A 72,089-nucleotide genomic window follows, 5' to 3' on the forward strand; every position below is an offset into this window, starting at 1 on the left:
TTTGGGTTTCCTGCCGAGCTTTCTTTTATTTTTAGGATTTTTGTCCTGAATGGATTTCTTTTTATCCATGACGGCACTTATTGAGGCCAAGGAAAGGTGCTCCAAGTTGTCACACACTTCCACATAAAAAAGATGCGGGTTTATTGATTATTAAGACGATTTTAACCTCATTTATGTTTATTCAAACAGGGTTAAATAATGTGGTCTAGAATTTTATTGTAAGCAAGAAAAGAAGCAACAAGAAATAATGAAGAATGATTTTATTATAATCATAGTGGAAACATGTGCCCTATCGAGGCTCGGGGGTCGGGCTGTCCCCGAGGAGTAATCTCTAATAGTCATCAGGTTTACACATTCCTATCGGAAGGAGGAGAACACTTGATGACGACGACTAGCCTTGACGTTTGTGAACCAGCCTTCCTAAAGATCTGGCTTAAAGAACGTCGAGAAGGATCTTGATTCCTCTTCGTTCTTTTATCTTTAACAGGGTTGTATCCTAACCCTTGTTTCCCCGGATTATCCTTAATGATGGGTAGCTCCGGAATTCCTTGGGAGTCCTTGCCAAGTCCTTGTCCCGGCAAGTATCCATTCTTGGTGAGCATATGAGCTACCTTCTTCATTTCTCGGGGAAACGTCTCAACATTGGAAATTTCCAATGCTTGGAAGGCGGTTTCCAAAGCTTCCTCTGCTGCATCCACATAAGGTATGGTGGATGGCTTGCTGATGAGTATGTCATCTTCAGCTTGTACGGTCACCAGTTTGTCACCCACTATGAACTTGACTTTCTGGTGGAGCGTAGAAGGAACAGCTCTTGCATCATGAATCCAAGGTCGGCCGAGGAGACAGCTGTATGCAGGAGTAATATCCATTACTTGAAATTCGACATTAAAGATAGTGGGCCCAATTTGGATTGGAAGACTGATTTCTCCCACCACTTCTCTTTTAGAGCCGTCGAAAGCTCGAACGATCATGTTGCTCGGGCGCATTTGGACTCCCTTGATTGCCACTTGATCAAGCGTTCTTTTGCGCATCACATTCAAGGAAGATCCGTTGTCTACCAAGACTTTTGCGATGTGATACTCCTTGCACTTTACAGAGATGTGCAAGGGCTTGTTGTGATTTGATCCCTCGGCGGGGATCTCTTCATCGGTGAAAGTGAGGTGATCATTAGCCGTGATGTGACTAACAATCCCCTCAAACTTGTCTTGGGAGATGGTATGCGACACATATGCCTCGTTCAAGACTTTCAACAGAGCTTGCCGATGTGGTTCGGAGCTTAGGATCAATGACAACAGCGTAATCTTTGCTGGTGTCTTGTGAAGTTGATCCACAATGGAATACTCGCTCTGTCGGATAAATTTTAACAGCTCATCAGTCTCCTCCTCGGATTCTTTTTCCTCGGTTTTCTCCTTTTCTTTTCCTTTATTCTTGGGAGCTTTATCGTGAAGATCTTCGGGAGTGTAGATCCTGCCACTCCTAGTCATGCCCCCAAGTCCAGCGATGTTGGAGATATCGCTGTCGGCAGAAGAATGGACGTCGTATATCCATGGCACAGCCTTATTTGATTCGTAGGGGAAAGGCCTTGGAGCGATGATCCTTAACGGTGTCGGACCTTCCCCTTTGTCTGTCTTGATTACCAACAACGGAGTCGTCGTGTGCTTGCTTGGTGCAGTTGTTGGTTTGCATTTAATTACCAATGGCGTGCGATCCATTCTGAACATACGCATCGATTAATTCTTTCTTTTTATTAATATTTATTATTAAATTACCGGGAGAGATAAATGCAAATGAATGACTAATGAGATGCAAAGGCAATAAATCTCAAAAATACAATTTTTATTAATTGAAGAAAGTGTACATCTTATCATACAATGCTTTGAAGCAATTTTTTACAAAATAAGAAAAGCCGATAAAAACCCACAGGCGGGTTCATGTTTCTCCTCCATTCGTCTTCGGCTTCCTCAACATGGCGGGCCATTGTTTCAACTTGCATATGGACAGCTTGGCTCATATCATCACTGATCTTCTGAGCGTCCTTCGCCTTTTGAGTATGATAGTTGATCATGGCCTGCAGCTCATTAAGCTCATCCTCGGCTTTATCCTTCTCCTCTCGGAGTTTAGCCATAAGTGCTAGTCCTTCCCTTTCCTTCCTGTGGAAATCGGAAAGGCTTGTGGTTTGTTGTTGAGCAACCTCCCACCATTGTTGCGCATCGGATCGAGTCGAGAGCAAATCCTCTTGCATGTCCTTGATCAACTGTGCCTGCCTTGCATGCTCGGCTTCAAGGCGTGCTATTTTTGCGTTGACATCTTGGAGTTGACTACTCGGTTCAACCTTTGGCATTTTGGATGCCCGAATAGCCTCCTCATTGAGGTTAGCACACTCATCCTTGAGCCGCTCTATCTCATGGTCTTTCTTCTTGCATTGCCTTTGTAGACCACCAATGGTGAAACTGGATTCTTCATTCTTCTCTTCAAGAACTCTCATCTGAGCTCCCATGATTTCCAGTTTCCTGGTCAAGGCATCGACTTGTTCTTGCATTAACCTCCTTGTAGTTGCAGTTGCACAAGAGGTAGATGGTTGGGACACCCCCCTCTCTCTCCTCCAAATCTCATAGTCGGTGGAGACTGATACCCGAGGCTTTCCAAGCTCTCGATCTCCCTCATAGATTGGTCTCTCCCACGCTCTAATGACAGCGTGCATATCCCTCTGATGCTCGGAATCAAAGGAGAAACACAACTCCCCAAGCTCTTCTTTGGTAGGAACAACTTGAGTCCTCATTAGTTGCCTCATAGCCAATTTAGGTGAATAGGCTATGCAACCTCTGAGGCCCATCAGTGGTACGCTTGGGTAATTGCCGCATCTCATCAATACATTGCTTGGACGGAACCAAGGGCAAACCCATGTGAAGTGCTCAATACTCCACTGTTCCATCTCTTCCTTCCACTCGGAAGCATATCGGCGACATAAGGGGATCTTCGAAAAATTCCTCAATGGATCGGGCAAGGTCCCCATGTGACTGGAGGCGTAGAAGTGTGTGATGCCCCACACATACAACAAGGAGATGCAACATCGTATAGTCTTCCCTTGCTTCTGTTGAGATAGGTTAACAGAAAGCAAGGTGTCGGCAAGAATAGCAGGCACGGGACTCTTCATATGTACGTCCCAAGCGAAGAAAGCGTCCATAGCAGCATGGTCCACGGTGTTAGCATGAAAGGGGAATAAGATCGTCCCAAACACAGCTAACGCTAGAGTTTTGTTGAAAGCTAACCAATCTCCCTCACCAGCTAAGGAAGAAAGGTGATCTTCAATCATAGCAAGCTTCCAACCCTTAATACTGCCGTTCCCCACTAAAACGGATAATCGTGATGGCAATTTGACCTGAGTAGCGACCCTCTCTACGGCCACATAATTTCCATGAAAGATATAGACCCCTGCTGATTTGGGCCATCGAAGCATGAGCTCGTACTCCTCGAGAGTAGGAACTAGGTCAAACTGGGGGAACTCGAAACAATGTAGATCAAGACTCCAAAAGTGGACCAATGCTCTCAGAAAGGCCGGATCCACACATATCTTCATTAAGTCGAGAACTCGTCCATAAGATTTCTCGAATTCCATACGAGCCTCTCGTGGCATCAAGGAACAGAGGTGATCCAACTTCTCGGCACGGCATAATAAGAAGTCTACTTTCTTCAATTGCCTTTGCACTTCCCTAGACCTCTCCATATTCTACAATACAATGCATGATATGAGATGATGGAGATGAATATGCATGCATAGTGTTTATTCAACTAAGCATTATCATGTTTTGGGATTTTCCTAAGATGATGCATGATATTGCTTGGTTTGGATAAATGCATATTTTTTTCTTTTGGATATTTTGTTTTTTTTTGGATTTTTTTGGGTGAAAAGGGAAACTACCTATATGAATGCAATGAAGGTAGATGTTAACACCATGTACTAGAAAATCTTTATTTCTATTTATTCTTATTATTTTAAAAAAAAATGTTGTATGTTTAAAGAAATGCAATGTATGCTCATACAATGTCACATAAAAATGCACAAACAATTCACTCATCCACGAACAGTCACGAGCGAATCACGAGGTAGGGGTATCCTGCAGAAAAGTGCATATTCAAGGTGGTTCTAACTGTTCTCACCGGTCTGAGGCCCCCAAGGTGCCCCCATTATAGGGACCCAATTCCTCTCGTCGTAAGTCGATGGAAAACTCCAACGCACTGTCGGACTCGAGTTCATGGTTATCACCTTGAGTGATGCTTTCCGACAACGGTCTACGGGCACCTATAGACCCTTTCGACAACCGGCCGTACTAACATCCACTCCCTATGGCTTTCCACTCATGCCCCCGGGTATAGAGGGAACTGTTGTGTGCAAAGGTTCCTGTGCAGTTTGTATTTCAAATAATTGCGGAAAATTAAACAAACAACAGTTATTAAAGCCAAATAGATAAACATGTTATCATACAAGCAAGGGATAATGAAGTAATTTTAACTATTATTTGTTAAAAATAATCTGTCACTAAATGGGACTGACTCTCGAGGCTTCCCCAGTGGAGTCGCCATCTGTCGCCACCGGCCCGAAACGGGCTTTCGGCATTCGCGAAGGATGGTTGGACTCTTTTATTTGTTTAAAAATATGGATTGCTAGAATGACTTATTCTCAAACTGAGACCTCGTCAAACGAGCAATTTTATTAAAAGGCTCACCAATCCATGTTAATCCCAAGCGGGACCCTCCATGGATTAGCGGTTTTCATAAAAAGGAAGGGTTCGTGGAGTCGCCACCAATGTTTTACTCAAAACATTGGAAAAAGGGATAAGGCAATTGATTTTATAAATCAACTTCGGCCATTACAACCAGAGTTGGGTAAGGGAGTCGGTTACGCGTGGGGAAGGTGTTAGCACCCCACAGCGCCCCTTTCGGGTTCCCTATGACAGATTATTTCTAAAATAATAGCGCAAAAATTACTAAATTACCCCTATTTATTATAAGCGATTATAAGCGAAATATCTACATGATGATAATTTAAGTATGCAACACTCAGAAAGTAGTAAAAGAAAGGATTTAAGAAGGAAACCTTTGAAGCGTGCTTTTCTATATATTTAAACAGAAATTGGGAAGCTTTTTGGCGTTCCCTCACTCTACAAGCCCGCTCGCTCCTTCCTAAAATAATTTTTGACTTGGAAATCCGATGGATTTCCCTTCGACTTAGTTCGAGACTCAAGCAAAATGCTCAGAACTCAAAAACTTCGTCGGATCAACTCTCCGAGTGATTTCTAGGCAGAGCACTGCTCAAAAAAACCCAGAATACTCAAGAAGAGGGTTAAAACTCAGTGTAAAAGTGTGAAATGACGTCCCATTGACGTCATATTTATAGGGAAAAAGCTTAATACGGTCTCTGGGGGTCAATACGGTCAACACTGAAATTTTGAACTACAATACGGCCGTATTGAATTCAATACGGCCGTATTGAAGTTCAAAAAACCTCAATACGGCCGTATTGAAGTTCAGTGCAGCCGTATTGAAGTTCAGTGCAGCCGTATTGAATTCAATGCAGCCGTATTAAAGTTCAGTGCAGCCGTATTGAATTCAATGCAGCCGTATTGAAGTTCAGAAACTTCAATACGGCCGTATTGAGTTCAGTGCGGTCGTATTGAAGTTCAAAATGTTCAATACGGCCGTACTGAACCTCTGGGAGGCCGTATTGGGCTTCATTCCTCCCACTTTTCTTATTTTAGCTATTCTAAGACCTCTAAACCTACAGATAGTCATCCTATGGTCTTCTGGGAGTCCTTCCGGCTGACTTTCCTTTGGTCTTCGAGAGTCTTCAAGCTTTATTTCTGACCCGGACAATTTTAGGGGTCTACAATGAACAAAAACAAAAGCCCGCTAAGACACCACAAATGGGTGTTTTAGGCAAAAGTTAGGGCAATCGAAAAATAGAATAAATCCATGATGGTACCACCAACTGAATTCAACAAAGGGGCTCAAGAAAAGCTATCCAAGTTATCAAATCACAAATGTTAATAACCAAGACGTGCTTTACTTCATAAGTGTTTAATCAAACAAGCCTAAACACTTAAGCCTACCATTGGCCAAGCCATTCTTACAAAATCCATTTTTCAAAAAATAAATAATCCCTTCTAAAACACAAACTTTTGAAAATATATCCTTTCCTTCTTTTCTCTCTTGTCCCAACGATTTTTTAATAATCTAGTGGAAACATGGAGATATAGTGGTCAATAGGAGGGTTGACACATCTTCTAAAGGAAGGGAAAGATCATTGGGTTGATGACACAAAAAACAAATATGCATCATTCCTCGGTCATAAAAGTCGGCAGCGCACAGTCCGTCTGGAGGAATGGCAAAATCCAAGCAAAAAACGCATCGGTTAATTCTTTTGAAAAATGAATCAAATAGAATTAGGTGCATCATACTGCATACATGCATACAGATGATAGGTGTACTAGAAGATCACTTATTCTCTGTTTATCTTAAAAAAAAAAAAAAAAAAAAAAAAAAAAAAAAAAAAATTAATACGCCCGTATTGAATTCAATACGGCCGTATTAAGACGACTGTTGAAGCAACTTTTCAGCTTCAATACGGGTGTATTAAATCCAATACGCCCGTATTGACCTCCAATACGCCCGTATTGCATTCAATACGGGCCGTATTGGTTGCCAAAATTGCCCAATAACGGCTACACCAATACGGCCGTATTGAATCAATACGGGCCGTATTGGCGAAAATTTGTCTATAAATAAGCGTTTTCCTTCTCATTTTTTGCATTCCAATCTTCATTCCTCTGCATCCTGTTTGTGAGTGAACCCCAAGAAGAAACCTCAGAAATGGCAGAATCATCTAGAAAGAGGCAGAGGGCCCCAGCTCGACGTGAGATGACGGACAGACATTAGGAGCGGCTGCAGCTCATAGAGTCATTCACCTTCGAGCTGTCGAGGGCGCTCGACTTCGACATCCTCCGTACAGTCTACTTCGACAGTATAGGATGGGGATTCCTCCTTGATTCCCCTTCTCACCTGTACTTGACGGCGACGAAGGAGTTTCTGGCCACTGTCGGCGTTACTGAGTCGACAAACAGTTTTGGGGAGGCCGTCTGCTCAGTTGACTTCTAGATAAACCAGGGGTACCGCTCACTGACGTTGGACGAGTTCAACGTCCAGGCAGGATTTTTCAGCAGGACCGATCAGCTCGCATATCGAGATGCTATATGCGAGTGGCCTGATCAGTGGACCCCGGTCGACATGTGGAGAGCGATCACGGGCCACGAAGACTATCATGCCGGGGTGAAGGGCACCCGGCTCCCGACCGCTCTTCGGATCTGTCACAAGATCCTCACCAGCACCATCCATGGCAGGTGGAGGAGCCCCGAGTCGGTGACACGGCCGGATTTATTAGCATTATACTGCATGGTCACCAGTCGGAGGGCCAACCCCGGATACTTCTTCCTCGAGCACGTTAAGAACTTGGGGGCACGAGAGGGAGGATCTAGGCAGGGATACATCCTGGTTGCCCCACTCCTCTCACGGCTTGCGGAGACTTGGGGATGCCCAGACGGCGTAGAGCCAGGGCCATTGGCACCGAAGCCAATTAATGCCTCCACCTTGATCAGTATGAAGATCATAGCAAGGTCAGGAGGAAGGTATGTACGAGCGGACGGCCCCGACGCCTTCGCCGAGCTCTTCAATGATGTTGATCTTGAGGACGACGGCAGCCCACAGCCAGAGGCTGGCACCTCATAGTCGGATAGGGCCTACTTTGATGCCCGCTTTGACGCTTTACAGCAAAGCATCGATACTCGATTCGATGCTTTTCAGCACAGTATCGGCGCATGGCAGCAGAGCACCGATATTCGACTGGACACTTTGGTGCAGGGGTTCGACAACCTCTCGGTCTGGATGCACCGCCAGTTCCCCGCTCCTCCACAAGACCCGCCGGCAGAGGAATGAAGACCGGCTTTCTTTTTTCTATTTTTATGTATTTGCTTGAATGGGCTGCGTCCCATCATTTCCCTTGTACAAAATTTCATATTTATTTAATGAATGAAATTTTTCACTCTTTGAGTCTAAATCTTTTAGCACTTTTATTTCTGTACAACAAAAGCTAAAATCAACAAAAAAGGCAAAATACAGAAAAAAGCCAAAATCAAAAAAGGCAAAAATATAGAAAAAAGCCAAAATCAAAAAAAGGCAAAAACACAGAAAAAGCCAATATCAACAAAAAGGCAAAATACAGAAAATCCAGAAAAATTGTACAGAATAACTGAGCCTGGAGAGGCTTGCTGAAATAATACTCCCACAGAATAATTGAGCCTGGAGAGGCTTGCCGAAATAATACTCTCAGAATAACTGAGCCTGGAGAGGCTTGCTGAAATAATACTCCCACAGAATAATTGAGCCTGGAGAGGCTCGCCGAAATAATACTCCCCAGAGATATCTCAGCTTCCACTCACGGGCCAAATTCCCCAGTGAAAGCTATTAAAGCGAGATCAGCAAAATTCCCCAAGGGAGGCTTGATCATCTAAACAGAATATCCAAGTCGAAAGGACTTAAACTCCTCCAGTGGAAGATAGCTTTCCAACTCAAAACAAAGAGTGAAGCTAAGCCTGAAGAGGCTTTCTAAATAATACTCTGGGATACATAAGATCCCCAAATCCTCAGTCGCCTACTCAAGAGGCACCCTTACAAAAGGAGAAAAATAAAAAAAATAATAATTCCCCAAGCGGAATTCGGCATCTAGCCAAACCACTAAACATCAAGATGATTTGCCTAACAGAAGAGGTCAATCAAAAATCAACATCCAGAATCCCCAGCGGATAACAGCCTACACAGAGGCAGCAAAAATCAGAAAATCCAAAAGAGTCACCCGAATAAGGATAACCGGGATACTCCACAACGTCGAAAAGACGTCAGCCAATCATAAGGCATCGCTCACATCAGAAAGAGCATCTTCGTGTCTACACCCCAAGGAAACAGAAATTCCTCAATGGGCACCAACTATGCAAAGGAAAGTTGGGACACAAGAACCTATGAGTAACTGCACATCCCCTAGACGGATCCCTGCGTTATCCAGCCCTCAGCGGCACCAAAATCAAAAACAAATCGTCAAAGCAGCATCGTGGACTGTGGAGACAAAACCATCACAGATCCCTGGAGAGGGCAAACTCACATTGCCAACGTCGTCAAGAACACGGAGGCAGACCCTGGGGAGGGCAAACCGCAGACCCTGGAGAGGGCAAACTCAACTGCCTAGGTTGTCAGAAACACCAAAGCAGAGCCTGGAGAGGCGGTACTCACGCTACCAAAGTGTTCAGAAGCGCGGAGGTATGCAGCTTCCAGCTCGGGCGGCGAGCGAAGCAAAGCCTGGAGAGGCAATACTCACAACTTCCAGCTCGGGCGTCGAGTGAAGTTGAGCCTGGAGAGGCGGCACTCACAGCTTCCAGCTTGGGCGGCAAGCGAAGCTAACCCTGGAGAGGGCAAACTCAACTGCCTAGGATGTCAGAAGCACCGAAGCAAAGCCTAGAGAGGCAATACTCACAACTTCCAGCTCGGGCGTCGAGTGAAGTTGAGCCTGGAGAGGCGGGTACTCACAGCTTCCAGCTTGGGCGGCAAGCGAAGCTAACCCTGGAGAGGGCAAACTCAACTGCCTAGGATGTCAGAAGCACCGAAGCAGAGCCTGGAGAGGCGGTACTCACAACTTCCAGCTCGGGCGTCGAGTGAAGTTGAGCCTGGAGAGGCGGTACTCACGCTACCAGAGTGTTCAGAAGCACGGAGGTATGCAGCTTCCGGCTCGGGCGACGAGCGAAGCAAAGCCTGGAGAGGCTACTCAGCAATTTTCCACCGGAAGACACTACAAGTCGGAAGGATGGCCTTATTCCCCGGACAATTGGGTCAACTCCTTTACTTATCAACCGGTACACTAAAAGGCCGTTTGACTAAGTAAAGGGGGGGCAGCTGTAGACCCCTAAAATTGTCCGGGTCGGAAATAAGACTCGAAGACTCTCGAAGATCAAAGGAAAGTCACCCGGAAGGACTCCTGGAAGACCCTGGAAGACCCTAGGATGACAATCTGTAGGTTTAGAGGTCTTAGAGTAGCAAAAAATAAGAAAGTGGAGGGAATGAAGCCCCAATACGGCCTCCCAGAAGTTCAATACGGCCGTATTGAAGTTTCTGAACTTCAATACGGCTGCATTGAACTCAATGCGGCTGCACTGAACTTCAATACGGCCGTATTGAGGTTTTTGAACTCAATACGGCTGCACTGAACTTCAATACGGCCGTATTGAGGTTTTTGAACTTCAATACGGCCGTATTGAATTCAATACGGCCGTATTGTAGTTCAAAACTTCAATACGGACCGTATTGACCCCCAGAGGCCGTATTGAGCCTCTTCCCTATGGGACGTCATTCGACACTTTGGGACTGAGTTTTAACCCTCTTCTTGAGTATTCTGGGTTTTTTTTGAGCAGTGCTCTGCCTAGAAATCACTCGGAGAGTTGATCCAACGAAGTTCCTGAGTCACGAGCCATTAGCTTGAGTCTCAAACCTAGTCGAAGGGAAATCCTCCGGATTTCCATAGTTAAAATTTTATAGGAGGGAGCGAGCGGTCTTGTAGAGGGAGGGAACGCCAAAACGCTTCCCAATTTCTGTCAAGATATATAAGAAAGCACGCTTCAAAGGTTTATCTCTTTAAAGTCCCTTCTTTTACCGCTTTCTGTGTGTACATATTTAAACTGTCATCATGTAGATAGTTAATTTATAATTGCTTAGAATAAATAGGGGTAATTTAGTAATTTCGCACTATTATTTTTAAATAATCTGTCATAGGGAACCCGAAAGGGGCGCTGTGGGGTGCTAACACCTTCCCCACGCGTAACCGACTCCCTTACCCGACTCTGGTTGTAATGGCCGAAGTCGATTTTTGAATCGATTGCCTTAAACCTCTTTTTCCAATGTTTTGAGTAAAACATTGGTGGCGACTCCATGAACCCTTCCTTTTTATGAAAACCGCTAATCCATGGAGGGTCCCGCTTGGGATTAACATGGATTGGTGAGCCTTTTAATAAAATTGCTCGTTTGACGAGGTCTCAGTTTGAGAATAAGTCATTCTAGCAATCCATATTTTTTAACAAATAAAAGAGTCCAACCATCCTTCGCGAATGCCGAAAGCCCGTTTCGGGCCGGTGGCGACAGCTATAAGAGTTATTAAGGAGAGATGGAGATACACCAAAGGCACTCCAAGACACTCCTTAACAAAGGCCTTGTACAAAAATTTAGAAAGCAAAATTACAAAGAAAATGAAATTCACTTTTTTCTTCAAATGAAATGCAAATTCACACTCTAAATGAAATGTAAATTCACACTCAAATGAAATTAGTGGCTGCACCTAATTTTAAGAAAAACAAATTAGCCACTAATTAGAAGCAAATGTTAGTCACGGATTTTGTAAGGAGAAGTAGGTTTTAGAATCAAAAATTTCCGTCACTAAAATTTGTTCTAAATTTTCACAAAAAAATTTCACAATTAGCTTTGTTCTTTCTTGCTCCAATTCAGCCAACAACTGCAGCCTCACAAAGGTGTTTCACTCCTTTTTTAGAAGTAACCTTGAGGTTAGTCACTTCTAGGTGTATTCAAGAACCTTGCCACCAAGAGAGAACAAACTACCTAAGCAACCACCAAAGCCTTCAAGTAGATATCCCTTGCCTTGGCCTCCTACACCTTTTAAGAAGCACTCAACCACCTTCAAGACTAGAATATTAGTGCTAAAACTGAAAATGAACAATTTAGAATGGCTACACCAAGTGGTAGAAGAAAATGAGACAAGACTAGAAAGAGTTCCACAAATTGACAAGCAAAAATTAAGGCAAATTTGGAAGCTAGCACACACAAGAGTATCCTAGGAAAGGCACTAGAATGGATTACAAAATTAAAAGCTAAGATTATGAACAAAAACAAGACACAAATAGGTGGCTGGACCAACTAAAAATGTAAGCAAAAATTCATCAAAACCGAGAGCAATTTTAAGCAAAATTTTCACTCCTTTTGGCTTTTTCTTTTGCTTTTTCTTTCTTTTCTTTTTAGTAAAATATTTTTCTCTTATTTTTCTTTCAATGTTCAGGAGTTTTAAATGCCTTTTGATCACTTAGGAGTCTCGGTTTTAAGGTAGAAAAACTGCAGCAAAATTTGACACAAAACAAGAGGTGTTCACATGCAATTTTCAACTAGTGCTACACAATTTTGTACTATTTTTTTGTCAAATTTTTAAGCACTCTTTCTCTTGTTTTTCTAATGCATTTAAGACACTCACACCTCTGTTTTGGTTCTGTTTTAATGTTCAAAAATTTCAATAAGTTTCAGCCACTCAACAAGACACAAGAAACCTAATAGGAGTAGTGTTTAACAATTTTTTTTTTTGACAAACTTTTAACAAGACATAATAGAAACCTAACTCTAGGAAATTTGCTAGGACTAATAGCAAATTAAGAACTCAATGATGTAAAACAAAAGCACATATGGTGAGGTACAGATTCAATAAGAAAATTCCACAAAAATTTCGGACTCAATCAACACAACACAAAAACTAGGTTAAAACAAGCTAGTCTAGGAATCAATGACATTCAAAGGACTACACATGACTCTAGACAAAACATATGATTCAAAAACAAAAACATACACTAAACAAAATCAATGTCCAATCACGGACTCATGTATAGGAATAGAGAAGACTCAAACAAAAATCAAAAGCACAAGTACATGAACCTAAAGCACAAACCGAATTGATTCAAGGAATTAGGAACAAGCAAAAATCATGAATCAATTATTTCATATGTGACATAAGGATCCATCAAAAATTTATTAAACCTAGATCCATACAGCAAACACAAATTTGAGACATAGAAAAGGAAGATACATGATGGATTCAATTAGAAGAAGTTTGGAAACAAAACCTCAAGAGCACTAGGCTCTAGATACCAAAAATGATGGAACTAGGTGAGGAGATTGATGTTCCTCCACTTTGCTCCATGCTTAGGACCGAATCTCTTGAGGTAGACACTTGAAGAATCTCTGAATCCTCCTTTGAAGAAGCTCCAATGGAGGTGAAGCCAAGAATGAGGTTCGGTTACTTCAAGCTTGAGGTAGAAGCTTGATGAACCAAGGCAAGGTTTGAAGGAACCTTGAAGGAAACCTTAGAGAGGGAATCTCCACGGTTTTATGACTCTTGAGTTGAGAGGAAAATCTGATTTCATTCTCAAAATATGTTCAAAAGTGAGTACAAGTGTAGGAAAATCAAATATATAGGGGAAGATAGCTTGTAGGAGAAGCTAACCTTAACCATGGTTCACTAGGAACCATGGTAGGGTTAATTAAACTCCCACGGTTTAGCTAGCTTGTAGGAGAAGCTAATCCTTGACCATGGTTCACTTAAGAACCATGGTAAGGTAAGCTAACCTTACTTGAGTTTAGAAACTTGCAAGACAAGCTTCAAAACTCAAGAAGGTTTACTTAAGAAATTTGGCCAAAGAGAAAGAATGAGCTAGGCGGCCCATGGTTCAAAATGCTCCTTGAATTAATTTGAAAATCTTTGATTTGGTTTAGTTAGGTTCATCATATGATGATGAAACCTAGCTAAATCAAATTTATTAAAAATTAGGAGCAAAATGAGTCCAATATGCAAAATTTTGCCTAGGCCCAACTCAGGCCCAATTTCTAAGCACACCCTCAAGCATTGCTAAATGTCACCCCCTTTTTCCTACTGAAAAAATAGAAAATGAAAGTATCAACTAGGGAGGTTAAATGGAGTTAAACTCTCCAAGTAACCTACCTTAAAATCAATATACAAACACTTAGAAAAAGCAAGTAAAGTGCCTCACAAATACAAAGGCAAAAATAACCTATACAAGAGACTACTATATGTACAAACAAATGAAAAGGTCTTTAAGATCATCCCATTCCTCTTGGTTCTTTTAAGATATCACCTCTTGGATTCCTTGGCCTTGGCCATAGTCTATCAGATCCACCCAGCATCGATAAGGTCTTGGACCTTATATTTGAGAGTGTCGCCACCCGCCGAAACGGACTATGGCATTCGCGACGATGGTTGGACTCCTTTTAATTTTTGAAAAGTGGTGGATTGTTAGAACGACTTATTCTCAAACTGAGATCTCATCGAACTAACAATTTTATTAAAATGATTCACCAATCCATGTTAATCCCAAGCGGGACCCTCCATGGGCTAGTGGTTTTCACAAAAGAAGGGTTCTTGGAGTCGCCACCAATGTTTTACTCAAAACATTGGAAAAAGATATAAGGCAATTGATTTTTATAAATCAACTTCGGCCATTACAACCAGAGTTGGGTAAGGGAGTCGGTTACGTGTGAGGAAGGTGTTAGCACCCCACAACGCCCCTTTAGGGTTCCCTATGACGGATTATTTCATAAATAACAGTGTAAAATTACTAAATTACCCCTATTTATTATGAACGATTACGAATTAAATATTTACATGATGGAAAGCTATAAACGTGTAATGCAACAATCAGAAAGCAGTAAATAAAAGCGGTAAAAGAAAGGATTTGGATAAGAAACCTTTGAAGCCTGCTTTTATATATTCGGATGAAGTCTAGGAGGCTTTTTGGCGCTCCTTCCCACTACAAGCTCGCTCGCTTCTCTCCTAAAAGATAATTTTTACTATGGAAATCAAAAAGATTTCCCTTCGACTAGTTCGAATTCTCAAGCTAAATGCTCAGAACTCAAGAACTTTGTCGGATCGGCTCTTGGAGAGACTTCTAGGGCAGAACACTGCTCAAAAACCCCAGAATACTCAGCAAGAGGGTGGAAAAGGTGTGGAAAAGTGTGGAATGACGTCCAAATGACGTCCTATATATAGGAGTGAGGCGCAGTACGGCCTCTGACATCAATACGGCCCGTACTGAAGTTTTGAACTACAGTACGGCCGTATTGAATTCAGTACGGCCTTACTGAAGTTCAAAAACTTCAGTACGGCCGTATTGGTTTCAGTACGGCCGTATTGTAGTTCAAATTGTTCAGTACGGTCGTACTGAACTTTTAGGAGGCCGTATTGAGCTCCAATCCTCCCACATCCTTATTTTAAGCTACTCTAAAACTTCTAAACCTATGAAGAATCATCCTAGGTGTAGACCCCTAAAATTGTCCGGGTCGGAAATAAGACTCGAAGACTCTCGGAGACCGAAGGAAAGTCAGCCAGAAGGACTCCTGGAAGACCCTAGGATGATTATCTGTAGGTTTAGAGGTCTTAGAGTAGCTTGAAATAAGGAAGTGGAAGGATTGGAGCTCAATACGGCCTCCTAGAAGTTCAGTACGGCCGTACTGAACATTTTGAACTACAATACGGCCGTACTGAACCCAATACGGCCGTACTGAATTCAATACGGCCGTACTATAGTTCAAAACTTCAGTACGGGCCGTATTAACCCCAGAGGCCGTACTGCGCCTCACTCCTATATATAGGACGTCATTCCACACATTTCCACACATTTGGACACCTTTTGGACCTTCTTGTTTGTCGCCACCGGCCCGAAACGGGCCTCGGCGGTCGCGAAGACGGTCGAGCTCGCTTTTATTTTAGTTTTGAAAATGTATTGGATTATTAGAACGACTTGTTCTCAAACTGAGACCTTGTCGATCTTATCCAATTTATTTATTAAAAGTCTCACCAATCCATATTAATCCCAAGCGGGACCCTCCATGGATTAGTGGTTTTCGCAAAAGGAGGGTTCGTGGAGTCGCCACCAATGTTTTACTCAAAACATTGGAAAAAGGGATAAGGCAATTGATTTTATAAATCAACTTTGGCCATTACAACCAGAGTTGGGTAAGGGAGTCGGTTACGCGTGGGGAAGGTGTTAGCACCCCACAGCGCCCCTTTCGGGTTCCCTATGACAGATTATTTCTAAAATAACAGTGTAAAATTACTAAATTACCCCTATTTATTCTAAGCAATTATAAATTAACTATCTACATGATGACAGTTTAAATATGCACACAGAAAGCAGTAAAAGGAAGGACTTTAAGAAGAAACCTTTGAAGCGTGCTTTTATATATTTCGTAAAACTGGGAAGCTTTTTGGCGTTCCCTCGCTCTACAAGCCCGCTCGCTCCCTCCTATAAAGTTTTAACTATGGAAATCCGGAGGATTTCCCTTCGACTAGGTTCGAATCTCCAAGCTAAGTGCTCGGAATTCCAGAACTTCGTCGGATCGACTCCCAGAGAGATTTCTAGGGCAGAACACTGCTCAAAAACCCCAGAATACTCAAGGAGGGAGTCAAAACTGAGTGTGAAAGTGTGGAATGACGTCCAATTGACGTCATATTTATAGGGAATAGGCGCAATACGGGCTACAGAATCAATACGGCCGTATTGAAATTTTTGAACTTCAATACGGTCGTATTGAAGTTCAATACGGCCGTATTGAAATTCAGAAATTTCAATGCGCCCGTATTGAGTTCACTGCGGCTGTATTGAAGCTTTAATACGGCCGTATTGATTTCAGTACGGCCGTATTGAAGTTTCAGAAACTTCAATACGCCGTATTGAGTTCGCTGCGGTCGTGTTGAAGCTTCAATACGGCCGTATTAAGTGTAGTACGGCCGTATTGGGCTTCATTCCCTCCACTTCCTTATTTTAAGCTACTCTAAGACCTCTGAATCTACAGATAGCCATCCTATGGTCTTCTAGGAGTCCTTCTGGCTGACTTTTCCTTCGATCTTTGAGGGTCTTCGAGTTTTATTTCCGACCCGGACAATTTTAGGGGTCTACAGCTGCCCCCCCTTTACTTAGTCGGACGGCCTTTGGTGTACCGGCTGACAAGTAAAGGAGTTGACCCAATTGTCCGGGTGATGCGCCGACCTTCTGACTTGTAGCGTCTTCCGGTGGAAAATTGTCGAGTAGCCTCTTCAGGTTTTGCTTTGCTTGCTGCCCAAGCTGGAAGCTGTGAGTACCGCCTCTCCAGGCTTAGCTTCACTCTTTGTTCGAGCCGGAAGCTAAGTACCCTTGTGACAACGGTAAGCAGTGTGAGTTTCGCCTCTCCAGGCTTAGTCTCGCTCTTTGTTCGAGCCGGAAACTAAGCACCTTTGTGACGACGGTGAGCAGTGTGGGTTTCGCCTCTCCAGGCTTAGTCTCGCTCTTTGTTCGAGCCGGAAACTAAGCACCTTTGTGACGACGGTGAGCAGTGTGAGTTTCGCCTCTCCAGGCTTAGTCTCGCTCTTTGTTCGAGCCGGAAACTAAGCACCTTTGTGACGACGGTGAGCAGTGTGAGTTTCGCCTCTCCAGGCTTAGTCTCGCTCTTTGTTCGAGCCGGAAACTAAGCACCTTTGTGACGACGGTGAGCAGTGTGGGTTTCGCCTCTCCAGGCTTAGTCTCGCTCTTTGTTCGAGCCGGAAACTAAGCACCTTTGTGACGACGGTGAGCAGTGTGAGTTTCGCCTCTCCAGGCTTAGTCTCGCTCTTTGTTTGAGCCAGAAACTAAGCACCTTTGTGACGACGGTGAGCAGTGTGGGTTTCGCCTCTCCAGGCTTAGTCTCGCTCTTTGTTCGAGCCGGAAACTAAGCACCTTTGTGACGACGGTGAGCAGTGTGAGTTTCGCCTCTCCAGGCTTAGTCTCGCTCTTTGTTCGAGCCGGAAACTAAGCACCTTTGTGACGACGGTGAGCAGTGTGAGTTTCGCCTCTCCAGGCTTAGTCTCGCTCTTTGTTCGAGCCGGAAACTAAGCACCTTTGTGACGACGGTGAGCAGTGTGGGTTTCGCCTCTCCAGGCTTAGTCTCGCTCTTTGTTCGAGCCGGAAACTAAGCACCTTTGTGACGACGGTGAGCAGTGTGAGTTTCGCCTCTCCAGGCTTAGTCTCGCTCTTTGTTCGAGCCGGAAACTAAGCACCTTTGTGACGACGGTGAGCAGTGTGAGTTTCGCCTCTCCAGGCTTTGCTTTGCTTGCTGCCCAAGCTGGAAGCTGTGAGTACCGCCTCTCCAGGCTTAGCTTCACTCTTTGTTCGAGCTGGAAGCTAAGTACCTTTGTGACGACGGTGAGCAGTGAATACCTCCTTTCCAGAGATAGCTTCGCTCATTGCTCGAGTCGGAAGCTGCATACCTCCGTGTTTGTGACGACGGGGTAGCGTGAATATCTCCTTTCCAGGGATTTGTGATGATTTTGTCTCCACAGTCCACGATGCTGCTTCGACGGTTGTTTTTTTTTATTTTTGTGCCACTGAGGGCTGGATAACGCAGGGATCCGTCTAGGGGATGTGCAGTTACTCATAGGTTCTTGTGTCCCAACTTTCCATTGCGTAGTTGGTGCCCACTGGGGAATTTCTGATTCCTTAGGGGTGCAGACACAAAGATGCTCTTTCTGATGTGAGCGGTGCCTTATGATTGGCTGACGTCCTTTCGATGTTGGTGGAGTATCCCGGTTATCCTTGTTCGGGTATCTCTTTTTGATTTTCTGATTTTTTGCTGCCTCTGTGTAGGCTGTTATCCGCTGGGGATTTTGGATGTTGATTTTGTCTCCACAGTCCACGATGCTGCTTCGACGATTGTTTTTGATTTTTGTGCCACTGAGGGCTGGATAACGCAGGGATCCGTCTAGGGGATGTGCAGTCATTCACAGGTTCCTGTGCCCCAACTTGCATTGCATTGTTGGTACCCTTGGGGAATTTCTGACTCCTTGGGGTATAGACACAGATGCTCTTTCTCTCTGAGTTGAGCGATGCCTTATGTTTGGCTGACGTCCTTTGACGTTGGTGGAGTATCCCGGTTTATCCTTATTCGGGTATCTCTTTTTAATTTTTGGATTTTGTTGCCTCTGTGTAGGCTGTTATCCGCCAGGGGATTTTGTCATTGGTTTGTGATTGGCCTCTTCTGTTAGGCAGATCATCTTGATGTTCAATGATAGGCTGAGAGCCGGATTCCGCTTGGGGAATGATTATTGATTTTTTTCTTTTTTTTTTTTGGGTTTTCCTTTTTGAAGGTGTGCCTCTTGTGTAGGCGACTGGGGATTTGAAGTTCAGTGTTCGGCTGAGTGCCAGATTCCGCTTGGGGAATACTTATTGATATTTTTGATTTTTCTCTTTTTGCAGGGATGCCTCTGAGTAGGCGATTGGGGAATGAGGGATCTTATGTATCCCAGAGTATTATTTAGGAAGCCTCTACAGGCTTAGCCTCACTCAACACTTGAGTTGGAGAGCTATCTTCACTGAGGAAGTTTAAGTCCTTTGACTTGGATATTCTGCTTGGGAGATCGTACTTCCATTGGGGATTTTGACGATTTTGCTTTGATAGCTCTCGCTGGGGATTTGTTCCGTGAGCTTGAGTTGAGGTTTCTCTGGGGAGTATTATTTCTGCGAGCCTCTCCAGGCTCATTTATTCTGAGAGAGTATTATTTCTGCAAGCCTCTCCAGGCTTTAGTTATGATGAAAGAGTATTATTTCGGCGAGCCTCTCCAGGCTCAATTATTCTGAAGGAGTATTATTTCGGCAAGCCTCTCCAGGCTCAATTATTCTGCGGGAGTATTATTTAGGCAAGCCTCTCCAGGCTCAATTATTTTGCGGGAGTATTATTTCGGCAAGCCTCTCCAGGCTCAATTATTTTGAGAGAGTATTATTTCGGCAAGCCTCTCCAGGCTCAGTTATTTTGAGAGAGTATTATTTCGGCGAGCCTCTCCAGGCTCAATTATTCTGTACGAGTATTTTTTTCGGCAAGCCTCTCCAGGCTCAGTTATTCTGTATGATTTGTTGGATTTTCTGTATTTTGCCCTTTTTTCGATTTTGGCTTTTTCTGTGTTGTTGATTTTGGCTTTTTCTGTGTTTTTGCCTTTTTTGTTGAGTTCGGCTTTTTCTGTATTTTTGTTGATTTCTGTATTTTTGCCTTTTTTGTTGGTTTTGGCTTTTTCTGTATAGAAATGTCTCAGTTATTCTGAGAGAGTATTATTTCGGCGAGCCTCTCCAGGCTCAGTTATTTTGAGAGAGTATTATTTCGGCGAGCCTCTCCAGGCTCAGTTATTCTGAGAGTATTCTTTCGGCAAGCCTCTCCAGGCTCAGTTATTCTGAGAGTATTCTTTCGGCAAGCCTCTCCAGGCTCAGTTATTCTGTATGACGCTGTTGATTTTCTGAATCTTTGCATTTTGTTTGCTGCTGTCATACACAAGCAATTTTCTATTTTTCTATTTTATGCGGTTGCCTCATGATAAGGTCTTTGAATGTGCAACTAATGTGTGTGTGATGCACAAATGCAATACAATTTTTTATTTTTGTTCATTTATTTAGAAAAGTGAGTGGCTCTCCCTATCCTCTTCTTCTTGGAGGACTTTCTGTCATTGACGCGAGGGAGTATTTTTGTGAGCCTTTATGCAGGAGATTTATGGATTTTATAGGAACCCCTCCAATTTTCTTTATTTGACCGATTATTAAGAGAGTTTCGTACAATTTTTGAAACATCAATTTAGAGGCATAATCACATGGTCAAGAAAGAAAAGAAACAAATGGATATTTTTATTGATATTCACAAGTGTTTTTACAGAAAGATATACAGAAGGAAATTTCTGAAGAATGGCTGGCCAAGGTAGGCTATACATTTTTGGCTTAAACAATTATATCTGTAATTGTCGCTCTTCCCGTTCCCCTAATCGTTTCGGGTGAGATGCCTGAGCCAGGAGTGTAGATACTGTAAGATGCTTGCTTCTAGAAGATTATCATTTGAACCGCCTTTCGGTTTTCGGTTCAAGTGATCGTTGCTTGCTTTGTTTTTATATCTTATTCTTTTGCCCCTAACTTTTGCCTAGGACGTATCCTAGCGGGGATAATTTTGCCTTTGTTTTGCCTAGTACCCTTGTACTGGCGGGCTTTTTATTTTGCCCTAACTTTTGCCTAGGACGCCCTTTTGGGTTTTCATCCTAGCGGGCCTATGCAAGCAACGTCTTCAAGCATAGTACTTCTTTACCACGTCAGCGTTGACTGGGTATTGAAGTTCTTCTCCATCCATGTCTGTGAGGATTAATGCTCCTTTTGAGAAAGCTCGCTTTACCACGTACGGTCCTTCGTGATTTGGGGCCCACTTTCCGAATTTGTCCTTTTGAGTTGGTAGCAATTTCTTCATTACCAACTCTCCCTCATGGTAGACTCGAGGGTGGACTTTCTTGTCAAAAGCCTTTTTGGTCTTCCTCTGATAGGCTTGACCACGGCATATGGTGTTCAGCCATTTTCTTCAATGAGGTTCAATTGGTCATACCGGCTTTGAACCCATTCTACCTCGGAAAGTTTTGCTTCCATAATTACCCTTAGGGAAGGTATCTTGACTTCGACGGGTAGAACTGCCTCCATCCCATAGACGAGGGAGAATGGAGTAGCTCCTGTAGATGTGCGTACTGAAGTCCTATAACCATGAAGAGCGAAGGGTAACATCTCGTGTCAGTCTTTAAATAAGGCAACCATCATTTGCCCTATTTTCTTGATGTTCTTATTGGTTGCCTCGACTGCCCCATTCATCTTTGGCCGATATGGGGAAGAGTTGCGGCGTTGGATCTTGAACTCTTGGCACAGTTCTTCCACCATTTTATTATTCAGATTAGATCCATTTTCAGTGATGATTTATTTCTCCATGCTTCCACTAGATTATTCTAAAATCTTTTGGGACAAGAGAGAAAAGAAGGAAGGGATATATTTTCAAAAGTTTGTGTTTTAGAGGGGATTATTTTATTTTTGAAAAATGGATTTTGTAAGAATGTTTGGCCAAGGTGGGCTTATGTGTTTAGGCTTGTTTGATTAAACACTTATGAAGTTAAGAAAATCTTTGTTTATTGACATTGTGATTTTGACAACTTGGATAGCTTCTCTTGAACCTTTCTTTTTGAATTCGGTTCATGGTACCATCATGGATTTCTTTTGTTTCTTGATTGTCCTTATTTTTGCCTAAAACACCCTTTTGTGGCGTTTTAGCGGACTTTTGTTTTTGCTCATTTTTGCAACCCTAACTTTTGCCTAGGTCACCCTTTTGTGGGATTCCTAGCGGGTCTTTTGCTCTTATTTTTACGCAGTCCCCTTTTTGGGTTTCTTGCCGAGCTTTTTTGTTTTTAGGATTTCTTTTTATCCATGATGGCACTTGTCAAGGCCAAGGGAAGGTGCTCCAAGTTGTCACACACACTTCCACATAAAAATGATGTGGGTTTATTATTATTAAGATGATTTTAACCTCATTCATGTTTATTCAAACAGGGTTAAAAAAAATGTGGTTTAGAATTTTATTATAAGCAAGAAAAGAAGCAATGAAGAATGATTTTATTATAATCATAGCGGAAACATGTGTCCTTATTTCATCACTGATATGGGTCCCAATGTTGACCTCTTATATCTCTCGGCCATGCCCCAAATTCACAGTCTCCAATTTCTCTTGACGAGTTGGAGTAAGCGAGCTTCTCGTTCTAGCAGTCTTTGCAGATCCGGAGAGATGGTCTCCTCATCACTCTCCAACTCAACCCATTCACTTTTGGATCCCGGTCAGAGCGAACAATTACAGACATAATTATTTTATTGGTTCTGTTTAGGTTTAGAATTTTTAATGAGGAAAGAAAGAAAAGAACAAAAGAGAGAATGATATGTGAAAAATGCCTCTTTATTGATATGTATTAAAACTGTAAAACCCTTATTTACATGAAAAGGTTCTCATGATCTCGGGTACTGATCATGAGTCCCTAAAAGAAGAATATGGAAAATTAAGGAGGGGCCCTATCGTGGCTTGTTCTTCTCTCTAATCCTGCTTTGGTCGAGGATTCTTGCTCACGTCGGGCGCTGTTGAATCAAAAGTGATCCACCCGGCATCAATAAGGCTTTGGACCTTGTGTTTGAGAGCTAGGCAGTTCTCTGTTGAATGCCCTGGTGCCCCCGAGTGGTATAGGCATTTATCTTGTGGTTTATACCACTCGGGATAAGGTGGATCCATCTTCTTTGGTGGAACGTAAGCTAGAAGACGTGCTTCCACTAGCTTCAGCAGGAGATCGCTGTAGGTGGTCGGAAGTTTATCAAACTTCTTCACAGGGGTGAATTGCGATCTTCCTGACTTCGAAGTGGAGGAAGATGAGGAAATGGTTATGGCACTGACTCCTCCCTCCTTCTTCTTCCCAAAGGTCTTCTTAGCTTTAAATGATTGGGAAGGTTTAGCTAGCTTCCCACTTTCTTGTTCCACTCTTCCTCCAACATGATGGGACTCATGATCACTGTGCTCAGCCCCTTGTATGTTGTGGTGACGCATGAGTTCCATCATTTGCGCCATTTGCTCCTTGAGCTGTGAGAGCTCGGTTGTGAGCTTCTTATATTGTTCCTCCAGCGCTTCCATCTTCTTGATTTTCTTTGCGCGTGTGAGGACAGAGAGGTGACCAGCCACTTTCTAAAATGAATGTTTTATTTATGGGATGAATACGCTCTTGACATGAGCTTGATAACCCTCCATTTTTAAGGCGCTGCCTTTTTAAAACAGAATGTTATCACCCTCCTTGACTTATGATCTCTCCTCAACGGAGAATCTCGATAATTATGGGTTTCTTTTACTCATGTCAAGAGGTATTGGTGAACCTAGAATGCATGGTTTATGAGGATGCATGATATCTTTATTGGTAATGATGCACATGCTCCTCACTTTTATTATATTTTCACACATGGTCTTTCCTCTCATGTCATGGTTTTTTCATGCATGGGGATTATTCTTTAGACCTTATCACGAGGTTATTTATTAATGCACAAACAATTGCACATAAGCATTTACACAAACAATTCACTCATCCACGAACAGTCACGAGCGAATCACGAGGTAGGGGTATCCTGCAGAAATGGTGCATATTCAAGGTGGTTCTAACTGTTCTCACCAGTCCAAGGCCCCCAAGGTGCCCCCATTATAGGGACCCAATTCCTTTCATCGTAGGTCGATGGAAAGCTCCAACGCACCGTCGGACTCAAGTTCATGGTTATCACCTTGAGTGATGTTTTCCGACAACGGTCTACGGGCACCTATAGACCCATTCGACAACCGGCCGTACTAACATCCACTCCCTATGGTTAATCACTCATGCCCCCGGGTATAGAGGGAACTGTTGTGTGCAAAGGTTTGTGTGCAGTTTTTATTTCAAACAATTGCGTAAATTTAAAAATACAACAGTTATTAAAGCCAAATAGATAAACATGTTATCATACAAGTGAGGGGTAATAAAGTAATTTTAACTATTATTTGTTAAAAATAGTCTGTCACTAAATGGGACTGACTCTCGAAGCATCCCCAGCGGAGTCGCCATCTGTCGCCACCGGCCCGAAACGGGCCTCGGCGGTCGCGAAGACGGTCGAGCTCGCTTTTATTTTAGTTTTGAAAATGTATTGGATTATTAGAACGACTTGTTCTCAAACTGAGACCTTGTCGATCTTATCCAATTTATTTATTAAAAGTCTCACCAATCCATATTAATCCCAAGCGGGACCCTCCATGGATTAGTGGTTTTCGCAAAAGGAGGGTTCGTGGAGTCGCCACCAATGTTTTACTCAAAACATTGGAAAAAGGGATAAGGCAATCGATTCAAAAATTGACTTCGGCCATTACAACCAGAGTCGGGTAAGGGAGTCGGTTACGCGTGGGGAAGGTGTTAGCACCCCACAGCGCCCCTTTCGGGTTCCCTATGACAGATTATTTATAAAATAACAGTGCAAAAATTACTAAATTACCCCTATTTATTCTAAGAAGAAACCTTTGAAGCGTGCTTTTATATATTTCGTAAAACTGGGAAGCTTTTTGGCGTTCCCTCGCTCTACAAGCCCGCTCGCTCCCTCCTATAAAGTTTTAACTATGGAAATCCGGAGGATTTCCCTTCGACTAGGTTCGAATCTCCAAGCTAAGTGCTCGGAATTCCAGAACTTCGTCGGATCGACTCCCAGAGAGATTTCTAGGGCAGAACACTGCTCAAAAACCCCAGAATACTCAAGGAGGGAGTCAAAACTGAGTGTGAAAGTGTGGAATGACGTCCAATTGACGTCATATTTATAGGGAATAGGCGCAATACGGGCTACAGAATCAATACGGCCGTATTGAAATTTTTGAACTTCAATACGGTCGTATTGAAGTTCAATACGGCCGTATTGAAATTCAGAAATTTCAATGCGCCCGTATTGAGTTCACTGCGGCTGTATTGAAGCTTTAATACGGCCGTATTGATTTCAGTACGGCCGTATTGAAGTTTCAGAAACTTCAATACGCCGTATTGAGTTCGCTGCGGCCGTGTTGAAGCTTCAATACGGCCGTATTAAGTGTAGTACGGCCGTATTGGGCTTCATTCCCTCCACTTCCTTATTTTAAGCTACTCTAAGACCTCTGAATCTACAGATAGCCATCCTATGGTCTTCTAGGAGTCCTTCTGGCTGACTTTTCCTTCGATCTTTGAGGGTCTTCGAGTTTTATTTCCGACCCGGACAATTTTAGGGGTCTACATTGTTGAGCATTCTGGGGTTTTTGAGCAGTGTTCTGCCCTAGAATTCTCTCCGAGAGCCGATCCGACCAAGTTCTTGAGTTCTGAGCATTTAGCTTGAGAATTCGAACTAGTCGAAGGGAAATCTTTCTGATTTCCATAGTAAAAATTAATCTTTAGGGAAGGAGCGAGCAAGCGTGTAGTGGGAAGGAGCGCCAAAAAGTCTCCTAATATTTGAATATATAAAAGCACGCTTCAAAGGTTTCTTCTTCAAAATCCTTCCTTTTACTGCTTTCTGATTGTCGCATTGCATGTTTAATTTATTCATGTAGATATCTTTTTCATAGTCGTTTTTAATAAATAGGGGTAATTTAGTAATTTTACACTATTATTAATAAAATAATCCATCATAGGGAACCCGAAAGGGGCGTTGTGAGGTGCTAACACCTTCCTCGCACGTAACCGACTCCCTTACCCGACTCTGGTTGTAATGGCCTGATGTTGTGTATTTTACTCGTATTTTAGCACTTTAATTCACAAGAATTCATAGCATAATCATGCATATCTTTCATGTTTTTAATAAATTTTTATATCATTTTCCTATTTTATGCTTTTCTTGGTATGTGTTGTGTTTTCTCTGAGCAGGATCAAGATTTAAGAATTAAAGAGGAAATGCTGAGCTACAGGGAAAATCACGGCCGTGATTCTAAATCACGCCCGTGATTCACCAGAGAAGATCACGGTCGTGATTCTCAGTCACGGCCGTGATTCACTTCGCGTCGATTTGGTGAATGAATGTGCTCCAGAGAAGATCACGGTCGTGATTCTCAGTCACGGCCGTGATTCACTTCGCGTCCCAGCTTTTTAAGTTTTAAGTTTTATTTTTTATTTTTGTAATTTTTATCTTGGTAGTTTTACCTTTTTACCCTTTTAGGTTATAAATTAGATGAGGTTAGCCTAGAACAGGACTTTTGTTTCGGAGACAGTTTTTTTTTTGACACTTGGAGAAGGTTTGGCGCCTGTGCCATCGACTCTAAGGTTTGCTTTTCTTTTATTCTTCTTTTCTTGGAGAACTACTATGAACTCCTGTGAGTAGTTTCCCTTTTTCTGGGATCAGGGCTTAGCCTCTGAGAACCTCTTTATTAATGCATTATTCAGTTTCTTAATTTTATTCCAATTCTTGATTTGTTCTTTTATATTTTATATATGAACTTTAACATTATTGTTTTCATAATAACATTAATTAAGGATGAACTGAGAGGAGAACTTGATTATAATTATGATAAACAATTAATCTTAATTTTCATAATCATAGATAATTAGGGATGAACTGAGAGGAGAACCTAATTATCGGAACCTAAAGGAACAGACTTGAGTGTTAAATCACGAGAGTTGATTTAAGCTTTCGAGGAGTAATAGCTTAACAAAGATCTTAATGGGTTTAATTGAACGTAATTACCACGAGAGTAGGGATTAATTTTAATTAAACACGTCCTCGTAGCCTGAGAAGGTGCAAGGATTAAATTAGGTTAAGACTACCTTCAAGATGGAATAGAATTAATTAATGAAAATAATAATTCAATATTGTTGGAACTCTTTGTGCGAACCCTAGATTCCCGGAAATCTCCTTATCTTATCTTAAAGTTTTATCTTATTCATTAATTGCATTACTATCTCTTTTACCAGCGAATCTGATCTTATCATCTCAAAACAAACATTCTATCTGTTTTAAAATTCAAATTAAAATACTAGTAATTCTAGGTCAAACACGTAGTCCCTTGGATTCGATATTTATTACTTGACGACAACCGTACACTTGCGGTTTTCCATACATCAAGTTTTTGGCGCCGTTGCCGGGGACTACGTCTCTTGATTTAAATTACAATTATTTTAATTCGAATTTTTTTAAAAAAAAAAAAAAATTTTAAATAAATAAATAATTTTTTTTTAGTGTTTACTTCTCCAATTCAGATTTCACGGGTCACTTTCTTTTTTTTTGCAGTGCCTTAGGGTTAATGCAAAAGAGATCTCTACGTCTTGGGAAACCAACACCACTTGATCCTGAGATTGAAAGAACTCTCCTGAGAAGGAAAAGAAACCTTTCTAGAGAATTTGACATGGCTGCACAACGAGATAATTTACCGCTTCGGGATTACTCTGCACCCGTAGCTCGTGGGATACCTGGAGGGGAGATGCAAACTGGAGCTACTGTACCAGCTTCTCTGGTGAATATGCTCAAACAGAACACCTTTGGAGGACTACCATCAGAAGATCCTAATGACCACTTAGAGGGGTTCTTGGAAATCTGTGAGACCCAGCAATTTGATGATGAAGTTTCTAATGGAATGCGACTCCGCTTATTCTCACTCACCTTGAGAGATAAGGCAAAGGTGTGGCTAAGAACAGTGCCTAGAGAAAAGATAGCAACTTGGGAATTATGTGAAAGAGCTTTTCTAGAGAAATTCTTTCCTCCTTCTAAAACTAAAGAATTGAGGAAGAAAATCACTAATTTCCAACAAGGCACTGGAGAGACTATTTATGAAGCATGGGAGCGGTTCAAAGGATATCTTCAAGCATGCCCACAACATGGCTTCAACCGTTGGCTTACCATCCAATTTTTCTTTGAAGGATTGGACCAACAAAGCACCATGATATTAGACTCAGCAGCTGGAGGATCTTTCATGGGGAAACCTATTAATGACTGCATGATTATTTTGGAAAATGTAGCCTCAAATCACAGCCAATACAGTGAAAGAGAAGTCACAGCAAGGAAAGGAACTCCGGGGCGATATGAAGTGAACAATATTGAGTTACTCTTAGCAAAATTTGATACTCTTAATCAAAGATTAGACAAGATGGAAAAAGCTAAGGTTAATTCAGTGGCTACAAATCAAGTATGTGACCTTTGTAGGGAACAAGGGCACACTGCAGTAGATTGTACCTCAATTTTTACTGGAGAAAAAGAAGATACTACTGAACAGGTGGCAGCTTCTCATAATTTCTATGACACTCCTCGAAGAGAGAAGAGTAATCCATATTCCAACACATACAACCCTGGTTGGAAGAATCATCCTAACTTTTCTTGGAAGAATAACCCAGTTCAAGGAACTAGCAATCAGCAACCTAATTTCCGTCCGTCCAATCACTTCATTAATGGGGAAGGAAATCCAGTACAGACACCCTCAATTCAACAAAGTGTTTTAAGATTAGAAAACCTTATGGAGAATTTTGTCACTAATCAAAAACAGACCAATGATTCAATGGCAAATTCTATTCAAAACCTTGCTGTCAAGGTTGAGAATATTACTCTCCACAACAAGATGCTGGAAAATCAAATTGCACAGTTGATGCCTAGTTCAAACAATTCTCCAGGTAAGTTCCCAGGTAAAACAGTTGCAAACCCAGCTGAAAATGTTAATGCTGTTACTTTAAGGAATGGAAAGAAATTAGACGGACCTGTGTCTAATCAAAATGATAATATTGAGATTGATGAAGACGCTTCTCCTATGGTTGAAAAACCTGAAAAAGAGAGATTAGAAAAAGAAAAAGTATCTTCATCAAAGCCTCAAACTGTTTATCACCCTCCAATTCCTTTTCCTCAAAGGTTAGCAAGGACTAAACTTGATAGACAATTTGAAAAATTTTTAAATATGATCAAACAAGTGTATGTAAACATTCCATTTGTAGAAGCTCTACAACAGATGCCTACATATGCTAAATTTCTTAAGGATCTTTTAGCTAACCGAAGGAAATTGGATGATAGAGAGACTGTTACATTGATCCATCATAATTTGCCCAAAAAACTTAAGGATCCTGGTAGTTTCTCTATACCTTGTCTCATTGGAAATCTAAGGTTTGAAAAAGCCTTATGTGACCTTGGGGCAAGTATCAGTTTAATGCCTTTATCAATTTGCAAGAAATTAGATATGGGAGAATTAAAGCCTACAGCAATGTCAATCCAGTTAGCAGATAGATCTATAAAATATCCCATAGGAATTTTAGAAGATGTTCCAGTTAAGATAGGTAAATTTTTAATTCCGGGAGATTTTGTTGTTTTAGAAATGGAAGAGGACAAACAAATACCAATCATATTAGGTAGACCATTTTTGGCTACAGCAGGCGTGATAGTAGATGTCAAACATGGAAAATTGTCCTTATCCATTAATGATGAAACAATGGAATTTAATATTGCTAAATCTGTTAGACAACCTTCTCTTGAAAATATTTGCTGCAGGGTTGATATATTGCCTAAAGACATGGAGGAAGAAGTCATGAGATCTATTTTGAGGGATCCCTTGGAGAATTTTCTAGTTGGAGGAAAGCACATAGATCTTGAGGGGATTCAACCTAATTATGCTTGCTTGATCGATTCAAGTCCCCCGTGTAAAGAAAAAGATCCTCTAGTAGAAAGTCTTCTTGAGTCTTCAACAGATTGGCAAGAAGAAAACTCTCCAAAGTTAGAACTTAAACCACTTCCTTCATCTTTAAGGTATGAGTTTTTGGGGGCTAATTCCACTTATCCAGTCATAGTAAATTCAGCTTTAAATGAAAAAGAAACTGAAAAACTTCTCAATGAGTTGAGAAAATTTAGAAAAGTTATTGGATATACTATGGCTGATATAAAGGGAATTAGTTCTTCATTTTGTATGCATCGCATCTTCTTGGAGGAAGGATCCAAACCTTTTGTTGAAGCTCAAAGAAGACTAAATCCCAAGATGAAAGAAGAGGTAAAGAAAGAAATTTTGAAATTATTGGATGCTAAGGTAATTTATGCTATATCTGATAGTCCCTGGGTAAGTCCAGTTCATGTGGTTCCTAAGAAAGGTGGGATGACAGTAGTTAAAAATGATAATAATGAATTAATTCCCACAAGAACTGTGACTGGGTGGCGTATGTGTGTTGATTATAGAAAATTAAATAATGCCACTAGAAAGGATCACTTTCCCTTACCTTTTATTGATCAAATGCTTGAAAGGTTAGCAATGCATTCATACTTTTGTTATTTGGACGGATACTCCGGTTTTCATCAAATCCCTATTCATCCATTAGACCAAGAGAAAACTACTTTTACATGTCCCTATGGTACTTTTGCTTATAGGAGAATTCCTTTTGGCCTATGTAATGCACCTGCTACCTTTCAAAGATGTATGACTGCAATCTTTAGTGATTTATTAGAAAAAGAGATGGAAGTTTTCATGGATGACTTTTCAGTTTATGGTATTTCCTTTGATGACTGTCTATTAAATCTAACTAAAGTATTGCAGCGTTGCTCTGAAGTGAATTTAGTCTTAAATTGGGAAAAATGTCATTTTATGGTACAAGAAGGAATTGTCTTAGGACACCTAATATCTGGGAGAGGAATTGAGGTAGATAGACCAAAAATAGAAGTAATTGATAAATTGCCTCTTCCAATTGATGTTAAAGGTGTTAGAAGTTTCTTAGGGCATGCCGGTTTCTACCGAAGGTTTATTAAAGATTTTTCAAAAATCTCTAAACCATTATCTAATCTACTTGTGAAAGAGGTACCTTTTAACTTTGATGTTTGTCGCCACCGGCCCGAAACGGGCTTTCGGCATTCGCGAGGGATGGTTGGACTCTTTTATTCGTTTAAAAATATGGATTGCTAGAATGACTTATTCTCAAACTGAGACCTTGTCAAACGAGCAATTTTATTAAAAGGCTCACCAATCCATGTTAATCCCAAGCGGGACCCTCCATGGATTAGCGGTTTTCATAAAAAGGAAGGGTTCATGGAGTCGCCACCAATGTTTTACTCAAAACATTGGAAAAAGAAGTTTAAGGCAATCGATTCAAAAGTCGACTTCGGCCATTACAACCAGAGTCGGGTAAGGGAGTCGGTTACGCGTGGGGAAGGTGTTAGCACCCCACAGCGCCCCTTTCGGGTTCCCTATGACAGATTATTTCTAAAATAATAGCGCAAAAATTACTAAATTACCCTTATTTATTATAAGCGATTATAAGCGAAATATCTACATGATGATAATTTAAGTATGCAACACTCAGAAAGCAGTAAAAGAAAGGATTTAAGAAGGAAACCTTTGAAGCGTGCTTTTCTATATATTTAAACAGAAATTGGGAAGCTTTTTGGCGTTCCCTCACTCTACAAGCCCGCTCGCTCCTTCCTAAAAAATAATTTTTGACTTGGAAATCCGATGGATTTCCCTTCGACTTAGTTCGAGACTCAAGCAAAATGCTCAGAACTCAAAAACTTCGTCGGATCAACTCTCCGAGTGATTTTTAGGCAGAGCACTGCTCAAAAAAACCCAGAATACTCAAGAAGAGGGTTAAAACTCAATGTAAAAGTGTGAAATGACGTCCCATTGACGTCATATTTATAGAGAAGAGGCTCAATACGGTTTATGAGGGTCAATACGGTCAACATTGAAATTTTGAACTAATACGGCCGTATTGAATTCAATACGGCCGTATTGAAGTTCAAAAAACCTCAATACGGCCGTATTGAAGTTCAGTGCGGCCGTATTGAAGTTCAGTGCAGCCGTATTGAATTCAATGCAGCCGTATTGAAGTCCAGAAACTTCAATACGGCCGTATTGAGTTCAGTGCGGCCGTATTGAAGTTCAAAATGTTCAATACGGCCGTACTGAACCTCTGGGAGGCCGTATTGGGCTTCATTCCTCCCACTTTTCTTATTTTAGCTACTCTAAGACCTCTAAACCTACAGATAGTCATCCTATGGTCTTCTGGGAGTCTTCCAGGAGTCCTTCCGGCTGACTTTCCTTTGGTCTTTGAAAGTCTTCGAGTCTTATTTCCGACCCGGACAATTTTAGGGGTCTACAATGTTTCTTGTAAGAATGCATTCTACAGGTTGAAAGAAGCTCTCACTACAGCTCCTATTCTGCAAACTCCTGACTGGAGCCTTCCTTTTGAAATCATGTGTGATGCAAGTGACTATGCTATAGGAGCTGTATTGGGACAAAGAAAGGACAAGAAGGTTCATGCTATATACTATGCCAGCAAGACTCTTGATGAAGCCCAAGCCAATTATGCAACAACAGAAAAAGAATTGTTAGCAGTCGTCTATGCTTTTGAAAAGTTCAGATCTTATCTTGTCGGGTCTAAGGTTATTGTTTACACAGATCACTCTGCCCTAAAGTATCTTTTTAATAAAAAGGATGCTAAACCTAGGCTCCTCAGATGGATTCTCCTTTTACAAGAATTTGATTTAGAGATTGTGGACAGAAAGGGAGTAGAAAATGTAGTAGCTGATCATCTCTCTCGACTTCCACAAGACCAAGCAACAAAGGAGGAACTCCCTATTAATGACAGCTTCCCAGACGAAAAGCTTTTAGCAGTTGTTGTGAAAAAAAGTCCCTGGTATGCAGATTATGCGAATTACTTAGCATGTGGAGTCCTTCCTGAAGACTTTAATTATCAACAAAAGAAGAAATTCTTTAGTGACCTTAACAGCTTTATTTGGGATGAACCTTACCTATATAAGAGGTGTAGAGATGGTATCTACAGAAGGTGTATCTCAGAAGAAGCAGCTCCTCACATCATTCACTCATGTCATTCTTCCGCATATGGAGGGCATGCTAGTACGTCAAAAACTGCAGCTAAAATTCTACAATCTGGTTTTTACTGGCCAAACTTATTTAAGGATACTTGGAAGATGGTAAATTCTTGTGACCAATGCCAAAGATCAGGGAATATATCCAGGAAACATGAAATGCCATTAAATGGGATTTTAGAAGTAGAAATTTTTGATGTATGGGGAGTAGATTACATGGGACCATTCCCAAGTTCTAAAGGTTACAAGTTCATATTAGTTGCAGTTGATTATGTGTCCAAGTGGGTAGAAGCGATTCCCGCTCAAACGAGTGATTCAAATACTGTCATTAAACTCTTCAAAAGAATTATATTTCCAAGATTTGGGGTCCCAAGAGCTGTGATCAGTGATGGAGGCTCACATTTTATTGAAAGAAAGTTTGAATCTCTCTTAAAAAAGTATGGAGTCACTCACAAGGTTGGTACACCTTATCACCCTCAAACAAGTGGACAGGTAGAAATATCCAACAGAGAAATCAAAAAGATTCTTGAGAAGACTGTATCTACAACAAGAAAGGACTGGTCTTTAAGATTAGATGAAGCTCTTTGGGCCTACAGGACTGCTTACAAAACACCTATTGGCATGTCTCCATTTAGGCTGATTTATGGCAAATCTTGCCATCTTCCTGTAGAGCTAGAACACAAGGCTTTGTGGGCAATAAAATACTTCAACTATGACCTAAAGGATGCTGGAGAAAAAAGGAAATTGGAACTCAATGAGCTTGATGAAATCAGATTAGACTCATATGAAAATGCTAAGATTTACAAAGAAGGAACAAAGAGGTGGCATGACAAGAATATACACAGAAGAGAATTCAAGCAAGGGGACTCGGTGCTATTATTTAATTCCAGACTCAGATTGTTTCCTGGAAAATTGAAGTCAAGATGGTCAGGGCCTTTTACAGTTCAAAAAGTATATCCCTATGGAGCTGTAGAAATCAGAAACGATAAAGGCGACATATTCAAGGTCAATGCACAGAGATTGAAGTTATATTTCCATGGGGAACACTTAGAAAAATTATACTCTATGGTTCTTCAGGAACCTACTCAAGCATCATGAAAAAAAAAATAATAAAAAAAAAAAAAAAAAAAATTTCAGAGTTCCAGAGAGAATCACGACCGTGACTCTAAATCACGGGCGTGATCTTCTCTGGAAAATTTTTTTTTTTTTTTTTTGGAAAACTCCAGAGAGAATCACGACCGTGACTCTAAATCACGGGCGTGATCTTCTCTGGAAAATTTTTTGCTAAACTCCAGAGAGAATCACGACCGTGACTCTAAATCACGGGCGTGATCTTCTCTGGAAAAATTTTTTTGGAAAACTCCAGAGAGAATCACGACCGTGACTCTAAATCACGGGCGTGATCTTCTCTGGAAAATTTTTTGGAAAACTCCAGAGAGAATCACGGCCGTGATTTCCAATCACGCCCGTGATTCCCTGCTGACGCTCAACAGATACAACCCGTGATTTTTTTGAAATTCCCCTTTTCCCTTATATATTTTTCCCCCTCCTTTTACATTCTCACTTCTCTCAAACTTACGAACTCTGCCCATTCTCTCTTTTCTTCTCTCCCAAACCCTAGCTTCTCACTTCTTCTTCCTCTTCTTCCCTCTTCCTCCCACATTCACTCCTTCCGTTCATCCATGGCTCCCAAGCGCACCCGTACCGTTGGTTCGTCCTCCACCGCTTCCGATACCCACAGTTACGAGGAAGAAGCAAGTGAAATTCCGCACCTTCCTCCGAGGTTCTATCGGAACGATGAACAGCGTGAGCGGAACGAGGTATTACGCTTCCGCACTATCCATCCTACCAGGTATCTCGACTTCCCATTTATTCGTAAGTTGGGTTTACGTGCTGATATCAATTTCATGTTAACTAACATTGGGTGGACAACCTTTGCTACCATGCATAATGATGTTGTTTATCCTCGACTAGTTCTTGAGTTCTTGAGCTCTCTCCACACGGAAATATTATCTGTGCCAAATTGTTCTGAAGGTTTGATTTCTTTCCGTATGTTTAACCAAGAACACGAATTAACCCTGGCTCAGTTCAATAATATTTTTGGATTTCCCACTGGAGGGAGCACGAGAACCCCAAGTTCTTTCAACCCTGGTTCTTTTTGGTATAGTTTGACAGGTACAAGTATTTGGGTCGCTGGAAAATGTAATTCCTCTGCTTTCCGCCATCCCGCCATCCGTATTATGCACCGCTTTATTGCCTCTACTGTTTTGGCCCGAGGTGATTCTGAAGGAAAGGTTCGTTTGAGCGACCTTTTACTTTTATGGGGTATGATGGAAAACAGAGAGGAGCCTATTGATTCTGGCAGTCATTTGGCACGACAGTTCCAGAGTATTTCCAATACCAGCCACGGTGCGATTGTGAATGGCGGCCTCATTACCACTATAGCCAAACACCTTGGCTATCACGCTTGGCTGGACCAGTTAGAACCACTCCCTGGAAGCCGTACTATTAATTTTGCTACCTGCTCTTCTATGAACTGCATTGCGAAAGATGAAGATGATAAATACTACTTTGTAGTAACCCAGTCGGGAGTGCACCACCAGTTACCAAATCCAACATACACCGTGAAGAACCGGGCTACACGGCAGTTTCCACTGGAGCCATTAGAGGACCTACCTCCAGCAGCTGAGGAAGCGGCTCCTGCAGATGAGGAAGCAACTCCTGAACAACCCCCTCTACATCCTGGACCTGAGGTGGACAATGCTGCTATCCTGGCAGCTATTCAATCAATGGATAACCGGCTGAAACAAATGGATGAACGCCAGCAGCATTATAATTACATGGTTGATCAAATGTATCAATGGCACATTCAACGGTATCCAGATGATTTTCCACCACAGTGAGATCTTTCTTATTCCTTATTTTACTCTGATGCTTAGGGACAAGCATTCCTTTCTGTTGTGGGTTGGTTGCATATTCATGCATTTTATAATTTTGTCAAAATAATCTATCATGCATTCATTAGCTCTTTGCTTCGGGACAAGCAAATCTTTAAGTTTGGGGTTAGGAGGATGTACGCATTTCATTCATTCATGCAAAGTAAAAAAAAAATAAAAAAAAAATAAAAAAAAATCATGCATATATACATATTCAGTTAACCCCAGCTTGAATTTGTGTTTGAAAAGAAAATATTTTTAATGAAATTGTTCGTCTTTGAAAACACTGAATGTGATGAATTGAATCTTGAAGTCTCAGAACAAAAGGTTGAAAAATTAGCTGGTTTTGTGGCTAGCACTTGGTTCTTATTATTGAGACTTGAAATGATCGAGAATTATAAAAATAGTCTCTTGAAGATAAATTCTTTTTAATTCGTGCTTAAAAGCTTTTGGGGGGTAATAAAAAAAAAAAAAAAAAAAAAAAATTCACCTAGCACCCCTTTGAGGTCATAGGTTAGAGGGAGAATATTCTTAACCTTAGAAAACTAAGGGAACTAATTAGCTACTGGGGAATTGTTTAGTAAAATAGCTAGACCCCCTTTGAGGCTACGTGTTCTTGAAATTATCATCCTCTCTACACTGATTGGCTACTGGGGAAATGTTTTAGGTTGTCGCCACCGGCCCGAAACGGGCTTTCGGCATTCGCGAAGGATGGTTGGACTCTTTTATTTTAGTTTTGAAAATGTATTGGATTATTAGAACGACTGGTTCTCAAACTGAGACCTTGTCGATCTTATCCAATTTATTTATTAAATGTCTCACCAATCCATGTTAATCCCAAGCGGGACCCTCCATGGATTAGTGGTTTTCGTAGTAAAAGGGTTCATGGAGTCGCCACCAATGTTTTACTCAAAACATTGGAAAAAGAAGTTTAAGGCAATCGATTAAAAATCGACTTCGGCCATTACAACCAGAGTCGGGTAAGGGAGTCGGTTACGCGTGGGGAAGGTGTTAGCACCCCACAGCGCCCCTTTCGGGTTCCCTATGACAGATTATTTCTAAAATAACAGTGTAGAATTACTAAATTACCCCTATTTATTCTAAGCAATTATAAATTAACTATCTACATGATGACAGTTAAATATGCACACAGAAAGCAGTAAAAAGAAGGATTTTGAAGAAGAAACCTTTGAAGCGTGCTTTCTATATATTTCGTAAAACTGGGAAGCTTTTTGGCGTTCCCTCGCTCTACAAGCCCGCTCGCTCCCTTCCTATAAAATTTTAACTATGGAAATCCGGAGGATTTCCCTTCGACTAGGTTCGATCCTCAAGCAAAATGGCTCGGGGCTCAAGAACTTCGTCGGATCAACTCTCCGAGTGATTTCTAGGGCAGAACACTGCTCAAAAACCCCAGAATACTCAAGGAGAGGGTTGAAACTATGTTCCAAAGTGTGAAATGACGTCCAATTGACGTCATATTTATAGGGAACAGGCCCAATACGGGCTACGGAATCAATACGGCCGTATTGAAATTTTTGAACTTCAATACGGCCGTATTGAGTTCAATACGGCCGTATTGAAATTCAGAAATTTCAATGCGCCCGTATTGAGTTCACTGCGGCTGTATTGAAGCTTCAATACGGCCGTATTGATTTCAGTACGGCCGTATTGAAGTTTCAGAAACTTCAATACGCCGTATTGAGTTCACTGCGGCCATATTGAAGCTTCAATACGGCCGTATTAAGTTTAGTACGGCCGTATTGGGCTTCATTCCCTCCACTTCCTTATTTTAAGCTATTCTAAGACCTCTAGACCTACAGAGAATCCTCCTAGGGCCTTCCAGGAGTCCTTCTGGCTGATCTTCCTTCAGTCTTCGAGAGTCTTCAAGCTTTATTTCCGACCCGGACAATTTTAGGGGTCTACATAGGTGAGACAAAAACAAAAATAAAAATATTACCCCTATTTGTGTCACAAGCATTGAAAAATTATTTCTGTTAAATTATCTTCGTTTGACTAATGAGCTTTACAAGATTTGACATCATGAAACTCTTAGAAACTAAGAGTTGGCGCTAGTAATGAAAGATTAAGATTCTAATTGGACCTTGTGAGACTAAGAGTGAAGATTTTAAATGCTCAGTTAATTCTTGATGATTTTTTTTTCAAAGTGCTAATTATTGTTTGAGGACAAACAAAAGTTCAAGTTTGGGGTTATTTGATGTTGTGTATTTTACTCGTATTTTAGCACTTTAATTCACAAGAATTCATAGCATAATCATGCATATCTTTCATGTTTTTAATAAATTTTTATATCATTTTCCTATTTTATGCTTTTCTTGGTATGTGTTGTGTTTTCTCTGAGCAGGATCAAGATTTAAGAATTAAAGAGGAAATGCTGAGCTACAGGGAAAATCACGCCCGTGATTCTAAATCACGCCCGTGATTCACCAGAGAAGATCACGGTCGTGATTCTCAGTCACGGCCGTGATTCACTTCGCGTCGATTTGGTGAATGAATGTGCTCCAGAGAAGATCACGGTCGTGATTCTCAGTCACGGCCGTGATTCACTTCGCGTCCCAGCTTTTTAAGTTTTATGTTTTATTTTTTATTTTTGTAATTTTTATCTTGGTAGTTTTACCTTTTTACCCTTTTAGGTTATAAATTAGATGAGGTTAGCCTAGAACAGGACTTTTGTTTCGGAGACAGTTTTTTTTTTACACTTGGAGAAGGTTTGGCGCCTGTGCCATCGACTCTAAGGTTTGCTTTTCTTTTATTCTTCTTTTCTTGGAGAACTACTATGAACTCCTGTGAGTAGTTTCCCTTTTTCTGGGATCAGGGCTTAGCCTCTGAGAACCTCTTTATTAATGCATTATTCAGTTTCTTAATTTTATTCCAATTCTTGATTTGTTCTTTTATATTTTATATATGAACTTTAACATTATTGTTTTCATAATAACATTAATTAAGGATGAACTGAGAGGAGAACTTGATTATAATTATGATAAACAATTAATCTTAATTTTCATAATCATAGATAATTAGGGATGAACTGAGAGGAGAACCTAATTATCGGAACCTAAAGGAACATACTTGAGTGTTAAATCACGAGAGTTGATTTAAGCTTTCGAGGAGTAATAGATTAACAAAGATCTTAATGGGTTTAATTGAACGTAATTACCACGAGAGTAGGGATTAATTTTAATTAAACACGTCCTCGTAGCCTGAGAAGGTGCAAGGATTAAATTAGGTTAAGACTACCTTCAAGATGGAATAGAATTAATTAATGAAAATCATAATTCAATATTGTTGGAACTCTTTGTGCGAACCCTAGATTCCCGGAAATCTCCTTATCTTATCTTAAAGTTTTATCTTATTCATTAATTGCATTACTATCTCTTTTACCAGCGAATCTGATCTTATCATCTCAAAACAAACATTCTATCTGTTTTAAAATTCAAATTAAAATACTAGTAATTCTAGGTCAAACACGTAGTCCCTGTGATTCGATATTTATTACTTGACGACAACCGTACACTTGCGGTTTTCCATACATCATCGGCCAAGGAGACAGCTGTATGCAGGAGTAATGTCCATCACTCGGAATTCGACATTAAAGATGGTGGGTCCAACTTGTATTGGAAGATTGATCTCTCCCACCACCTCTCTTTTAGAACCGTCGAAAGCTCGGACGATCATGTTGCTTGGGTGCATTTGGACTCCTTTGATTGCCTCTTGATCAAGCGTTCTTTTTGGCATCACATTCAAGGAAGATCCATTATCCACCAAGACTTTAGCGATGTGATATTCCTTGCACTTTACAGAGATGTGCAAGGGCTTGTTGTGATTTGGTCCCTCAGCGGGGATCTCTTCATCGGTGAAAGTGAGGTGATCATTAGCCGTGATGTGACTAACGATCCCCTCAAACTTGTCTTGGGAGATGGTATGCGACACATATGCCTCGTTCAAGACTTTCAACAGAGCTTGCCGATGCGGTTCGGAGCTTAGGATCAACGACAACAGAGTAATCTTTGCTGGCATCCTATGAAGTTGATCCACGATGGAATACTCGCTCTGTTGGATAAATTTTAGCAGCTCATCAGTCTCCTCCTCGGATTCTTTATTCTCCTCGGTTTTCTCTTTTTCTTTTTCTTTATTCTTGGGAGCTTTATCATGAAAATCTTCGGGAGTGTAGATCCTGCCACTCCTAGTCATGCCCCCAAGTCCAGCGATGTTAGAAATATCGCTGTCGGCAGAAGAATGGATGTCGTATATCCATGGCACAGCCTTATTTGATTCGTAGGGAAAAGGCCTTGGAGCAATGATCCTTAACGGTGTCGGACCTTCCCCTTTATTCGTCTTGATTACCAACAACGGAGTTGACGTGTGCTCGCTTGGCGCTGTTGTTGGCTTGCTTTTAATAATAAATGGAGTGCGATCCATTCTGAACATACGCATCGATTAATTCTTTCTTTTTATTAATGTTATTAATAAATTACTTGGAGCGATGTATGCAAATGAATGACTATGAAATGCAAAGGCAATTGAGAGATTTCATAAATCTCAAAAACTCGATTTTATTGATCATAGAAAGTGTACAACTTATCATACAATGCTTTGAAGCAATTTTTTACAAAATGAGAAAAGCCGATAGAAACCCACAGGCGGGTTCATGTTTCTTCTCCATTCGTCTTCGGCTTCCTCTACATGGCGGGCCATTGCTTCAACTTGTGTATGGACTGCCTGGCTCATATCATCACTGATCTTTTGAGCGTCCTTCGCCTTTTGAATATGATAGTTGATCATGGCCTGCAGCTCGTTAAGCTCGTCTTCGGCTCCTTGGATTGTAGCCTAAGTTCAGATTTTCAGTTTATACACAATAAAATGAAATTACTCAGCAAGTAAAACAAATTGGCTCCTTGTTCGGATTGTAACTCTTTTATCCCTGGTTCTCGAAAGATTACTCTATTAACCACTTAATCCTTGTTCCATCTGAGTTAACCAACTAAGCGAAGATTAACTCAAGATTTCCCTACACGAATTAAGCAAACGTATACAACATCAGCCTCTTCACAGATTCAGCAACTGTGGTATTGAGCACAGCCCATTAAGCATGGACACATTGATACAGAGGTTAAATAAAGAAGAACAAAGCAGAATAGAGATGAACACAAATACCCAACCTCAAACAGAGATTATAATCCATAACAAGAAGCTAACCCAGGGGTTTTTAGCCTTCCATTAAAATACAGAAACGAAAATGGCAGAGAAGGAAAAAGAAAATGGCAGAGAAGGAAAACGAAAATGGTAGAGAAGGAAAACGAAAATGGCAGAGAAATAAAACGAAAATGCAAGGCAGAGAGAACAAAACAAAATGAGTAATCTGTATTTCAAATGAAAATGGAGTCTCACATTACAACCAGAACCCTAAAGAAAACGTGAAGACAAAATAAAGAGCAGCCAGAACCAAGAAGAAGCAAAACGTAAAAAAGGAAGAAAGAACAACAGGGAAGCCAAAACGTAAAAAACAAAGAGAAGAGAGGCTATTGTTCACGTAGTCACATCAGACCCTTCATCTAGTGGCTACCAAGTTAACCCTACCCTAGGGTCCTATCAGCAAAAAAAATGAATTGGGCCCAATAAAATACAAGTCTGACCCTAGTTCAATAAAATAGCTTACAAACTAAAAATGAATGCTGAGGTGGAAAATGGTGCAGCAGTGACATGGCAGATGATGTGGCAGATGACGTGGCAGCTCCACTTGAAGTCCAGAAATTAATTCGAAGCCCAGATAATTATTAAACTGCCCTGAAAATAAAAATTGGAATAATTAGATTCAGAAAATTCAAATTAGTTAAAATATGAATTACTGGTCCAATTAAAGCCCAATTAGAAAATAGTGCAGAATATCAACAATTAAGCACAAATCGGAGATTAAAATAAGTACAGAAAGGTAAGAAAATAAGGGAAAATAATGACTCATCAAATTCCCCCACACTTAGCCTTTTGCGCTCCTGGGAAAAATCAAAAAGCAGAGCAAGGAACAATTCCAGAGACATCAAAGAGAGTGACACAACAGGAAGAAACAGAAACAAGAATACAGACAAGAAAACAAACAGATTTACACAATCCTCAATGAATCCTGGGAAAAGAAAAGGAGTAGACAACATCCAACACAAAAAGAGTCAGAGAAACCAGATACTTATGGAAATCATCCAAGCATTTCAAAACATGGCAAGACAATCAATCAACTCAAGAGGTGAATCAAAAGCAACAGAACCTCACAAGATGCACTGTATCACTGTATCTCTCAAGTGTCTAGGAAACTGTATACTCTCAAAGCACTCATGAAAAACAAGCAACAGATAGACTTGGCAAGCCTCTAAAATCAACACCCAACAAACATGCACATAAGGATCAAAAGGTCTTTTTAGGGTTGTAAAGAGGCCAAGGACAGGGTAGAGGAAAATATATGGGATAAGTAACTACAAACCAGAGGAACTAGAGGAGCAATAGGGAATAAGTCAAGAATGCGCACAAGAAACAAACCCAAAAACCTCTAATGACCTCTATGATGATGAATCCTCTTTCTCTTGCCTCAAACAACTTCTCTTCTTCGTTTTTTTTTTAGCGTGAACAGTACACACGAAAAAGGGGAAATAGGCACAGCAGGGGTTATCAGAGGAGTTAATTCAAGGTAGGCTTATTTGGCCAGAGGCTTATCAGAACAAAAATGCCTTAATCATATCCAAACATGCATGTGAATCAAGAAGTATCAAACAGAGTCAAGACAAGGCAACTGTGCAGGCAATCAAGAGGCATAACACACAAGAAAGAACAGAGTGTGGGTAAAATCCTCACACAGGGTATATCTGTCACAATTAAAACAACCTCTCAGACATCAAAATCATCTTTCCAAGGAGAGAAAAACAGGGATTTCAAACCATATAGTATCAAGAAACTCCTATCCAAGAATGAAGTAAGTGCCTACAAACAATCAAAACCCATAAATCACAGAGAAACATGCAAAGCTGTACAGAACACCTAAACATAAAACCTAAAATACCAAATAAACCCTAAAAGCATGTAACCAAAATAGTTCCCCCCCACACTTAAATCACACATTGTCCCAATGTGGCCTAAACAGAAGATCAGAGCAATCAGAACAATCAATAAATCCGGACAAGTGCAATAAAAGTAAAGAAGGAGAAGGGGAAAGAAAACTCCCTAAGTCATGGTGGTAGAGTAGTGGGGTCGAGCAGAGACATCTACTCTTCAACTACATTCAACAGGGATGGATTGCTGAGGAAAGGCTTCAGACGGTGCCCATTAACTTTGAAGCTCCTGTCTGTGGATTCACTTTTGACCTCAACTGTACCATAAGGAAAAACATTAGTAACAACAAAAGGTCCAATCCACTTAGAACGTAACTTACCACCCATGAGTCCGAGCCAAGAATTGTCCAAGAGAACTTTCTGGCCAACCACGAAGTCCTTCCTAGCTATCAAGCTGTCATGGAACTTCTTGGTTTTCTCCTTGTATAACTTAGAGTTCTCATAGGCTTCAAGGTGGATCTCATCAAGATCACTCAGTTGCAACTTTCTTTCCTCTCCAGCCTGATCAATAGAGAAGTTGCAGGTCTTCACAGCCCAGTAGGCTTGGTGCTCTATCTCCACAGGAAGATGACATGCTTTGCCAATGACAACCCGATAAGGAGACATCCCTATCGGTGCTTTGTAAGCAGTCTTATGTGCTTAGAGAGCATCCTCTAGCCTATTGCTCCAATCTTTCCTGTTGGGCTGCACAATCTTCTCTAAGATCCTCTTGATCTCCCTATTTGAAATCTCTGCTTGCCCATTAGTCTGGGGATGGTAGGGTGTAGAAATTCTATGCACTACCCCATACTTCTTGAGCAAAGCCTGCATAGATCTGTTACAAAAATGGGTGTCATGATCACTAATAATAGCTCTAGGTACTCTAAACCTGCAAAATATGTTAGATTTGACAAAATCCACAACATCCTGAGCATCATTAGTTCTGGTGGCTTTGGCTTCCACCCATTTTGAAACATAATCAACAGCTAGGAGAATATATGAAAAACCAAAAGAGACAGGAAAAGGGCCCATAAAATCTATACCCCAGACATCAAAGACCTCACAAAATAGCATGGGTTGCTGAGGCATCTACTGTCTCCAAGAAAGGGCTCCTCCTACTCTCTGACACTGCTCACAAGTGCTGCAAATCTTCCACGCATCCTTGAAGATGGTGGGCCAGTAAAAACCACAATCAAGCACTTTGCAAGATGTCCTCTGAATGCCAAGATGACCACCAGATGCAGAAGAATGACAGAACTGCAGGCATTTTGAACTTCCACAAATAGGGGTCATCCCAAACATAATGTTTAGCATCACTCTTAAGTTTATCAATCTGAGCTCTAGATGCTAAAGGAGGAAAAACAGAAGCAACTAAATAATTGACAATGTTCGCAAACCAAGGGGTGGGGGAAGGAACAGAAACTGTTAACAAGTGTTCATCAGGAAAATCATCCTGAATGGGCAAAGTGTCCTCATCCTCAACTCTCTCAATCTTGCTGAGATGGTCTGCCTGGGCTTTGAGTCAGCCTTCTTCAGCAGGTACAATAACTAAAAGTTCATTTTCCGTGGTGGTGTAATTTGCTTGAGCAGCATCTAATGTCCTGGAAGCATAGTATATCACCCTAGGTGATTTGTCAACCCTCTGTGCTAAGACAGCCCCCAGTGCATAATTTGAAGCATCACACATCAACTCAAAGGGAACTGTCCAGTCTGGTGCCTGAATGATAGGAGTGGTGGTCAAGGCTCTCTTGAGGAAATCAAACGCCTCCTTGCACCTGTCATCAAAATAAAGTTAAATATCCTTCTGAAGCAAGCTGGATAGTGGAAGGGCTTTCTTGCTGAAGTCCTTAATGAAACGCCTGTAAAAACCTGCATGGCCAAGAAAAGATCGCACCTCTCGCACGCAAGAGGGGTAAGGTAATTGTGCAATGACATATATCTTTGCAGGGTCAACCTGAATGCCCCGACTAGAAATGATATGCCCTAAAACTATACCCTACTCTACCATAAAATGACATTTCTCAAAATTAAGAACAAGGTTAGTCTCAATGCATCTATTCAAAACTCTATCCAAACTATCCAAACATGTATCAAAAGAGGATCCATAAACAGTAAAATCATCCATAAACACCTCTATGCAATTTTCAAGAAAATCACTAAAAATACTGAGCATGCACCGCTGGAATGTGCCAGGGGCATTGCATAGGCCGAAAGGCATCCTCCTATAGGAAAAAGTACCAAAAGGGCAAGTAAATGTGGTCATTTCCTGATCCTCAGGAGCAATATGAATTTGAAAATAACCAGAGAACCCATCAAGAAAATAGTAATGAGATTTACCTGCCAGACGCTCAAGCATCTGATCAATGAAGGGCATAGGAAAATGATCCTTCCTTGTTGCTTGGTTGAGCCTCCGGTAGTCAATACAGACCCTCCAACTGTTTTGGACTCTGGTGGGTATGAGCTCATCCCTCTCATTCTTAACAACAGTGAGGCCTGTCTTCTTGGGGACCACCTGGACCGGACTCACCCACCGACTATCTGAAATGGGATAGATGATCCCAGCCTGTAGAAGCTTGGTCACCTCTTTCTTCACAACTTCTAAAATCACCGGGTTAAGTCTCCTCTAAGGCTGTCTCACTGGTTTAGCTCCATCCTCCAATAATATCCTGTGCATGCATGTGGATGGGCTAATGCCAGGAATGTCTGCTAGGGTCCAACCAATTGCCTTCTTCTGCTTCCAAAGCACATGCAGCAACCTCTCTTCTTGATCAGCATCAAGGAATGTGGATATAATCACTGGGAATCTCTCATCATCCTCCAAGTAAGCATACTTGAGGTTCTCTGGAAAAGGCTTCAACTCTGGTGTGGGTGCTGGCTGAACATCAGAAGGAACCAAAGAAGGGAGAAGTGGTTCCGTAGCATGTACCTCAACCTGCAAGTCAGATTCTTTTGTACTTCCTACAACATGGTTAGTGCATTCTGACTGTATAAAATCAAGAGCAAGAGGTACAACACCCAAAGTGTCAAATTCAGATGCCTCATAATCAGTTTGACATTCAGATTCAGACTCAGACTCAATGCATGAAAGGCAGCTATACAAATCAAGTGAAATTGAATGCTTCTTAGCATGAGAAGACTCAAAATCATGAATGTGCTCATCAACTATATCATCAATCAATTCAGCACGAAAAACAAAATGTGCTTCAGAAGGAAATTTCATGGCATCCAAAATATTAAACTGAACAATAATATCACCAAATTCCATAGACAAGGTGCCAGCATAAACATCAATCTTGGTCCGGGCTGTTTTCAAAAATGGTCTGCCTAGAATGACTGGGACAGAACCGTGGGAGAATCCCTCCTCCATATCAAGAACATAAAAATCAGCGAGAAAAATTAGTTCACCAACCCGAACCAAGACATCCTCTATAAAACCTGTGGGGTGGGCAACACTCCTATTGGCCAACTGAATGACCACACCCGTAGGTTGCAAAGTACCAAGAGACAAAGAATTAAAAATAGACAGAGGCATGACATTAATTGAAGCTCCTAAATCAAGCATGGCATTTTCAAATTTATTGTTACCAATAATGCAAGGTACACAAAATGTACCTGGGTCCTTACACTTTTCAGGAATGTGTGGAACAGATTTACCTATGAGTGCTGAGACATTTCTGCCCATGCTGATTCGCTCATTGCCCTTCAGCTTCCTCTTGTGGGTGCACAAGTCTTTCAGGAACTTAGCATATCTGGGAATTTTCTTGATGGCATCCAGTAAAGGTATGTTCACCTCCACCTTCTTGAAGGTCTCCAATATCTCCTTATCCACCTCTTCCATCTTTTTGGTTGGAATTGATTTTGGTGGAAATGGAAGAGGGATAGTAGGCTGATGTAGATCATCACTGTGTGTACTGGAAGAAGAAGGTCCACCTGCATGTAAATTTCGACTACTACCTGTATGGCTCTCTTTCTCAAGTGTAGGCTCAGGTGGAGGTGCAACAGCTGTAGGTGGTGGTATGTCAATTTGTTTGCCAGACCTCAAGGTGATGGCACTCACATTCTTCAGATTTTGCACAGTCTGTGAAGGTAGCTTGTCTGAATTTTGGGACTGTGCCTGATTTAGCTGAGTAGCCATCTGACCAATTTGATTTGTCAAACTCTGTATGGAAGCTCTAGTCTCTTGCTGGAATTGCATATTTTGAAGAGTCATCTGCCTCACTAACTCCTCCAATGAAGGTTCAGAAGTAGAAGGTTGAGGAGTTGGTGGTGCAGGAGCTTCGTGTTGTCTCTACTGCTGTTGTTGGATAGGAGGAGGTACATATCTGCTAGGACCAACATTGTTTTGGAAGGGAGGGGATGGCTGTTGTTGTCTCTGCTGGTTAGACCATCTAAGATTAGGATGATTTCTCCAACCTGGATTGTACCTATTGCTGGAGAGGTCATAACTCTGCTGCTGTTGTTGCTGCGCTGGTCTGTTATTGTAGATGTTTTTAACAGATGCTTGTCCCTCCTTGCAAGACTCTTGAACAGGTCCTGTTGGATGATTAATTGAAGTGCAGATGCCACATAGTTTTGCTGGTGGTGGAGCTGATTTTTGATTTGCAGCCAGTTGTGAAACCAAGGTGGTGAGAGCATCAATCTTACTTTCCAATTTTTTGTGTTCAGTGGAATCTGAGGCTACCACATCATGCACACCCCTCACAACTATGGCATCACTCCTCATATTGAATTGTTGTGAGTTGGACACCATTTTTTCAATCAGCCCTCTAGCAGAAGCAGGTGTCATATCTCCTAAAGCTCCTCCACTAGCTGCATCAATCATGCTTCTATCCATTACGTTCAACCCCTCATAGAAGTACTGCAATAATAGCTGCTCAGACATTTGATAGTGAGGGCAGCTAGCATACAACCTCTTGAATCTCTCCCAGTACTCGTATAAGCTCTCTCCCGTGAGTTGCCTAATTCCATATATGTCCTTCCGGATTGTAGTGGTCCTGGATGCAGGGAAGAATTTGATGGAAGAGCATGGGCTAAAGGCCCAACCACTAGAGCTATGGCCAAGAGATTACTTGAAGACTTGTCAGCTTTAGAGCTTAGTGGGCCCAATGGGCTTGGTGGGCCTAGGGTGCTTCTTACTTGGACTACACTTGATTGAACACCATGTTATAAAGCACATTCTTAGAATAGGAAGTTACTTTTATTTTGGTCTTGTATTTTGACCATAGATTAGGGTTTGTGTAATTTGGGCTTGTAATTGGGCTTCATGAGCTTTGGGCTTTTGATACCCAATATTGGGCTCATTCTTCTTCTTGTATTTTTTCCTATTCATTGTATTTTCTTAACCATTGTATTTAGGTCATTAGATTAGGGTTTAAGGAGGATTTGTAGTTTATTTGGATTAGGTTAAACTAGGTTTAATTTAGGATGCATTTAAGTTACATTTTGAGTCACATGTTTGACGCCACCTTGGCTGAACATGTGTGACTCAAAATTAACCCTAAATGCATCTTAAATCATGCCTAAATGCACTTAGCCTAATGTGACCGGACATGTCGTGTGTGTGTGAAGTTTTGAATTCAAAATTTTTGAATTTTGAATTCAAAACTTGGCGCCACATGTGAATCCTTCACATTGGCGCCAAGGCTCTTGAATCCGGATCCATTTAAACTCTTCCTTCACACATTTGTAAAACACTTTTAGCTTAATGAAATTTGAGAGCAAAATATTACCGAGTTTCTCTTCAAAATCACCAAGAGTGTTCACCTTCAAAACCCTAGGAAGTTCATCTCCTTCCTTCCCTTTGAAGTGAGCAATCCATTGCTCCTTAAGCTTGGATACTTCCTTCTAAGCTTAACCTCCTTCCATTCCGAAAATCCTCCTCCCTTAAAGCCTCCATTCCATTTGGTCTTGAGCTCCTTGAAGAAGATCCGAGCTAAGGTGAAGCTAAGGAGAAGCACTTCTTCCACTTCTCCTACCTTCTCCATCAATTTTGGTATCAAGAGCAAGGTCTTCAAGGAGATAAGTGTTGTTCATCTTTTTGTGTTCGTGTGTCTTGTGTTCTTTGTTTCTAATTGTCTTGTTTGAGTCTCTTTTCAGATCTACTTGTTTTAAAGCAAACTTTGTTCCATAGATCCTTTGTTTGATTGTTTTGAATTCTTCCACAATCAATATGTTTTAGGACCTATTTGCTTGTGCTTATTTTGCTATTATTTGAGTCTCTCCATTCCTTGTATGTGTCCGTGATTGGACCTCATTCATTTGCATTAGATTTTGGTTTTTAATCCTTGTTTTGTCTTAGAGTTTGTGTTTAGTCTTTGTATGTTACAAATTCCTTGAATAGCATGTTTAACCTAGTTTTGATTTGATTTGTTTGTCTACATTTTGGTCTCGGATTGCTTCTCTTTTGCCTACCTATATGTGCCTTTTATTTTACCTTATTGAGTTCATAATTTGCTATTAGTTCTAGAAAATTTCTTTAGAGTTAGGTTTCCATTGTGTACTTAACTTTTCAAATCACTTTCTATTGAAAATTCTTAAAAAAAAAATTTGTGTTACTTAAAATTTCAAGTGTTTAATCCTACTTCTAGTGCACTATCTCTTTTGGATTCAAATTTTAAAAGTATAGAGGCTGAAAAACAGAGGAAAATACAGAGCCTATTGTTTCAAAATAGTTAAAAAAAAAAAAGAAGAGAAAAGTGAACAAAAGAATCCATTACAAAAACCTAAAAACTAGTGCACTAGTTTCATCATTTTTTCACTTGAAATTTGATAAACTTCTAGTCTCGGTTACTATATCTTGGAATTGTGAAAAATTTAAAAAAAAAAAAAAAGGAAAATACCTTCTCTGGAATCTTAATTTGAATTCAAAAAAAAAAAAAAAAAGAATAAAAAAAAATATACAAAACATTTTAAAAGGAAAAGGCCGAGGAGAGTAGAAACTAGAAAATTCACTTGATTCCTTAATTTTCTTTAGACTACTACTTTGTGTATACTTGTTCAATTTCCTTCAAATTTTTTTCGTGTTGTTAATCTACTCTAATACTTATCTAGGAACCTTTCTATCTGAGTGCTAGCCTTCTTTGGAGTCTTATTTTCAGTTTTATTTGTTGGACATCTTTGAGTCTTGTCATATACACATTATCTTCAATTTTTGGTATAAGCTTCTTAAATTGTGCTTTTGTTGCTTGTCTTGTTTTCTTTCATTAAAATTTCTGTGCTAGAAGTGGCCTCAAATCCTTGCTTAAGGATCAAGCATTGACTCAACAAAGAGTAGGAAAGATTTGGACATTAAGACAACAAAATTTGACCTAATTTAGTGACCAAATTTTTCCTAAAGTACCTTCACAAGAGTGACCATTCCTTTCACCTTGTGAGCAGCCTCCATTAACCATTTTTGTTGTGTTCATTGTGAAGGTCCAGGAACAACTTAATTCAAGGGTTAGTGGTGGATTGAGACACTTGAACAAGTGTTAGAAACATTGGACAACAAATCCGTCACTAATTTGGTCACAAAAGCCGCCATTATTTTCTTTCTAGTTTAGTTTAAATTTTGTCAATTCTCTTGTATTTTTAAACCAATTTGTAAATCTTGGAGGGAGTATTAAGAAGCTGGTCAGGTATATCTAATCCCTTGGTAATCTACTCACGAGTAGTACTAGTGGAAGTGGCTTGGAAATTTCATATGTTTCAAGCTTCCACTTAGGGCAAACCGACTAGTTACTTATCCTTGCTTCCTTTAAGTGTTTGTATTTAATTTGTGTTTAATTTGCTGCCTTGATTCGTCTAGACTTGTGTAGCTTTAATTGTTCACGCTTAGTTAGCTTCAAAGACAAATTGTGAAAAACATACAAAAATTTTTGTGAAAAGTTTTGGGGAATTGAAAGTACCACAAAGGAGTTTAGAGATTTCCACTTAAAAAGGCTTGGTTATTAAGTGGATCTTTGTAGCTCACCTCCCTTGATAGTGAAACTTGTGCACTTAGACTTCCAAGTGCTATTTTCATTCCTAGAAAATACCAAAAATATTTTTATCTCTTTTGCATTACATTTAAAATTCTTATTGCTTAATCATGAGTCATATTTCTCAAAGTAGTAGTGACTTTGAATCTCCTAAAAGTTTTAAAAGAATTGTCAAGGAGGTTGAAGCACTAAAACTTTGGAAGCAACAAGAGGTACTTCAAAAAGAAAAAGAAAAGATTGAAAGAGAAGTACAACTTATTGCTCTTGAGGAAGAGATAAACAAGATTAAGCAACGAGAAGAGAAACTTTTGAAAAAAATCCATAAAAGAAAAAGTCAAAAAAGTTCTACAAAAGGTTCCAATGCCTCTACAAGCCAAGAGGATGAAGGTAGTTTAAATGTTGATGCTTACTACCAACCAATACCTAGAAAAATCATTAAGGAACCTAAAGTGAGGGAATCAAGGGTTGATCTCCCTTACTTTCATGGGAAAGAGGATGTGGATGCCTACTTAGATTAGGAGATGAAAGTGGAGCAAATCTTCACTTGTCATCAAGTAGGCGAGGAAAGAAAAGTTCCCTTGGCCACCTTAGCTTTCCAAGGACAAGCTATGTATTGGTGGACATCCTTGGAGAGAGAGAGAAGACTTCACAATGACCCTCCTATTACTTATTGGAATGATTGAGGAGTGCTATGAGAAGAAGACACATACCTTCTTATTATAGTAGGGAGCTTATGGATAAGCTCCAAAGACTCCAACAAAAGAACATGAGTGTGGAGGAGTATAGACAAAAAATGGAGTTGTATCTCATGAGGGCTGGGATAAGGGAAGAAGAAAGATTGAACATTGCTAGATTTCTAAGTGGACTTAATTTTGATATAAGAGATAGGGTTGAGTTACTCCCTTATAGGGACCTTGATGATTTGGTCCAACTTTGTATAAGGGTGGAACAACAAAATTTAAGAAAAAATTCTTTCAAAGGCAAAACTCAATCTAGCTCTTATATCAAGAAGGACTACAAGAGGGAGGGTCAATATGATTCCTCTAATAAATTTAGCAAGGGTCTAGAAAAAGAAAAAGAAAAAGAAAAAGAGAAAAATAAAAATGTTGTCACTTCTAGTAGTAAGACTAGTGACATCAAATACTTTAAATGTCTTGGGAGAGGCCACATAGCTTCTCAATGCCCCACTAAAAAGGTGATGATTTTGAGAGGGCAAGACATTTATAGTAGTGTTGATGAATATAGTTCTACCACTTCAAGTGATAGTGAAACAAGTGAGGAAGACCATCCAATTGAAAGAGCATATCCTTATGATGGTGAACTTCTAATGATTAGAAGGCTTCTAGGAAGCCAACCTCATGAGTCTCACCTTTCACAAAGAGATAATATTTTTCACACAAGATGTAAATTTTTTGATAAAGCTTGTTCTCTCATTGTGGATAGTGGATCTTGTTGCAATTGTTGTAGCACAAGGTTGGTGGAGAAGCTTAATCTTACTCCAATTCCCCATCCGAAACCATATCAACTTCATTGGCTTAATGAAGATGGGGATATCATTGTAGATAAGCAAGTGAAAGTCAAGTTCTCTATTGGTAACTATGAAGATCAAGTGGTTTGTGACATAGTTCCCATGGAAGCTTGCCACATTTTGTTGGGAAGGCCATGGCAATTTGACAAGAAAACCATGTATAATGGCCTTACCAATGAAATTACTTTCACTCACAAAGAAAAGAAGTTTGTACTTCATCCTTTGTCTCCTTCACAAGTGATAGAGGATCAAGTACAAATGAAAATGAAAAGAGAAGAAGAAAAAAATTTTTTTTGTTAAAACAAAAGAAAAGAAGCATAAATCTTCAAAGAAGAAGAAGGAGGAGAAACCTCTTCCAATAGAAGGAATTCAACAAGAAACTTTAAAACAAATCCTATTTGTTGAAAAGCCTTCTTACCTTCTTCTTTGTAGAGGTATGCTTAATTGTCATAATTTAAGTATTGAGCCTAGTTATTTACCTCTTGAAGTTTCTCAATTATTAAAAGAATTTGATGATATATTCCCTAGTGATGGTTCAAAGGGCCTTCCTCCTTTTAGGGGTATAGAACATCAAATTGATTTTGTGCCTGGGGCTAGTCTACCCAATAGACCAGCCTATAGGACAAATCCCCAAGAAACTAAGGAGATAGAGAACCAAGTTCAAGAATTATTGGATAAGGGGTGGGTGCAAAAGAGTTTGAGTCCCTGTGTTGTGCCTGTATTGTTAGTGCCCAAGAAAGATGGAAAATGGAGAATGTGTAGTGATTGTAGGGCTATTAACAATATCACAATCAAGTACAGGCACCCAATCCCTAGACTTGATGATATGCTTGATGAATTACATGGTGCTACTATATTTTCTAAAATTGATCTTAAAAGTGGTTATCACCAAATAAGAATCAAAGAGGGTGATGAGTGGAAAACTGCTTTTAGGACCAAATTTGGATTGTATGAGTGGTTAGTTATGCCTTTTGGTTTAACTAATGCACCAAGTACATTCATGAGGCTTATGAATCATGTCTTGAGAGAGTGTATAGTAAAATTTGTTGTTGTTTATTTTGATGATATTCTAATCTATAGTAGGTCTCAAGATGATCATATAAGACATCTTAGAGAAGTTTTGATGATCCTTAGGGAAAACCACTTATTTGCAAATATTGAAAAATGTACTTTTTGTGTAGATCATGTGGTTTTCCTAGGGTTCATTGTGAGTAAAGAAGGGGTTCGTGTGGACCCCGAGAAAATCAAAGCCATTCAAGAGTGGCCCAAACCAAAGAATGTTAGTGAAGTTAGGAGTTTTAATGGCCTTGCAAGTTTTTATAGAAGATTTGTTCCTAACTTCTCTAGCATTGCGTCACCCTTGAATGAGCTTGTTAAAAAAGATGTTTTATTTGAATGGACTTCAAAGCATGACCAAGAATTTCAACTTCTTAAGGATCAACTTACAAATGCACCCATACTAGCTTTGCCAAATTTTGAAAAGACTTTTGAGCTAGAATGTGATGCATCTGGAGTTGGCATAGGGGCTGTGTTGTTGCAAGGAGGACACCCCATTGCTTATTTTAGTGAAAAACTAAAAGGTGCCTCCCTCAATTACCCTACCTATGATAAGGAGTTGTATGCATTGGTTAGAGCCTTACAAACTTGGGAACACTATCTTGTGTCCAAAGAGTTTGTCATCTATAGTGACCATGAGTCACTTAAATATTTAAGAGGTCAAGGTAAGTTAAATAAGAGGCATGCCAAATGGCTAGAATTCCTTGAACAATTTCCATATATTATTAAATTCAATAAAGGAAAATCAAATATTGTAGCTGATGCATTATCTAGAAGGCATACTTTGCTTATGTCTCTAGGTACTCAAATTCTTGGATTTGATAATATTAGGGAATTGTATGAGGAAGATCTTGATTTTGGTGATAATTATAAAAAATGCCAACAAAAAGCTTTTGATGGTTTCTATATGGCTGAGGGGTATTTGTACAAAGAAGGAAGGTTATGTATACCCCAAGGATCCATTAGGAAACTATTAATTAAAGAAAGTCATGAAGGTGGGCTTATGGGGCACTTTGGTGTTGATAAAACCCTTAGTTTGCTAAAAGAAAAATTTTATTGGCCCCATATGCGAAAGGATGTCCAAAGGCATTGTTTTAGATGTTTGGCATGTTTACAAGCCAAGTCTAAAGTGATGCCTCATGGTACATACACACCTTTGCCTGTTGCTTCTTCCCCTTGGGTAGATATTAGCATGGATTTTGTGCTAGGTTTACCTAGAACCCAAAGGGGAATGGAATCTATCTTTGTGGTTGTGGACCGTTTCAGTAAAATGGCTCATTTCATTCCATGCCACAAAGTAGATGATACAAGCAACATTGCAAAACTCTTCTTTAGAGATGTGGTTAAACTCCATGGACTTCCTAGGACAATAGTTTCAGATAGAGATACTAAGTTCCTAAGCCATTTTTGGCGTGTCTTATGGTCAAGACTAGGAACTAAACTCCTCTTTTCAACTACTTGTCATCCTCAAATAGATGGCCAAACTGAGGTAGTGAATAGGTCTCTGTCTACTATGCTTAGGGCAATCCTAAAGGGCAATCACAAATCTTGAGATGAGTATTTGCCACACATTGAATTTTCCTATAATAGGGTAGTCCACAAAACTACCAATATTTCTCCTTTTGAAGCTGTGTATGGGTTTAATCCTTTAACTCCTTTAGACTTGATCCCTCTTCCTAATGTTGAACATTTTATTCACAAGGAAGGGGCTTCAAGAGCTGATTTTGTTAAGAAAATTCATGAAAGGATTAAAACTCATATTCAACTCCAAAATGAGAAGTATGCTCAACAAGGAAATAAAGGCAAAAGATCTATGATCTTCGAGGAAGGTGATTAGGTTTGGCTTCACTTAAGAAAAGAACGTTTTCCAAAACAAAGGAAGTCCAAACTCAGTCCTAGAGGAGATGGTCCCTTTCAGGTCTTACAGCGTATCAATGATAACGCTTATAGACTTGATTTACCCTCTGATTATGGAGTAAACCCTACTTTTAATGTTAGTGATTTAAAACCTTTTGTAGGTGCTAGTGATGATGAGGAGGAGTCTTCATATTCGAGGACGAATCCATTTCAAGAGGGAGGGAATGATGGAAGAGCATGGGCTAAAGGCCCAACCACTAGAGCTATGGCCAAGAGATTACTTGAAAACTTGTCAGCTTTAGAGCTTAGTGGGCCCAATGGGCTTGGTGGGCCTAGGGTGCTTCTTACTTGGACTACACTTGATTGAACACCATGTTTTAAAGCACATTCTTAGAATAGGAAGTTACTTTTATTTTAGTCTTGTATTTTGACCATAGATCAGGGTTTGTGTAATTTGGGCTTGTAATTGGGCTTCATGGGCTTTGGGTTTTTGATACCCAATATTGGGCTCATTCTTCTTCTTGTATTTTTCCTATTCATTATATTTTCTTGACCATTGTATTTAGGTCATTAGATTAGGGTTTAAGGAGGATTTGTAGTTTATTTGGATTAGGTTAAACTAGGTTTAATTTAGGATGCATTTAAGTTACATTTTGAGTCACATGTTTGACGCCACCTTGGCTGAACATGTGTGACTCAAAATTAACCCTAAATTCATCTTAAATCATACCTAAATGCACTTAGCCTAATGTGACCGAACATGTCATGTGTGTGTGAAGTTTTGAATTCAAAATTTTTGAATTTTGAATTCAAAACTTGGCGCCACATGTGAATCCTTCACATTGGCGCCAAGGCTCTTGAATCCAGATCCACTTAAACTCTTCCCTCACACATTTGTAAAACACTTTGAGCTTAATGAAATTTGAGAGCAAAATATTACCGAGTTTCTCTTCAAAGTCACCAAGAGTGTTCACCTTCAAAACCCTAGGAAGTTCATCTCCTTCCTTCCCTTTGAAGTGAGCAATCCATTGCTCCTTAAGCTTGGATACTTCCTTCTAAGCTTAACCTCCTTCCATTCTGAAAATCCTCCTCCCTTAAAGCCTCCATTCCATTCGATCTTGAGCTCCTTGAAGAAGATCCGAGCTAAGGTGAAGCTAAGGAGAAGCACTTCTTCCGCTTCTCCTACGTTCTCCATCAGAATTTTTCGAGGAAAACTCTCTTCAAGTCATCCCAGCTTGTTATTGAACCAGGAGCCAGATAGTACAACCAGTCCTTGGCAAGATCCTCCAATGAAAAAGGGAATGCTTTCAGGTAGATGTGATCTTCAAGGACATTATGTGGCCTCATGGTGGAACAAACTATGTGGAACTCCTTGAGATGCTTGTGTGCATCCTCACCTGCACGACCATGAAACTTAGGCAACAAATGGATCAGTCCAGTTTTAAGCACAAACGGAATATCTTCCTCAGGGTATTGAATGCATATACTCTCATATGTGAAATAAGGTGTAGCCATCTCCCTAAGTGTTCTCTCACGAGGTCCAAGTTGGTCAGCCATATTTTCAGTTGAGTCAACTTCAGATGCTACACTCACACTATGGGTATCACTCTCAGGTGGGACTATATGCTCTCTAACTAATCTATGGTATGTTCTATCTATTTCAGGATCAAATGGATGCAAAGTGTGTGGATTGTTCCTAGTCATGCACTACATGCAACACATGCATGAATAGTAACTGTGAACAGTAAAAACTACCACAAAAATCATTAGAATTTTCATGCAAATTTGGAAACCATTAAAACTAATGCACCAATATCATCCTAAAACCATTAGAAACAACCACAGAAAAGTTGAGAACAAAATTCAAAGCCTAGCCAATTTAATTACCTAAGAAAAGTTGGGAAAAATATGGGAATAAAACTTCAAAATTAACAAAGAAATAGTAAATGACCTTTTTTTGACAATCTACTGCGGCCGCACAAAATGAAAAAAAAGTTTGTCTAATTCTGATAACCAGAGCCCAAGTTATGGCCCTTTAGGGTTTAGGGTTTAAAATTTTTTTTTAAAATTTTCTATCTCCAAATTTTGACCAAACTGGGTGCCCTAGCTATTTTTTACACAAAATATAGGTTGAAAGAAGTTACCACAAAAAACATTAGGCAAAAATAACAAGTCTAGCTATCAAAACCAAAAATCACAATTAATTGGAAAATTGCTACTATTCAGCACTATTCACATGCACCAAAATTGCACCAGATTTGAAACTCAACAGAACACTGAATAATTTAGCACACCAAATGGAATCAATATACTTGGTTAACAGTCAATGGTCAATGAAATATGGAATGCAATAAAGATCAATTATCACAACCACATGACAGCAAATGCATAAAAAACCAAATTCGAGTTACTGTTCCATTGGTTTACTGTTCATCAGACTTAACAACATGAATTCTTCAACTGGCTTACTTGCTACACCTGGGGAGACTAATAACAAACACCAATACACAACATAATATGTAATGACATACAAAAACACAAGCACCAACTGAAACACAAAATTGAAACAGAAACTGATACACTAAAACTGATACACTAATACACTACACACATAACATAACAGAGCTCTGAAACACAAGACACACAACAGAACACAACAAGAACAAATAACACACAAAACACACAACCTCTAACAGGAACCGATGGTCCCCGGCAATGGCGTCAAATTTGATCGAAGCCGTATCCGGTCAAATAAATGCAATTAAATGCAATACTAGGAAGTGACTCCTAGGTCGTCTCCCAAGGACCGTCTTTTACTATTAAAGGCATAAACACACGAAGTGGGGGGGGTTTGGTTCAGATTTTTAGTTTATACACAATAAAATGAAATTACTCAACAAGTAAAACAGATTGGCTCCTTGTTCGGATTGTAACTCTTTTATCCCTGGTTCTCGAAAGATTACTCTATTAACCACTTAATCCTTGTTCCATCTGAGTTAACCAACTAAGCGAAGATTAACTCAAGATTTCCCTACACGAATTAAGAAAACGTGGTATTGAGCACAACCACATTAAGCATGGACACATTGATACAGAGGTTAAATGAAGAAGAACAAAGCAGAACAGAGATGAACACACATACCCAACCTGAAAAGAGATTACAATCCACAACAAGAAGCTAACCCAGGAGTTTTTAGCCTTCCATTAAAATACAGAAACGAAAATGGCAGAGAAGGAAAACAAAAATGGCAGAGAAGGAAAACAAAAATGGCAGAGAAGGAAAACGAAAATGGCAGAGAAAGAAAACGAAAATGCAAGGCAGAGAGAACAAAACAAGATGAGTAATATGTATTTCAAATGAAAATGGAGTCTCACATTACAACTAGAAACATAAAGAAAACGTGAAGACAAAATAAAGAGCAGCCAGAACCAAGAAGAAGCAAAACGTAAAAAAGGAAGAAAGAACAACAGGGAAGCCAAAATGTAAAAAACAAAGAGAAGAGAGGCTACTGTTCACATAGTCACATCAGACCCCTTATCTAGTGGCTGCCAAGTCAGCCCTACCCTAGGGTCCTATCTGCAAAAAAAAAATGAATTGGGCCCAATAAAATACAAGTCTGACCCAAGTTCAATAAAATAGCCTATAAACTAAAAATGAATGCTGAGGTGGAAAATGGTGCAGTAGTGACATGGAAGATGACGTGGTAGATGACGTGGCAGATGACGTGGCAGCTCCACTTGAAGTCCAGAAATTAATTCCTAGCCCAGATAATTATTAAACTGCCCTGAAAATAAAAATTGGAATAATTAGATTCAGAAAATTCAAATTAGTTAAAATATGAATTACTTGTCCAATTAAAGCCCAATTAGAAAACAGTGCAGAATATCAACAATTAAGCACAAATCGGAGATTAAAATAAGTACAGAAAGATAAGAAAATAAGGGAAAATAATGACTCATCATACCTGTTCATGCTTAATGAATCAGGTTGCTCATAAGTTTCTTAACCTTGTGGGGAGGTTTAATGTTGTATACGTTGCTTAATTCGTGTAGGGAAATCTTGAGTTAATCTTCGCTTAGTTGGTTAACTCGGATGGAACAAGGATTAAGTTATGAACAGAGAAATCTTTTGAGAACCAGGGATAAAAGAATTGCAATCTGAACAGGGAACCAATCCATTCTACTTGCTGTTTTATTTTGTTTTATTGTGTTACAAGCTGAAAATCCTGAACCAAACCCCCCCTTCATGTGTTTAAGCCTTTAACAGTAAAAGACGGTCCTTGGGAGATGACCTAGGAGTCACTTCCTAGTACTACATTTAATTGCATTTATTTGACCGGATACGGCTTAGATCAAACCTTAACCCTTGTGCCATCCTCATTCTTTTGATGCCAAAGAAAGATGGCAATAGAGGATGAGCACCGTTTATAAAAGCCATCATTAAATAAAGTATAGGCACCCAATCCCTAAAAATTTTCCAAAAAGTTGCTTATATGCATGATTGGAGATGCCTTTTTGGGCCTCCTCAATGCCCCTAGCAATCTCATTCATCTAAATCATGTACTTAAGGATTGAGTAGGAAAGTTTTAGTAGTTTATTTCCCTAATTATGGTCTCACATCCTTTGAAGGAACCCATGAAATGGATGAGCTTAAAGATTTGAGGTGAAATCCTTCTCAAGAAGGAGGGGTTGATGGAGGAACATCCTTAGATCTTCATGTGGGACCCATCAATAGGTCCATGGCTAGGAGATTGGAAGAAGATAGGGGAGCTAACAACCCTAGAGATATGCTTCTTGTGGTTGAATGACATTGATCAATCTCCTAAACCTTATTAGCATAGAATTTATCTTTTATGCCTATTTTGCCCTTGTCTTTATTTTTCCCATTTTTACCTTTGTATTTTTACCTTCAAACTTGGGAACACTACCTTATTCCCAAGGAGTTTGTCATTCATAGTGACCATGAGTCACTAAAATATTTGAGGGGTCAAGGAAACCTTAACAAGAGGCATGCTAAATGGGTAGAGTTCTTGGAACAATTCCTATATATGATCAAATACAAGAAAGGGAAAAATAATATTGTAGCTGATGCCCTTTCAAGGAGACATGCTTTATTAGTCTCCCTTGGATCTCAAATCTTGGGATTTGATCACATTAAGGAGTTGTATTCCAATGACTCCGAATTCAATGAATCATATACCCAATGCCTAATAAAGCCTCAAGGAAGTTTCTGTTTCTGAGGGGTACTTGTACAAATAAGGAAGAATATGTATACCCCAAGGATCCATTAGAAAACTCCTTGTGAAAGAAAGTCATGAGGATGGTCTCATGGGGCACTTTGGAGTTGAAAAGACTCTATGATGGAAAACTTGTTGAGAAACCGGATTGATGTTGATTCCTCCTCAAGCTCCTCCTAGATCTTTTTCTCCTTGATTCTTCTTAAGCTTTCCTAAGGTCTCCAATGGAGAAGGAGACCTTAGAACCAGCACGGTTTGGTGGAGAACTATGCCAAGAGACGCCACTCTTTGATGAAGAGATAAGTCTCTTCAATTCTCACCACACTCTTCTAGGGAAGGGATAAGAGAATTGGATGAATATCAAAGAGGTTTAGGGACTTTTAGAAGAGAGAAATCTAAACCAATTTCGGAATTAACTCTCAATATATGCCAAAAGTGTTTTACAATGAAGGGAAAACAAATATATAGGAGTAGGAAGCTTGGAGAGCAAGCTAGCCTTAACCATGATTCACTAGGAACCATGGTAAGGTCTAGCTAACCGTCCATAGTCTAGAGGCTTGGAGAGCAAGCTACTCTCTTAGCTTGCTTGGTAAGCAAGCTAAGAAGAAGCTTGGGCTTCAAGATTCTAAGCTTGAAAGAGAACAAGCAATCAAGCCATGTGAACACAAGACAAGGTGGGCGACTCATGGACTTCATTTAACTCCAACTAGTTTTGAAAAAAATGTTGATTTGGTTTAGTTAGGTTCATCCAATGTGAATGGAACCTAGCTAAATCAAATCTATGAAAAATTAGGAGTAAAATGAGTCTAATATGTAAAATTTTGCCTAGGCCCATCTCTAGGCTCAATTGCTAGTAACACTCTCTAGCTTGCTAGTCACACTCTCTAGCTTGCTAATGCCACTCCCAATCCTACTACTGGAAAAATAAGAAAAGAGTGTATTTCTAGATTAGGTTAAATGGAGTCAAAGTGCCCAAGTAACCTACCCTAGAAACAATATACATTAGCTAATAAAAGGAAATAAAGTGCCTCACAAATACAAAGGCAAAAATACACCTATACAAGTATTTACTATATACAAGGTACAAGAAATCAAACTATACAATGTATGTACAATAGAGACTATAAGACTAAAAAGAAGAATCATACTCAATACTTATATTAAGCATAGGTCTAAGAAGCACCTCCTCTATAGAAGCCTCCTCTAGCCTCCTAACCATGGACCTAGTTAAAGGCCCAATGGTCTTCAAGTGTGAGACTCCTTGGATCATCCTTCACCCTTCTTGGTCTTGCCTCTTCCAAAGGGATCCTTGGGAATTAGATTTCCATGATACCTTCCCCCTTCTAAAGGATTTTTCCTCAAATCCAATGGTCCTTCCACAAAGATAGCATCACCTACAATGAAAATATGAAACAAAGCATTAAGGATGATATATTCATATAACATATATGGAAAGTGCACCCTATGAGGAATTCCTTCTATAGTCCTAACAAGGGTCCTTAGACTAGGAAGGATGGGCTCTCTAAGCATAAGAATAGGATCCTCACTATAGTGTAGTCTAAGTGTAAAACTAAATCCTATAAATGTTAAAGTCCTAAATCTATAAGAAACTAATGAAGTACTCCTACATACTAAGATATCTTGCCTAAAATACCCTATGTAGTAACTTGGGAGCCTACAAGAAAACAAAGTGAATATAATAAGGAAACTACCTAGACAACCCTTGATCATATTCTATGTTAGATACATCATGGAAGAAGGTGTAAAGAGTAAAGAGTTTAGAAAAGTCATAGAATCTAATTTGGTCTTGAAGGGAAGTAGTAAAGTTAAGTTCAAAGAAGTTTGAACTTCCCTTAAGATCAAAAATAGAAAATAAGACACCATGAGATGTATCTAATAAACAATATAAACCAAAGGTTGGGTGCTTTATTAGAACAACTAAAGTAAGGGAAGTCCTAAATAGACAATGGCTGTCTACTATAGGAACCACCAAAGTAGTAGCATAAGAAATAAAACTAGGTGAAGTCCACTTCTTCTTCACAAGACTAAGAACTTGAGATCCTTTATTTTCAAAAATATTTAGGTTGTGGATCTTAAGCTCTAAGGTTGTGGCAGCAGTAGAAAAAGAGCTAAAATTTTTGTGAAGAAGAAAAGTCTTTTTGCAATCATTTTGAAATAAAAATTGACTTTCATTTTGAACAAGATTTTTGGAGGAGACACTATCCTCCTTACTCTTTTCCAAGAGTAGTGTCTTTTTAGTATTAAGAAGGTAAAGAGGTTGTTCAACTAGAAGAAATTTTTTAATCAAATGTTTTATTAAAAATTGACTTCTAGGAATAACTTCCTTGGAGGAGACACTACCCTCCAACTCTAGAACCTTCTTTTTCTCCTCTTTTCTTTTTTTTGATTTCATAAATACTTGATCCTCCAACCCTTGTGAAGGTGAAAGAGGAGTCAAAGTGTGTTTCTTGCCTAGGTGGACCAGGAAAATTTTGTTTGTAACACCATCATGAATGGCCTTCCTATCATGTTGCCAAGGCCTTCCAAGTAAAATGTGGCTTGCATCCATTGGAATTATATCACATAAAATTTCATCTTTATATTTTCCAATGGAGAAAGGAACATTTACCTGATCATTAACTTCTATATGTTCATCCTCATTAAGCCATTGAAGTTTATAAGATTTAGGATGGGCTATAGTAGTTAAGTTAAGCTTATCAACCAACCTTTGGCTTACAAAGTTATTACAAGATCCACTATCAACAATGAGAGAACAAGTTTTCTTAAAACTTTTGCATCTAGAATGGAAAAGGTTCTCTCTTTGTGATTGGTTTTGATCATTGGGTTGGTTGGTAAGTAACCTTTGAGCAATGAATAGGTCACCTTCACATGGTGCTTCCTTACTAGAACTAAGGCTTTCATTATCTTCACTTGAGGAGCACGAAGAAGATGAAGTGCTTTCCTCACTTAGGATCTCATTTCCCCTAATGATCATTGTTTTCTTTGTGGGGCATTCGGAAGCTATGTGTCCCCTCCCTAAGCATTTAAAGAACTTAATGCAACTAGTTCTAGTTTCATTGGAAGGTTTTTCTTTTAGTGGCCTTTCTTTTAGTGGCCTTTCTTTGGAATAGGAGGGTTGACCCTCCTTCTTGAAGTCCTTGCTAGGGTATGAGGTAGATTCCTTCCTAAGGGTAGGCTTTCTCCTAAGTTGTTGTTCTACTCTCACACAAAGTTGAACTAATTCATTAAGGTCTCTATAGGGTAGTAGTTCAACCTTGTCCCTAATCTCTAGGTTTAGGCCACTTTGAAACCTAGCAATGGTGGTTCTCTCCTCATCCCTAATTCCAGCCCTCATCATAAGCAACTTCATTTGTTGCCTATATTCCTCAACACTAAGGTTCCTTTGTTGGAGTCTTTGGAGCTTGTCCATCAACTCCCTCTCAAAATATGGAGGAATGTGCCTTCTCCTTAAGGCACTTCTAAGCTCATTCCAATATTCACTAGTGCAAAAATTAGATTTAAAATCGGAGTTTTAAGATCGGTTATCTTGTAACCGATCTTAAAAATGACACGGTGGCAATTTTGTAAATAAACTGAACATTTTTAAGATCGGTTCAAATTTAACCGATCTTAAAAGTACTTTTAAGATCAGTTCTTTTGTAACCGATCTTAAAAGTTGTGTCTGACACAACTTTTAAGATCGGTTACAAAAGAACCGATTTTAAAAGTTGTATCAGACATAACTTTTAAGATCGATTATAAAGTAACCGATCTTAAAAGTGCTACTTTTAAAATCGGTTATTTCATAACCGATTTTGTATGTAGTATACAAAATCGGTTCTGAAATAACCAATTTTAAAAGTCTCGTCAGAAACCTTTTATATTTCTCTCCAATCTCATTCTCTTTAATCTTTCCCTCCATTTGTTTTTTAAATCTCTCTCTCGCGCTCTAATTTTCTAAAGAGGTAAATTTCATTATTGTTTTCTTTTTCATTTTCCTCTTCTTGTATCTTTTTTTGTTTTCTCATTTTGTTCTGTATTTTCGTTGTAGTTTGGGTAAATTTCAAATCTGGAATGGCCCGTTCTGCAAGGAGAACGGCCCGTTCTGCAAGGAGAATGACCCGTTCTGCAAGGAGAACGGCCCGTTCTGCAAGGAGAACGACCCGTTCTCCTTTCAGTACGGGCTGTACTGAAAGGAGAACGGCCCGTTCTCCTCCCAGTACGGGCCGCACTGCATGGAGAACGGCTCATTCTCCTTTCAGTACAGGTCGTACTGAATGGAGTACGCCCCGTTCTTCTAGGAGCACGGCCCGTTCTCCTTGCAATACGGCCTGTACTGAAAGGAGAACGGGCCGTTCTGGTTTACGTTCTTCAATTCGTGTTTTTCACAATCTGGAACGGCCTGTTCCAGTTTAATTTTTTTTCTTGACCAGCACTTTTAAAATCAGTTATAAAATAACCGATTTTAAAAGTTTACTTTTAAAATCGGTTATTTAATGATTTTAAAAGTCTAACTTTTAAAATTGGCTCTTTTAAAATCGATTACGGAACCGATTTTAAAAGTCAAAAATAACCAATTTTAAAAGCCTTTTTTCCACTAGTGATTGAATTGGAGGCTCATGATGAGTTCTTCTTTTCCTTTAAAGGGAAGTCCACCAATACATGGCATACCCTTAAAAGCTTAGGGTAGCCATGGGAACCCTTCTCTCTTCACTTACATTGTGGCAAGTGAAGAGTTGTTTAACCTTCATCTCCCAATCTAGATAATCATCAACATTGTCTTTTCCATGGAAGGGAGGAAGGTCAAACCTAGGTTCTCTAAGAGTAGTTGTTTCATGCCTAGGCCTATGTTGCCTAGGGGGTCTTTGATAGTAGCCATCATCATGGTGACTACTATAAAACCTTTCACTTGTAGAGTAGTGAGTGTGTGAATGTTGGCTTTTGGGCCTTGATGGTTCTTCCTCATGTTTATGTCTATGGGGCCTAGAAGGCCCTTCACCATCATGTCTCTTGGGCCTAGAAGGCCCATGACCCTCATTGGCATTGGGTTTGTTAGATTCACCCCCCACCACAAGCTTACTCAACAACTTTCTTATTGTTTCATTGTTTTTTTCATTTTCTCTCTTTTTTTTCCTAATATAATCCCTAAGTTCTCTAAGCTCATCTTTAGTGCTTTTATGACTCTTAGGAGTATGATGACCATGTACACTACTTTCATGAGAATGATCACTCATTTTTGCAAGAGAAAAGTTTTCACAAATCTTAAAGAATTTTGCAAATTGAGTGATAAAGAGTTTCACAAAAGATTTTCTCTTTGTGGTGCAATACTAAGTACTTAGAGGTCTAAGTATACAAGTTGCACTATCAAGGGAGGTGAGCTACAAGGAGCCACTTAATAACCAAGCCTTTTCAAGTGGAAATTACTAAACCCCCTTATACCTTTCTTACAAAACAACTTTTCACACAAGCAAGTCAATAGTTGTGTGTGTGTGCACGCAACCCCTATTAGGCAAAGGAAGCCTTCTAAACGAGCTTAGAATTAAAACAAGTTAAAGGAAAGCAAGTAAAGCATATACTAGTCGTAGGGTCCTGTCGCCACCGGCCCTGTCGCCACCGGCCCGAAGCGGGCTTTCGGCATTCGCGAGGGATGGTTGGACTCGTTTATTTGTTTAAGAATAGTGGATTGCTAGAATGACTTATTCTCAAACTGAGACCTCGTCAAACGAGCAATTTTATTAAAAGGCTCACTAATCCATATTAATCCCAAGCGGGACCCTCCATGGATTAGTGGTTTTCATAAAAGGAGGGTTCGTGGAGTCGCCACCAATGTTTTACTCAAAACATTGGAAAAAGGGATAAGGCAATTGATTTAAAAATCAACTTTGGCCACTACAACCAGAGTTGGGTAAGGGAGTCGGTTACGCGTGGGGAAGGTGTTAGCACCCCACAGCGCCCCTTTCGGGTTCCCTATGACAGATTATTTTTAACAGAACAGTATAAAATTACTAAATTACCCCTATTTATTCTAAACAATTATGAATTGACTATCTACATGATGACAGTTTAAATATACACACAGAAAGCAGTAAAAGGAAGGATTGAAAGGAAACCTCTTGAAGCGTGCTTTTATATATTGTAAAGAACTGGGAAGCGTTTTGGCGTTCCCACGCTCTACAAGCCCGCTCCTCGCTCTCCTAGAACAAAATTTTAACTAAGGGAATCAAAAAGATTTCCCCTCGACTAGGTTCGATCCTCAAGCAAAATGGCTCGGGGCTCAAGAACTTCGTCGGATCAACTCTCCGAGTGATTTCTAGGGCAGAACACTGCTCAAAAACCCCAGAATACTCAAGGAGAGGGTTCAAACTATCTCCCAAAGTGTGGTAGGACGTCCAAATGGCCTCCTATTTATAGGAATGGGCCTCAATACGGCCTACAGGGGCAATACGGCCGTATTGAAATTTTTGAACTTCAATACGGTCGTATTGAAGTTCAATACGGCCGTATTGAAGTTCAGAAATTTCAATACGGCCGTATTGAATTCAATACGGCTGTATTGAAGCTTCAATACGGCCGTATTGATTTCAGTACGGCCGTATTGAAGTTTCAGAAACTTCAATACGCCGTATTGAGTTCACTGTGGCCATATTGAAGCTTCAATACGGCCGTATTGGGGTTCAGTACGGCCGTATTGGGCTTTTTCCCTCCACTTCTTTATTTTGAGCTATTCTAAGACCTCTAGACCTACAGAGAACCCTCCTAGGGCCTTCGAGGAGTCCTTCTGGCTGATTATCCTTCAGTCTTCGAGAGTCTTCAAGCTTTATTTCCGACCCGGACAATTTTAGGGGTCTACAGCTGCCCCCCCTTTACTTAGTCAAACGGTCTTTTGGTGTACCGGCTGACAAGTAAAGGAGTTGACCCAATTGTCCGGGTGATGTGCCGACCTTCTGACTTGTAATGTCTTCCGGTGGAAAATTGTTGAGTAGCCTCTCCAGGTTGTTGCATACCTTGGCGCTTCTGACAACCTCGGTAGCTAAGTTTAACACCAACGTGCCTCTGACGACGCTGATGGCTGAGTATTGTCTCTCCAGACCTTGAGTATTGTCTCTCCAGACCTCGAGTACTGTCTCTCCAGACTTTGTTTGAGTATTGTCTCTCCAGACTTTATTTGAGTATCGTCTCTCCAGACTCTGAGTACTGTCTCTCCAGACTTCGAGTACTGTCTCTCCAGACTTCGAGTACTGTCTCTCCAGACTTTGTTTGAGTACTGTCTCTCCAGACCTTGTTTGAGTATTGTCTCTCCAGACTTTGTTTGAGTATTGTCTCTCCAGACTTTATTTGAGTATCGTCTCTCCAGACTCTGAGTACTGTCTCTCCAGACTTCGAGTACTGTCTCTCCAGACTTCGAGTACTGTCTCTCCAGACTTTGTTTGAGTACTGTCTCTCCAGACCTTGTTTGAGTATTGTCTCTCCAGACCTTGTTTGAGTATTGTCTCTCCAGACCTTGTTTGAGTACCGTCTCTCCAGACTTCGTTTGAGTATCGTCTCTCCAGACTTTGTTTGAGTATTGTCTCTCCAGACCTTGTTTGAGTACCGTCTCTCCAGACTTCGTTTGAGTATCGTCTCTCCAGACTTTGCCTCTCAAAGATGAGGTAGTTGAGTATAGTTTGTCTCCACAGTCCACAATGCTGCTTCGACGGTTTGTTTTTCTGATTTTGTGCCGCTGAGGGCTGGATAACGCAGGGATCCGTCTAGGGGATGTGCAGTCATTCATAGGTTCTTGTGTCCCAACTTGCATTGCTTAGTTGGTACCCATGGGAATTTTTGACTCCTTGGGGTGTAGACACAGATGCTCTCTGAGTTGAGCGATGCCTTATGTTTGGCTGACGTCCTTTTGACGTGAGTGGAGTATCCCGGTTATCCTTATTCGGGTGTCTCTCTTTGATTTTCTGATTGTGTTGCCTCTGTGTAGGCTGTTATCCACTGGGGGATTTTGTCGTTGATTTTGATTAGCCTCTTCTGTTAGGCGTATCGGCTTGACGTTCGATGTTTGGCTAAGAGCCGGATTCCACTTGGGGAATACTTATTGATATTTTTGATTTTCTTCTCCTTTTTGCAGGGATGCCTCTTGAGTAGGCGATTGGGGATTTGGGGATCTTATTGTGTCCCAGAGTATTATTTAGGAAGCCTCTACAGGCTTAGCCTCGCTCAGTGCTTTGAGTCGGAGAGCTATCTTCCACCGAGGAAGTGTTAAGTCCTTTGACTTGTATATACTGTTTGGATGATCGCACTTCCATTGGGGATTGCGTCGATTTTGCTTTGATAGCTCTCGCTGGGGATTTTTCCGTGAGCTTGAGCTGAGGTTCCCTCTGGGGAGTATTATTTCTGCGAGCCTCTCCAGGCTCAGTTATTCTGCATACTGTGGAGGATATGGAGTATTATTTTGGTAAGCCTCTCCAGGCTTAGTTATTTGGTACAGATTGTTTGTTGGATTTTCTATATCCTTGCCTTTTTTATGTTCGGCTTTTTCTGTATTTTGCCTTTTCTTCTGATTTTGGCTTTTTCTGTATTTTGCCTTTTTTATGTTTTTGGCTTTTGCTGTACAGAAATTAAAAGTGTTAAAGAAATTAGATTTATGAGAGAGTATTATTTCGGCAAGCCTCTCCAGGCTCAGTTATTTTGTAGGAGTATTATTTCGGCAAGCCTCTCCAGGCTCAATTATTCTGTGGGAGTATTGTTTCGGCAAGCCTCTCCAGGCTCAATTATTCTGTACGAGTATTATTTCGGCAAGCCTCTCCAGGCTCAATTATTCTGAGAGTATTATTTCGGCGAGCCTCTCCAGGCTCAGTTATTTTGAGAGAGTATTATTTCGGCGAGCCTCTCCAGGCTCAGTTATTTTGAGAGTATTCTTTCGGCAAGCCTCTCCAGGCTCAGTTATTCTGTATGATGCTGTTGATTTTCTGAATCTTTGTATTTTGCTTGCTGCTGTCATACACAAGCAATTTTCTATTTTTCTATTTTATGCGGTTGCCTCATGATAAGGTCTTTGAATGTGCAACTAATGTGTGTGTGATGCACAAATGCAATACAATTTTTACTTTTGTTCATTTATTTAGAAAAGTGAGTGGCTCTCCCTATCCCCTTCTTCTTGGAGGACTTTCTGTCATTGACGCGAGGGAGTATTTTTGTGAGCCTTTATGCAGGAGATTATGGATTTTACAGGAACCCCTCCAATTTTCTTTTATTGACCGATTATTAATGGAATTTCGTACAATTTTATGAAAAACCAATTCAGAGGCATAATCACATGGTCAAGAAAGAAAAGAAACAAATGGATATTTTTATTGATATTCACAAGTGTTTTTACAGAAAGATATACAGAAGGAAATTTCTGAAGAATGGCTGGCCAGGGTAGGCTATATACATTGGGCTTAACAATTATATCTGTAATTGTTGCTCTTTACGTTCCCCTAATTGCTTCGGCCTGAGCCAGGAGTGTAGATGCTGCAAGATGCTTGCTTCTAGAAGATAATCACTTGAACCGCCTTTCGGTTTTCGGTTTAAGCGATCGTTGCTTGCTTTGCTTTTACATCTTATTCTTTTGCCCCTAACTTTTGCTTAGGACGTATCCTAACGGGGTAAATTTGCCTTTGTTTTGCCTAGTACCCTTGTACTGGCAGGCTTTTTATTTTGCCCTAACTTTTGCCTAGGACGCCCTTTTTGGGTTTTCATCCTAGCGGGCCTATGCAAGCAACGTCTTCAAGCATAGTACTTCTTTACCACGTCAGTGTTGACTAAGTATCGAAGTTCTTCTCCATCCATGTTTGTGAGGATCAATGCTCCTCCTGAGAAGGCTCGTTTTCCCACGTATGGTCCTCCGTGATTTGGGGCATACTTTCCGATTTTGTCCTTTTGAGTTGGTAGTAATTTCTTCATTACCAACTCTCCCTCATGGTAGACTCGAGGGTGGACTTTCTTGTCAAAAGCCTTTTTGATCTTCCTCTGATAGGCTTGACCATGGCATATGGCGTTCAGCCGTTTCTTTTTGATAGGGTTCAACTGGTCATATTGGCTTTGAACCCATTCTGCCTCGGAAAGTTTTGTTTCCATGATTACCCTTAGATAGAATATCTCGACTTCGATGGGTAGAACTGCCTCCACCCCATAAACGAGTGAGAATGGAGTAGCTCCTGTAAATGGACGTACTGAAGTCCTATAGCCATGAGGAGCGAAGGGTAACATCTCGTGTCAGTCTTTAAATGAGACAACCGTCTTTTGCACTATTTTTTTGATGTTCTTATTGGTTGCCTCGACTGCCCCATTCATCTTTGGCCGATATGGGGAAGAGTTGTGGTGTTGGATCTTGAATTCTTGGCACAGTTCTTCCACCATTTTGTTGTTCAGATTAGATCCATTATCAGTGATGATTTATTTCTCCATGCTTCCACTAGATTATTCTAAAATCTTTTGGGACAAGAGAGAAAAGAAGGGAAAGATATTTTTGTTTTGAAGTTTGTATTTTAGAGGGGATTATTTTTCAAAAATGGTTTTTGTAAGAACGGATGGCCAAGGTAGGCTTATGTGTTTAGGCTTGCTTGATTAAACACTTATGAAGTTAAGAAAATCTTTGTTTATTGACGTTGTGATTTTGACAACTTGGATAGCTGCTCTTGAACCTTTCTTTTTGAATTCGGTTCATGTTACCATCATGGATTTCTTTTGTTTTTTGATTGTCCTTATTTTTGCCTAAAACACCCTTTTGTGGCGTTTTAGCGGACCTTTGTTTTTGTTTATTATTGTAACCCTAACTTTTGCCTAGGTCACCCTTTTGTGGGATTCCTAGCGGGTCTTTTTATCTTTTGGATTTCTTTATCCATGATGGCACTTATTGAGGCCAAGAAAAGGTGCTCCAAGTTGACACGCACACTTCCACATAAAAATGATGTGGGTTTATTATTATTAAGATGATTTTAACCTCATTCATGTTTATTCAAACAGGGTTAAAAAAATGTGGTTTAGAATTTTATTATAAGCAAGAAAAGAAGCAATGAGAAAGAATGATTTTATTATAATCATAGTGGAAGCATGTGTCCTTATTTCATCACTGATATGGGTCCCAATGTTGACCTCTTTTATCTTTCGGCCATGCCCCAAATTCACGGTTTCGAATTTCTCTTGACGAGCTTCTTGATCTAGCAATCTTTGCAGATCCGGAGAAATGGTCTCCTCATCACTGTCCAACTCAACCCTTTCACCTTCGGATCCCGGTTAGAGCGAACAATTACAGACACAATTATTTTATTGGTTCTGTTTAGGTTTAGAATTTATTAATATTGATGAGGAAAGAGAGAAAAGAACAAAAGAGAGTGATGTGTGAAATGCCTCTTTGTT

At 40.2% G+C, this 72,089-nt stretch overlaps 1 protein-coding gene and 1 non-coding gene across 2 annotated transcripts; both read right to left on the reverse strand.

Annotated features, from left to right (window-relative positions):
- Positions 1-27,978: 27,978 nt before the first annotated feature.
- On the reverse strand, positions 27,979-28,085 carry LOC145958480 (small nucleolar RNA R71). The gene has a single exon (XR_014434321.1). It is a non-coding gene; the product is annotated as a small nucleolar RNA R71 (small nucleolar RNA).
- A 15,640-nt stretch (positions 28,086-43,725) lies between these two features.
- On the reverse strand, positions 43,726-45,540 carry LOC145957963 (uncharacterized). Its single transcript, XM_083074404.1, has 5 exons — positions 45,494-45,540; positions 44,609-44,840; positions 44,366-44,518; positions 44,159-44,322; positions 43,726-43,954 (listed from the first exon to the last, which is right to left on the reverse strand). Exons 1-5 carry the CDS (start codon positions 45,538-45,540, stop codon positions 43,726-43,728), a joined length of 825 nt encoding a protein of 274 aa, XP_082930530.1.
- Positions 45,541-72,089: the final 26,549 nt, after the last annotated feature.

This window comes from Cajanus cajan, chromosome 5 (assembly GCF_000230855.2).
Source record: "Cajanus cajan strain Asha chromosome 5, NIPB_CcT2T_4, whole genome shotgun sequence".
Lineage (NCBI taxonomy): Eukaryota > Viridiplantae > Streptophyta > Magnoliopsida > Fabales > Fabaceae > Cajanus > Cajanus cajan.

Bases quoted from the DNA above. Each gene is read 5' to 3' on its own strand.
- LOC145957963 (XM_083074404.1), bottom strand. From the start codon at position 45,540: ATGAGAGGGATGAGCTCATACCCACCAGAGTCCAAAACAGTTGGAGG. The intron at 44,519-44,608 runs GTACCTGCTGAA...TTGCCCATTCAG, and splicing joins AAAATGAACTTTTAGTTATT to GATGATTTTCCTGATGAACA. The intron at 44,323-44,365 runs GTTTGGGATGAC...AAATGCCTGCAG, and splicing joins AGAGTGATGCTAAACATTAT to TTCTGTCATTCTTCTGCATC.